General features: G+C 41.5%; 1 protein-coding gene and 1 long non-coding RNA gene across 2 annotated transcripts; one reads left to right on the top strand and one right to left on the bottom strand.

The window, feature by feature from the left end:
- Positions 1-1,763: 1,763 nt before the first annotated feature.
- On the bottom strand, positions 1,764-5,237 carry LOC125165976 (uncharacterized). The gene is made up of 3 exons (XR_007152275.1): positions 5,117-5,237; positions 4,624-4,736; positions 1,764-1,861 (listed from the first exon to the last, which is right to left on the bottom strand). It is a non-coding gene; the product is annotated as an uncharacterized LOC125165976 (long non-coding RNA).
- Positions 5,238-23,299: 18,062 nt separating this feature from the next.
- Positions 23,300-59,372, top strand: IL20RA (interleukin 20 receptor subunit alpha). Its single transcript, XM_047859678.1, has 7 exons — positions 23,300-23,496; positions 44,613-44,748; positions 50,705-50,883; positions 52,297-52,472; positions 53,031-53,175; positions 56,178-56,317; positions 58,496-59,372. The coding sequence occupies exons 1-7, from the start codon at positions 23,373-23,375 to the stop codon at positions 59,285-59,287; spliced, it is 1,692 nt and encodes a 563-aa protein (XP_047715634.1). The 5' UTR covers positions 23,300-23,372; the 3' UTR covers positions 59,288-59,372.
- The last annotated feature ends 12,717 nt before the right edge of the window (positions 59,373-72,089 follow it).

Raw genomic sequence — 72,089 nt, 5'->3', positions numbered from 1 at the left:
AAGAAAGGGAAGAAAGAAATCCTCCTTTTGAGCTGACTTTGAAATCCAAACTGACAATAAGGAATGTCCCATGATATGGGTCATATCCCAGGACTGATATGAGAACATCCTAGGACCGAGGTGAGTTTAAACTCCACTTCTCTCCCATCATTACTCAGTGTTAGACAATGTTTCATTATGTGCAAATGTATTATAACAATTTATTCATCTGGTACACTTTCTGAGCAGAGATTTTAGAGCATTTTAATTTTTAAAACAAGATTTCTGTTTGAACGCTATGGTGGAAATGAAAATTTTGATGTCTAAATCCATTCCTCAATTCTAGTACCTAAGAAACTCCTACCTTCACACTGGAATGTAAGCCGGGGTCCTCTTTTTAACTCCTAATAGGGATGGTTCCAATCAGCTGAAATATGTTTCTACTTTATCTGTTAAGTTTCTTACTACATGGCTAATGAGTTAAAGGATGATAAAGAAAGATTCAAGAATCTAGTTTCAGAAAATACGGCAAACATTTTTTTTCAGATGCCAGAGAGAAAAAAAGAAGTACAACTGTAGTTTTTGCCTCTATCAATAAATTAGGAAATGGAATTTGGAATTAGAATCCAAAAAGAGACACCGTAAAGTCTGACTGAACACAGGAGCTAGAGTAATTAGGAAGGCTGGGACTGAAATAAACAGAAAGAGATCTTCATAGACCAATTCAAACTGGTCGATATGTTTTTACAGAGTTATGAAATCATGCAGCATTCAGTTATGTTTGCCTTTTATTCATCTCCAGTGAAGCCATACCCTAACCAGGAAATTCATTTGCAGTAAAGAAGGATGGAAATACTTCAAACTAGGGCTACTTAAATCAAATGAGTGAATCTAGAATTTTTAAAAGTCAGCTGTGTTGGGTTGAAAGAAACAAAATAACAATGATTCTACTTTACATAATTGATCCTAAAATACCTAGGAACAAGTTGCAGTTGCCAAATTTCACAATGTATGTAAAAAATTACACTAGTGCCCACGTTCATCATTCCTTTGTGAAATTAAATCATAGTAACTCTTGATCCTCAGTGATTTTCTCCCTGTGAATGAGCCGTTTTGTAAATTATCTATAACAACACTTTAATCCAGACTTAATTTGTTTTCTACTATTCTATACGTTATGAAACATCTTCTTCGTCATCCACTGGTATCCTCAAAAGGATAAATTTACTCAGAAAGTAATCTAAGCCTGTTTCCCAAACTTCATTCCAGGCAGTATTAATTCCTATAAGATGTTCTATAAAAACAAGGTTAATCATCAAATAAATTTGAATAGATACTGTCTATGATTCCTCTCTTGATAATTCACAATGTGCCTTGGTGTTTAAAGTTTCTGAGAAGTCTGGCAGTAAAGAAACTTATTTGACCATGGACAGTTTTGTGGCTTTTTGTTGTTGTGGTTTTTTTCCCCCACATTAACACTTGTTAACATCCCATAGAATAAATATTCACAGGCACACACTGGGAAAACTTCTATAAATAAACCAAGAGGAGGATAAACCAATTGATAATGAATTCCATAGCTACACTTCAAAGCCAAACTTTAGAGTACCAGAATCACACACACACACACACACACACACACACACAACTCGGGCCCTTAGGGTTTGCGCCAATCCATTTCCCACTTTTACAAGCCCTGTCCCAACACCAAAACACCTCTCTCCTCCGGCGCCCCCTGCAGCCCACCCTAGTTACTTACCAGCATTGTTTTAAGGACAAAACTCTTTGAGCCTTGATAAAAATCAGACTTTTGTCTTCAGGTGGAAGTTAGCAATACTTGAAAAAATACACATACCCAAGCAGGACAATATTAGAGTCATGTCTAAGAAAAATAGAATGAAAACATAAAATATGGTTTTTAAATTGTCCTTTTCAAAGGTATGTAATGGTATTTGGGCTATGCAAAGGCATTAGAACTATGACCATTTTCTCATAAAATTGCATTAGCTCAAAACACCAATGGGCAGTTGTTGGGACTGGTTAAGAAGTAGAGAGAAGAATAGAAAAGAAGTGATAAGAAATGGCTTGTTGAATTCCAGAATGTTTCTTCTTGACAGCAAAATAGCAAAGAAATAATCTCATTTCAGAAAACACTGCGTGGTGATGGATGTTAACTATACCTATTTTGATGATCATTTTGAGATATATATATATGTATATAAAATCATTATGTTGTATACCTGAAACTAACATAATGTTATATGTCAATTATATTTCAATTTCGAAACAAGAAAAGGAAATGCTAATAAAAAGAAAAGAAAACAGGGTCACCCAGGTGGCTCAGTTGGTTAAGCACTTGGTTTCAGCTCAGCACATGGTCTCTAGGTTTGTGAGTTCCAGCCCTGCTTCAGGCTCTGCTGAGGGTGCGGGGCCTGTTTGGGATTCTCTCTTTCCGTCTCTCTCTGTCTCTCCCTTGTGCATGCATTCTCTCTCTCTCTTTGTCAAAAAAAAAAAAATAATAAAATAAATATTTTTTTCAAAAAGGAAAGAATACACTAATACATTTTACCCCCACAGCATCCAGGAATTTTTAGACATAGCACTTACTACAAATGTAACGTCATGGGTTCTGGAGACATGAATGAGCTGTTTAATGTCTATCTCACCCACTAGAGTGTAATCTCCCTTTTAAAAAAATTTTTTTTTAATTTAAATCCAAGTTAGTTAACATACAATATAATGATGGTTTCAGGAGTAGAACCCCGTGATTCATCACTTAACATACAACACCCAGCACTCACCACAAGTGCCCTCCTTAATGCCCATCATCCATTTAGCCCGTCCCCCCACCCAACACCCCTCCAGCAGCCCTCAGTTTGTTCTTTGAATTTAAGAGTCTCTTACGGTTTGTCTCCCTCTCTGTTTTTATCTTATTTTTACTTCCCTTCCCTTATATTCATCTGTTTTGTTTCTCAAATTCCACATATGAGTGAAATCATATGACAGATTGTGATATTCCTAAGGGAAAGTACTGTGCCTGCTTGTTCCTCTTTGCATCCTCAAGAGTGGTAAATTGCCAGTGCTTAGAGTATATCAATAAAATATTTGTGGAAGTTAGGAAAGGAGGAGGAAGTGAGGAGCGAAGAAGAGAAAACAGGGATCGTTCTGAGGTTTGATGATCCCAGAGTGATCACAGATTTACACTATTTCGTCTGGTTCTTCCAGTGGCCCCATAGGTTAAGTGTATAATCTCTGGCGATGGATAGGAGATAACTAACCCACATAGGCATTAAGTCATGACATCACTTTCACATGCACGTGTGTTCTGATCAGTCTTTGCCATAGTAGAAAAAAATGATAATAGAATAACGGGAAAAATGTAGTTCTCATACTAAATGGATTCCATCCGGATTTTGTACCCAGATAGTCATGTGATCATATGAGATCAAGTGAAGAAAGGAATGGATGAGGGGAGTTGAAATTTAGTATTTTTATCTTGTTTGCATGCAACTAAGAAATGAATATTTGATCATCATGATTTTCACAGAAATCTCATTATAGTCTTTTTTTTAAAACTTTTTTCAATGTTTATTCATTTTTGAGAGAGAGAGAGAGAGAGAGAACACAAGCCATGAGCAGAGGAAGGGCAGAAAGAGAGGGAGACACAGAATCCGAAGCAGGCTCCAGGCTCCAAGCTGTCAGCAGAGAGCCCAATGCGGGGCTCAAACCCACAAACCATGAGATCATGACCTGAGCTGAAGTCGGATGCTTCGCTGACTGAGCCACCCAGGCGCCCCTCATCAGCCGATTGAGCCACCCAGGCACCCCTCATTATAGTCTTAATAACCATGACATTCTTTAGGTCCTACCAACTCTTTGCTGGAGTATGCTGAGTTTTTCCTGTCAGTTACTTAGCTATCTAAGTAACTATCTGATAGTTATTTAGCTATCAAAGTGCATAAAACATTAATATTTCATTATCAGAGGTAAAGGAAATAAAGAGAATCTGTTCATTCCGCTTCACATTTTTCCTTTCTTCCACTAAAACCATGCCTAGGTGACCCAATAGAGCTGCTGTAAATTTTTTCCCTGTGATTTAGCTAAATCTGCAAACGGAAATTAGGTAGACACCTTTGTAGAATACAAGGCAACAAGCATTTAAATATCACTAATTTACAGGCATGCTGCATGAGATCGTTGATACATTCTCATAAAAAAAAAAAAACCAAGAGGAGGAGAGAGAACTTTACGGTCCTAGTCTAATCAATTTGAAGCAAGAAAAAATCCCAAGTTAACATACTTTTTATTATGCTGGGCAGGGTGTACAAAAATAGTGCTGTTTCGACAAAACAAAAAGACTCAGGTATTCTCATATTTCTTTTCTGAGCCTAGATTTGAGCGGGGCCATTCTATCTGATTGTAATTCCTGTAGGTAAGCAGATGGTCAGGCAGCATACCAAGAATTATAATAATCTATGTGGGATGTTCCTAAGACATGAGTTAATGCTTTCAAACCCATAAAGCTTGGGATTTTATGGAGATGAACCACATTATAGACCCACATGCAAGCATGTGCTCATCAGAATTACTTCAGCTGAATCAACAGCTCAGCTCATTTGCACCTCCTGACCTTCTGGAACTGACCTGTGAGATGCATCCTCAAACCAATTTCTTCCCTCCAAGGACTGAAATTAGATATAGAAAGATACACATGACTAGCAGTGGTAATATGCGTTCTCGAGTTCAGAGTTCTTGAGCTAAAACAAATATGAGAGACAAGGTAAACCGCAATGCCCAAAGCAAGAGATTTTACATCGTAACCCACTGCCTCCATGAGATTTCAAGGAGCACTACTGGAGATGACTAGGAAAGAGATGGGCGGGAGAAGGGATGGAAAAACTTATAGTAAACCGATCTGCACGGATTATACACAATTAATTGAAAACCAACTTCGGTGAAGCAAACGAAAGGCGGGGCTTGGAATCCTAAACTAAGCGTTAATCATGGCTCAGACACTTACTAGTCAGTGGCCTTAAGAGGTTATTTAAGCTCTTTCCGCCTCAGTGTTCTCATCCTTAAAATGGGGATGATAATACCTGCCCCTTAGCATAGTTGTGAAATAATCTGTATAAAGTACCTGGTACACAGCACACAGTCAATTGGTGTATTTTACATTTCTTTCTCCTTATATGTTTCTTTTTAGTAATAATGGTTTCATTTTAAAATCTCACTGTTTTCAAAGCTCTTCTACATAGGTTTTCTTAGCTGATCTCACAGCACTATCTGATATAAACATTAGCTCTTTTTCACATATGAGAACACAGAGGCTCATTCTAGAACCCACACTAGATTCTGGTCACCAGGGCTACCTCTCATCCTGTGCTAATCCCATTAGACTGACTATTGGAATAGCTGATTCATATGGAAACACAGCTAAAAATAGTGAACAGACTCTAAGATCACCATATAACGATCTAGGGGCACCCAGGTGGCTCAGTCGGTTGGGTGTCTGACTCTTGATTTTGGCTTAGGTCATGATCTCAGGATCGTGGGATCATGTCACGGGATCAAGCCCCGGGTAGGTCTCCGCACTGAGTCTGGAGCCTGTTTAGATTCTCTCTCTGTCCCTCTGCCCCTCCTTTCTGCTTGCATGTGCTTTCTCTTTCTAAAAATGAAAAAGAAAAAATACATATAATGATCCAAAGTTTTTAAAAATATTAGGTCAATAGACAAAAGAATATTATGGCAATCCAGGTGATATACATTTCAATTTTCACTACACAGTTGGGACTACAAGGGGCTAGAAATAAATGTCCCATTCAGAATTATAGAATGCACGGTATAGGATTTAGCATGCTTCTGGAGAGCTGTGGAATCATTCATTTAAAAACCCATTCCTGTTTGCAATTATCGTTTGCAGAAATCTGCAGATAATATACATACAAAAACGTATAAGGCAGATATTAAAAGTTCTTGCTATGGCAAAGTTCATGTTAAGTAGTAAGGATGCATCAGTTTTAGCAACTTAAAAAAATGATGAAGTAATTCATAATATATTAAATATAATGGTAAAATACCTTTTGCCATTTTTTGGCTAGTTTTCATCTTATTACTGCGTCTAGTATATACACTACCACTAGAAGTTTTCATTTCAAAGCGAAATTTTAGAACACCTTTACGAAAATCTCGGAAATAAAATGGGGAAACAAAGAGGTAGTTAAGGGTTCAACAGAGTTTGGGAGAAAACACTAATAAAGCTTAGTGTTTGAAAAGAAGACATACCTAAAGTACGCAGCACTGTGTCTGGTATATAGAAAGCTTTCCAGTCAAGTTTTCCTTTTCTACCAGGGAAACTTGTGCTCTAGGTTCAAAACAATAAAAGGCAGAGATAATATGTCAACGAAGATAGACTCTAAAAGCAAAGAGAGTAACAAAGTAGGATCAGCTCAGGGAAGCAGGTTTGTGTTTCACAGAAATGAAAGAGCCCATCAATGATTTCTTAAAGCCCCATGTGTGAAAAGCCTGGCTACGTTGCCAGAATGGACATCACACTGTACCAACCAGATCTACACTTCAGACGGAGATATTCCTTTTTCTGCTGCCAGAGGTGTTGGCTGTCATAGGTGTGTCCTTCCCAGGGAACTGTTCTTGGCTGAAAGAAGCTGCCTTACCCAAGTTTATGCTTCCCTCTGGAGCAGCTGCCCCCCCCCCCCCCCCCCCCCAGTGACTCACGGAGGTAGAGTTACAAAGCCCGGCAGCCCCTTGCTTCAATTGCGACAACTATAAAGGGCCCTCCCGGCTCCAGAGCCCCTGATGGAGCTGGCTGAAGCTTCTGTTACAACTACATCACACCTCAGCCCCACTTTACCCAGACTGCTTTCCTCAGTCCATCACCAGTGTTGATCCTTGGTGCATTCACCAATAAACAACCAACCATAAGTCTCCATTTCAGAGCTCTTTCCAGAGGACCCAACTAAAGACACTTGGTTACAGCAACGGTTTCGGGGAAGTAGACTCTGATATGGGATTTTGGAGATAGATTGCCCACTGGCCAGCTGGCAATGAGGACCCCACCGAGGGTGGTAAGTAGAAAACTGATACCCTGGTACATTGTATGGGTCAACCGTCAAAGGGTTCAGCGATGGTGAACTGGGATAGGATGACAGGAAAGGCAGTGCACAGGCTCAGGCATCTGACAGGTGCAGTGGGCATCCCTGTTATCAGGACTACAGAATAGGGGAAACCTGATTCATCGAGGGAGACAGACTTCACTGCAGAAGTGACTGGAGTTCAAGCCAACACTAAGGGGTATGTGTGTGAGGGGGAAGAATGGTTACAAAAGAGCCTTCCAGACAAAGGAAATAGCATCTACAGAACTTTTGGTACAGAAACGTGCCTGGCACTGAGGGGAACTGAGAGTGGCCAATAAATCTCTAGAGTGGAAATGAAACAGGGGAAGAAAGGAACCAGATGAGGCTGGAGGCAAAGGCAGGGGACAAGTCACAGCACAATAGAGACTGTTGTTATCTTAAGAGTGATGATAAACCACTGAAGGGTTTGAAGCAAGAAAGCTACAAGAATAGATTTGCCTTAAAAAAAGAAAAATCTCTTCTGCTATTTGTGAACCGATTGGAGAGAACGAAAATGTACAGGAGGAAAGGCTGTCTGCACTGCTCAAGAACCCAAAGTCAATTTTGTGCAGGAACAGTAAGTGATCCCACATTGTGAAGAGGCCTGTGCAGTGAGTCCGTGCACTCGTGAAGGTAGATGGAGTGGCCCATGCTGGGATGCGGTGATTCTCTCTAGAGCCTTCTTCACTCACCGAGCTGTCAAACCACCCTCTCGGGTGATGGGAAGGCCAACGCATCTCCACTTACTGGTTGACGTCAACAGAAACAACCTGGGCCATTTCCCTTTAGTTTAAGATTTTAATCTCCGTTTAGACACTAGAAGGTGGGCTCCACTGTTAACAGAGACTTAATGTCCTTTGTCACTGCTGTGTCCCCAGCTCTTAAAACAGTGCTCAGTCTTAGAAGGTGGTACTCAATAAATAGTTGTTGAAAGATTGAATAAGTGAGTTTTAAAGGAAATACTCCTAATGGGGGTGTAGCAAATGCCTATATTTATACCTTGATATGAAGGATAAATATGAGTATAAGCTTAAAGGGACAGGAGGGAAGCAGTGGGTCAGAAGGCTGTAGCAACTTGCCTACTTTATTGTTTCTATGTGTGGATAAGTATGGGAGGCAAACAGGTAATGTCTTCGGTCGAACAGCTTAATGGGACGGGCTGAAGATACACTTTTGAGTCAGGCTGTAACCTCGAGCTGTTAAGTTCTTTCAAAGTGAGAGCAACTGTCGTGTTCTGACATAACCTACTCATTAAGCCCGACTTGTCATTTCCTGTTTTGTTTTGTTTTAATGGAAGGATCTTAGAGTTATCTTCGAATGTAATCTAAACCAGTTGTGAAACCCAAATAACTCCTTGTCCTTGCTTCCAAGTCTGGGCCTGTAGAAGAGTCAGTCACTCTTGAATGAAAGATAAACGGCACTTCTGTTCCTCCTGGCAGCTGCGTTCCTGCTCCTGAGCCTGGCTGTAAGGCTGAGACCCGAGTGGAGAGCCGCCCTCGAGATCCCTCACGTCTTCTACACCTTTCTGTGCCGCTCAGAACCGAACATCAATTTTATGGAGGAACAGTAAGTGGTCCCATATTGAGGAAGCCTGCACAGGTGAGGCTGCGCCCTCTGTCACGGTTGTAAACTAACACATTACATATTCACGCACAGAGGGACTAGGGAGGACACCCCACTCCAGAGCATGAGCCAACAGTGACATCCAGTGGCAAGCGGGGTGCATTTCTGACGTGCGTGCGGTGCACACGAGGATGAGGCTCACTCTTCTCCCTAGATGCTCACTTCTGCTTTGTCCTTCCAACCTCGGAACCCTCTGAAACTCCAGGAAGATTCCCATTTCAGACCAACCGGGTTCTACCAATCATATTTATCTTTCCTCATTTCTGGGTTTTTCTTTCGGCCTAATCATTCATCTCTCCAGAGTTGCAATGTTTTAAATTGCATCAAAAATTTAAGAGATGTTAATGTTCAACAGATGAGAAAATGCAAAATTCCAAAATTATATTTGTTCTTGGTTTTGAGACCAAGCTTTGTCATTCCTTCAACAGATGGTCATCATGTACCTACTAGGTGCCAAGCAGTGAGCAACAGAAGAATTCTCACCCTCTTGGAGGTTACATTCTTACCGGAGAAGACAAGACAGTAATATACATACATATATAGACATTTCAAGTCATCTTAAGTGCTGAAAGAAAGAAAGAAAGAAAGAGAAGAAGAAGGAGGGAGGGAGGGAGGGGGGAAGGAAGGAAGGAAGGAGGGGGAAAAAGAAACAAGAGAAACAAGGTAAGAACATAGAATCTGACAAGGGGATTGGTGTTATTTGGCATGGTGATCATACAAGGTCTCTCTGAGCACATTTGAGCAGCACCCTGAAATTAAGGGTCAGATAATGTGTATGTCAGAGGAGGAACATTCCAAACATAGAAAAAAGCAAGTGATAAAAATAACTGTCATATGAAATCAAGATTCTAGAGAAAATTAAAAATGGGATCATCACAGGGAGCCTGCGTGGCTCAGTTGGCTAAGCATCCAACCTCAGCTCAGGTCATGATCTCCTGGATCATGAGTTCAAGCCCCTCATTGGGCTCTGTGCTGACAGTTCAGAGCCTGCTTGGGATTCTCTGTCTCCCTCTCTGCCCCTTCCCCACTCATGCTCTCTCTCTCTCAAGTATAAATAAATAAACATTAAAAAAAATTTTTTTAATGTTTATTTATTTTTGAGAGAGGGAGAGACAGAGTACAAGCTGGGGAGGGGCAGAGAGAGAAAGGGAGACACAGAATCCGAAGTAGGGTCCAGACTGCGAGCTGTCTGCACAGAGCCCGACGCGGGGCTTGAACTCACCAACCCTGAGATCATGACCTGAGACGAAGTCGGACGCTCAACCGACTGAGCCACGCAGGCGCCCCATAAATAAACTTTTTAAAGAAAATGAGATCATCAGTATAATAAAAATAATTATACAGGAAAGCAATTATACATGAACGCCTAAGCTATGAGCCTAAACTCAACTTGCACACTTTAGACAGAAGAGTGCAAAAGTTAATTACAGGCGATCTTCGAATCAGGAATTCAGACCTAAAACAAAATAGTGCCCTATAATAACAAAATGCCACTACTTACAAACAGTTTATGTCAATGAAAAGGCAAACAGTCGGGAATGTAGACAGATACATGCTTCCTTTAGGTCTCTTACCCAAGTGCACTCAACAGGAACAGGAACAATAGGCCACCCAGTGGTAGCTAAGGGCATTACCTCTGTCTGTCTGTCTCTCTCTGTATCTCTCTCTCTCTCACACGCACGCAACGCAGGAAGTTTCACAATTATCATGGTATATAATAAGGACACAATTTTGAGAAAGATAATTTATTCCTTTTCCCTCTTTTTGAGGCGTGATTTATACATATCTTTAAGGGTTCAACTGGCTTAATTTTTACATATGTTACATACGCATAAATTTAACTACCATCCAGGTTAACATAGAAAACATTCCCAGCTCCTCAGAAGTCTCTCTTTTTCCCTCCCTCTCACAACCCCCAAAAGGTAATCATTATTCTGCCCGTCATTACGCATGTATTTAGTTTAGTCTGTTTTTTGAACTCATAAATGAAATCACAGAGTATATACTCTTTTTATGTCTGACTTCTTTTGTTCAACATCACATCTGTCAGATTCACTCATATTGCTGTTTGTTGCAATAATCTGTTTTCATTGCTAGTATTATTGCCAGTATTGTTAGCATGCTAGTATTCTAGTATAGATATATACATATACGGTTGATATGTTCTACTGTTGGTAAACTTTTGGGTTATTTTTCAGTTGGGGTTATTATGAATAAATCTGTTACTAACATTTTCATACGTGTCTTTTGGCAAAAGTAAGCATTCATTTTTGTTGAGTACGTCTCCAGGATTAAAATTACTGATTCATAAACTGGGCCAGCTACATAATCTGCAGGGCTCAGTGCAAAATGAAAATGCAAGGCTTCTTGCTTAAAAGGTAAGGGGAAAGTGCCATCCGAGGTACTAAAACATAAAACTCTTTCCTCTTTTCCACGATCTCTCTCAACTTGTTGTGTTCTTTTCTTTGCCGTTTAATGTCACTTTAAGTAAAGAAAAATTAAAACGTTCAGATATTAGCATGGATTTCACCATTCCCCGTTATACTGTTCATTGGCAGTTTTAAATGCAAATGTAAAAGCATTTCATCTGTATGAGAATCACTGCAATTACACAGTTTGTATTTCGTAGTTGTAGGTGCATACGGATTCCATTCTTAACAGAACACTGGAAATGCTACATTGAACTAAATCAGATATATATGTTTTTAAATTTACATCCAAGTTAGTTAACATATAGTGCAATAATGATTTCAGGAGTAGATTCCAGTGATTCATCCCCTACATATAACACCCAGTGCTCATCCCAACAAGTGCCTTCCTTAATGCCCCTTGCCCATTTAGCCCATCCCCCTACCCACGAACCCTCCAGAAACTCTCAGTTTGTGATCTATATTTAAGAGTCTCTTATGTTTTGTCCCTGTTTTTATATTATTTTTGTTTTCCTTCCCTTATGTTCTTCCATTTTGTAAATCAGATTTTTTTTAATGTTTATTTATTTTCAAGCTAGAGAGAACGAGACAGACAGAGCGTGAGCAGGGAGGGGCAGAGAGAGGGGGAGACACAGAATGCAAAGCAGGCTCCAGGTTCTGAGCAGTCAGCACAGAACCTGATGCTGGGGCTCGAACCCACGAACCATGACCTGAGCCGAAGTCAGAAGCTTAACCGACTGAGCCACCCAGGCACCCCCTAAATCTGATATTTTTATTTTGTTTCTTGGTATGTGCACATTATACCAACACTTCCTACCCTCCGCCTACTGGTGAGAAAGAAGGACTAAAAGGATAAAGAACTGTAGGTTGCCCTATCTTTTCCTTTCCTCCCATGTTCTTATTTCTAGCATATGTGTTTGGCTAATGCAGGGAAGTGACATCAGTAAGAAAGGATATGACAGGATTCTTTGGTTTTTCATGTTTCTGAAAACAGCACTGCCTTCTTTCTACATTCAGGGCAAGTTCTGGTTCTGGTGGAAACGAGGCTCCTTGGGGATGTCAGCAGCACCCATGCACCCTGTACTCCTTTGAGTGACCGCTCAGGCGTGGGCTGCACAGAATTTGGTGCTCGCGGGCATGGTGTTATGCTGTAGGTGACTGAGGCAGCAAAGAACAATGGCAGACCCACAGGCTATAGCTACCTCCCTGCTCAGGTGCATGGTCCCTACTCGCGACAAGACTTCACTTACCAAAAACAAAACAAAACAAAACAAAACAAAACACAAACAGACAAAAACACGTTTAAAGAGAAAATCATTCAGAATTTCAAGATGTGGCCAGCAGGGCATTAAACCATGCAATAGAGCTCTGCTGAGCTTCAGGCCCCGTGCGACTACACAGATCATCTATCCCTGAACCCGGTCCTTTTTAGAAGCAGTTTTGCTAAACAGTTTTCCAAGGTAGCTGTACCAATTTAACACTTGCACCGACAATATATGAGAGTCCTGGTTGCTCTAACTTTTCACCAACGCTGGGTATCATTTAACCATCATATTGGGAAGGTATTAGTATCCCGTTGCACTTTTAGTTTGTGTTGCCCTGATGACTGATGAGGCTGATGTTCAAAGGCCTGTTGTCATTTTAATCGCTTTTTTTTTTGTTAAAGTACCTGTTAAAACTTTTGCCCCTTTTTATGTTGGGTGGTCTACCCTTTTCTCATCGGTCTGTAGGGGTTATTCACATTTTCTGCATTCTTTCCACATGCATATACGTTGCAAATATCTTCTGCTTGTGCTCTTTCACTCTCTAACAGTATTTTCGATGAACAGCAGTTGTTAATTTTAATGAATTCTAAGTTACTAATTTAGAGCTTTGCAGTAAGCTTTGATATCTTGGTGTAACTTGTCCAGTTTCATTCTTCTTCAGTATTATCTTGGTCTCTCCTTTTGAAATAAAAACTCTGCAATGAGCTATGTGACAACCTAAAAAAGTCTTCAGATCTGAATTCCCTAAATTACCCAGCAGAGGGAACTATGCTACTACCAAGTAAAGCCAGACTACCTCTGGATTTGGACTAAAGCAAATTATTAGTGTTGTGCTTTGTCTTTCCATACCAGAAAAGAGGAGTCTTTGGTTTCTTTTAACATACTCTAGCTAATTAGCATTCCCAGCAGGTGCAACCACCGGCTGGACTTATTATACCAACAGTTGTTGCATTGAGAACTTTCTGGTGATCATAAATGCCAAGGTCATTCAATATTTTCAAGAATTTTCATCTTCTTTATTGCCACCATTCGGTATGGTACTGATGAACATAACTTCTGTGGGTGTTTATAAACCCTACCGGAAGCCATTGTTTCTTCTAGGACTAGTGTTCCATTTTCCACAGTAATTCTGAACCTCAGAATAGAAAAGAGATGACCAAAACAACATCACAAATCTCTTAGTGAAGAGTGTTCTTTGAAATTAAATGAAAATTGTTTAGTATCCAGAAATATATACACATATATTCTGTATACATACATGTATATTATATATAATATGTATATGTATTATATATGTATACAGAATATATGTATATATAATATATATTCTATATAATATATATGATACATTATGCTACATATGGTGCATATATAGTCTTACAATTTGTAGCTTGTCTCTTAACTCTCTTTCATTGCCTTTTGATGAGCAGAAATTCTTAATTTTAATGTAGTCAAACATCAATTTTTTTGTTTATAGTTAATGCTTTCTATGCTTAAGAAATGCTTTCCTCCTCTAAGTTGATATAGATACTCTACTATACTGTCTTCTAAAATCTTTTTTGGCTTTGCCTTCACAGCTCTTGGATTGGTTTGTTAGTGCTGCCGTCACAAAGGTGGGTTAAATGACATCAACTTATTATCTCTTGGTTCCAGAAGCTAGAAGTCTAAAATCAAGGTATCAGCAGGTTTGTTTCTTCTGAGAGGGGGAATGAGGGGGAATCTCTTCCAGGCATCTCCCCTAAACTTCTGGTGGTTTACTGGTAACCTCTGGCGTTCTATGGCTTGTAGATGCGTGACCCCAATCTGTGCCTTTATGTTCATATGGCCTTCTCCCTGTGTGCATGTTTGCATCCAAATTTCTCCTTTTTATAAGGACGTCGGTTATATTGGATTAAAGACACATCCTCCTCCCGTATGACCTCATCTGAACTTAACTAATTCACATCTGCAACAACCTTATTTCCAAATTAGTTCATTTTCTGACAACTGGGGAGGGGACATCATTTAACCTATAACAGCTCTTTCTTTAATCCACCTCAAATTATTTTTGTAGGTGATGTGGCACAAGGTTAACAGATTGGGGTCATGTATCTACAAGCCATGGAACACCAAAGATTGCCAGCAAACCACCAGAAGCTTAGGGGAGATGCCTGGAACAGATTCCCCCTTACTCCCCCTCTCAGAAGAAACAAACCTGCTGATACCAATTTTCCCAGAACCATCCGCTGAAAATCCCATTCTTTCCCCACTCATCTAAAATATTCTCTTTTATCAAATGTGTGTAAGTGCTGGACTCCATAGACTGTTTCATTGATCCTTTATTCTACCACATGATCTCACTGTACCTTTATAATAACTCTTCACACGTGAAAGGGCAAGTCCTCCCATCTGAACTTTTGGAAAGATGTCTTTACTAATTCTGGACCTTTGAGATTTGACATGAATTTTATAATCACCTTGTCAAGACTTTTATAATCACCTTTCACAAAAATCTGTTAAAATTTTCGTTGGTATTGCATTGTATCTATGACCTAATTTTAACAGATATTGATTTCTCAACCCATAACCACAATCTACATTTCTCTGTCTAGAAAAATATTCTTCGATGTCACTCATTAGAATTTTATACATTCTACTAGTTGGTGTGTAGACATGCAATTGTTTTTTGGAAATTGAATTCATGTCTAGAAACCCTGCTAAACTCTCACATTAATATTTACCCATAGATATTTTTTCACTCTACAGGATACGTGGCGAGTACTCCTTAAGACCGCCATGGTCATGCAAAACACAGAAAAATTGAGAAAGTATCACAGACCAGAGGAGACTGAGGAAACATGTCAACATGGTACCCTACATTGGGTCCTGGAACAGCAATGGAAAAAAAATCAGAGAAATCCAAATACAGTCTGAAGTTTACTGAACAGTAATATGCCAGTGTGACTTGCTTAGTTTAGAAAATCTACTGTGGTAATGTAACTGGGTGAGAAGTATGCAAATTCCTTGTACTGCCTTTGCAAACTTTCTGTACAAAAGTCCATAAATAAAAACAAAAAAGTTTATTTTTTTTAATGTGGTATTCATCTCAAAATAAACAAATAGACCAATGAGAAGAATAGAGATCCAGAAATAGACCCATACACATATGGTCAACAGATTTCCAAAAAAAAGTGACCAAAGCAATTTCACGTGGACTGAAAATCTTTTCAACAAATAGAACAGAAATAAAGGACAGCTGCCTGAGATAAAGAATTAATCTCTACTTTTTCCTGATAGCATCCATAAAAACTAACTTACAGTGTATTGTGGATTTAATTGTAAAAGGTAAAACTACAAAATTTCTAGAAAACATTTTCAACTTTGGAATACACAAAGATTTCTGAAGATGAGACACCAAAACACAACCATAAAGGAAAAGATTGAAAAAATAGACTTTCTCAAAATTACAAATTTTGCTCTTGCAGACATGATTGTAAAAACTAAAAGGCAAGCCATGAACTGGGAGAAAATATTTGCAACATACATATCTGATATCCACAATACATAAAGGACTCTTACAACCCAATAACAAGCAATAACCCAAAGGCCCATCAACAGAAGAATGGACAAATCAAATGTGGTAAATTCATATAACGAAATGTCAGGGAAACAGTGATCCATGAATATTTTCAACTTCTGGACAGTCTGTCTTCTTAAGCAAAGGAAAAAGGCACACCATAGAATGTCTCCTCTTCCTTGACTCATCTGCTCCTTACAATTGCAAGGGGGTTAGACCTGGAGCCATATGTTCTCATTCAGAAGATGATAAAACTTACCTCCTCCAGAGCCAAATGTTTGCGGTCCAAGGTAGGGACTTTCCCCTTTGCCTTCCTGAAAGAATTCATTTACTCTCCAAAGTATTTGTTAACCTTAGAGACAAAGAGTTTCTCTCCCTCTCTCAGAAAGACAGGACAGCAGCTAAGCAGTGTGTCGTCAATCTAAGCTTCCAGATTATAATAATATTGGGTTTCCTCTCCTGTAGTGCATGCACAGAACCCACCTAGCTCTCACCACGTCTCCCCAGAAGAGAGAGAGAGGAATGGAGCGAGGGAACAGACGCAGTTATTGCTGTAGGTAATACTAATAACTCTGATCTCTGCCCTGGAAACCTGGTATTTGCTTTTGGCATAAAAATGAACAGACATTAACAACTTATCATGGAACACTCCTAGCAATCAAAAACAAAACAAAACAAAACAAAACTACTCATACATGGGAAAACATGAAAGAATCTCAAAGACATTATGTTGAACAAAAAAAAGCCAGACACAGAAGAATACATACTGTATGGTTCTCCTAATAACAAGGTCAAGAACAGTCAAAACTAATCAGATGGTAATGAGAGTCAAAACAGTGAGTTCCTGTTGGGAGGTATATGAGAAGCAGCAGGAGGGAATCTTCTGGAGTGCTGAAAATACTCTAGATTTTGATCTCAGGTTAGTAACATGGTTGTGCATGTATGAAAAGTTAAGATTAGTGTGCTTTAAGCACCTTCTTTTATGTGTGTTATGATTTTAATTTAAAAAAAAAAACTTTAAAAATTCCAGTTGTGGGAATTAACAAGTGATTCTAAAATTTCCGTGGAAATACAAAGGGCAAAAAATAGGCAAGGTACTCAAATAAGAACAAAGTAGAGGGACTGAAAGGGAAAAAAATAAAATAATTAAAGTAGTGTAGGATTTGGCAAAATAATAGACAGAGACCAATTGAACAGAGTCTATAAACAGATGCGTTAATGAACGACATTTAGTTTATGAAGAAGATGATGCTTTAGGGAAAGGATGATTTTTCAGTAAATGGTGCCAGGACAGTCAGACTCATATAGAAAATAAAATTTGAACCCCTAGTTTAAATCATATATAAAAATCAATTCGAGGCAGATCATAATTTTACATGTGAAAAATAAAGCAATAAAGCTTTCAGAAAAGAACTTAGAAGAAAATCTTCATGATCTTAGGGCGGAATAACATTTTTTAAACAGGACACAAAAAACAATGACCATAAGAGAAATCATTGGTAAATTATACTATATTACATTTAAGGACTTTTATTACTCTATTGAGAGAGTAAAAAAGCAAACCACAATAAGGGGAGAAATATTTATATAACTGCCAAAGGCTTAATATTCAGAATATGTAACAAATTTCTCCAAACAAAAATAACATAAAAGAGATGATATAAAAAAATAGGTAAGAAACAGGAGCAGATCCTTGACACAGAGTACATCCAAAATGGCTAATAAACTTATGAAAAAGTTCTCAATGTCATTTGCTGCTGATGGCAGTGTAAATTGTTATAACCACTTTGGAAAACAGGCTTAGCATTATTTACTTAAGCAGAAATTATGTCTGTCTTATGATTTGGTAATTACACTTCTGGGTATGTACCTGCCAGAAATATGTACACCTAGGCAAGAGACACAAATAAGAATGTTCCAGAAAAAAAAAATATGTTCCAAGAAGCACTATTGCCAATAGCTGCAAACTGGAAACAATCTAAATGTCATCAAAATAAAATGCATAAATAAATTATAGTATAGTTACATAATGGATAACTTTATAGTGTTGCACTAAAGCTACAGGCAGTAACAGATAATTCTCAGCATAATGTTGAGTAAGAGAAGCCAGATACAATGGAATGCACACTGAATTATTTTGGGGAGAAGAGAAGGGTTAAGAGGACAGCCCATGTAGAGTTACCATTGTTCTATTTTTGACTTGGGTGATGCTTACCAACGTATTCCCTTAGTGATAACTCATTGAACTGTAACATCTGTCTTGGTGCATTTTTCTGTATGTGTATTATACTTAACAACTACAAAAAAAATTTAAAAAAATTTTTTTTTCAACGTTTATTTATTTTTGGGACAGAGAGAGACAGAGCATGAACGGGGGAGGGGCAGAGAGAGAGGGAGACACAGAATCTGAAACAGGCTCCAGGCTCTGAGCCATCAGCCCAGAGCCTGATGCGGGGCTCGAACTCACAGACCGCGAGATCGTGACCTGGCTGAAGTCGGACGCTTAACCAACTGCGCCACCCAGGCGCCCCCAACTACAAAAAATTTTAATGTGTGTGGACCACTTCTAAAAAATTTTTTTGAAAGAACTGGAGGAAGATCTGATGAGATAGGATTTTTTAAGATTTTAACTATTTGATATTATTTAGATTTGAGCAGACAGCATAATGTAAACATTGTCAGGGGTCCCAAATATCCACAGAGAACAGCAGAGTAGACTAAAAGGATTTCAGAAATCTCCTTAGTCCTGGATGCTTACTATCTCCCCCGGACTCTCTCCTTTCCTCCTTTCCCCCCAAAATGGCCTGCCCTCTAACCTTCAGGTTTACTTTTGGATTCTTAGTACGTTCTGGACCTGCCCCTGGCCATACTTGAGTGTTCAAAAAACGGGCATCTGTTTCCATTCACAATGTAGTTTACAATATGGAAATCACACCAATGCTGCATTTTCCATAAATTAGTAAGTATACATCTTCGTATGTGTGTTATTTTGCAGTTCACCTGGTAAATGTATTTGCCTTATTTTCTTAAGTGCAGAGGCATATAAGGAAGTCATTACAAACACAGACTTTGAAATTAGATCAACCGGGCTTCAGATCCCAGTTCTGTCGTTTATTAAGTGAACAACCTGTCCAAGCATGTTTCCTCATTTTGTAATTCAGGGTAATGTGACTAACTCCTAGCATTGTTGTAAGGTGGTAAGTGTAAAATTCTTAGCATACTGCCTAGCTCAAGGTAAGAATTCAATAACTTCACCTAATGGTGCTGATAGTGCTGATGATGTATCATCCCTGGAAACTATTTAGGAGTTCAACTGGAATAGAAAAAGTTTGTATTTTTGTTTGTGGTATTAGTACTAGGGTTGAGGGTGCAGGGTATTGATTTATAGCCGTGCTGATCAGAAAGCCTAAAAGTCCCATACATCAGACTCCACAAAATTAAGATCTCGGTAGGTGGTAAATCATGGCAAGAAGGATTGTCATCTAGATATTTCTCCAGAGAAGACACACAGGGGGCCAACAGACACCTGAAGAGATGCTCAACATCATGCAACAGCAGAGAAATGCAAAGCAAAACTACAGTGAGCTATCACCTCACACTGCCAGAGAGGCTAAAATCAAAAACACAAGAAGCAACAAGTGTTGGCGAGGACGTGGAGTAAAAGGAACCTTGTGCACTGTTGGTGGGAATGCAAACTGGTGCAGCCACCGTGGAAGACAGTATGGAGCTTCCTCAAAAAAGTTAAAAATAGAACTACCCTACGATCCAGTAATCACACTACTGGGTATTTGTCCCCAAAATACAAAAACACTAATTCAAAGGGATACAAGCAGGGGTACCTGGGTGAGTCAGTCAATTAAGCGTCCGACTTCGGCTCAGGTCATGATCTCATGGTTCATGAGTTCAAGCCCCACATCGGGCTCTGTTCTGACAGCGCAGAGCCTGGAGCCTGCTTCTGATTCTGTGTGTCCCTCTCTCTCTGCCCCTCCCCTGTTTACGCTCTGTCTCTGTTTCTCTCGTGTGCTCTCTCTCTCAAAAATAAACATTTAAAAAATTGAATTAGGGGCGCCTGGGTGGCGCAGTCGGTTAAGCATCTGACTTCAGCCAGGTCACGATCTCGCGGTCCATGGGTTCGAGCCCCGCGTCGGGCTCTGGGCTGATGGCTCAGAGCCTGGAACCTGTTTCCGATTCTGTGTCTCCTTCTCTCTCTGCCCCTCCCCCGTTCATGCTCTGTCTCTCTCTGTCCAAAAAATAAATTAAAAAACATTGAAAAAAATTTAAAAAAAATTGAATTAAAAAAAGTATACATGGGCCTCTATGTTTATTAGCATTATTTACAATAGCCAAATTATGGAAGCAGTCCAAGTGCCCATTGATAGATTAATGGATGAAAAAAATGTGGCATACACACACACACACACACACACACACACACACACACACACACACACACTGGAATATTATTCAGCCATAAAAAAAAGAATGAAATCTTGCCATTTGCAACAACATGAATGGATCTAGAGGGTATAATGCTAAGCAAAATAAGTCAGTCAAAGACAAATGACATATGATTTCACCCATATGTGTAATTTAAGAAGCAAGACAAATGAGTAAAGGAGAAAAGAAAGAGACAAACCAAGAAACAGACTCTTAACTATAGAGAACAAACTGATGGTTACCAAAGGGGAGGTGGGGGAGGTGGGGGTGGGTGGGGGGTGGGGATTAAAAGCACACCTACCATGATGAGCACTGAGTAATGCAATGAATTGTTGAATTACTATATTGTACACCTGAAACTAATATAACACTGTGTATTAACTATACTGGGATTAAAATAAAAAACTTAATAAAAGAAATAAAGCACCAAAGGGGAAAAAAAACCAGAAAGGTTGTAATCTTCATGAGTAGAAGAAAATACCAGTTTGGATGTGTTGAGTCATTTCAAAAATCATCTGAAGGATATACTAGGATTTATTTTGACTGGGAAGATTTCGACTGGGAGGGTACTGGACGGTCTCTTCCTGATTTTCACAGGGTGGGTAAGAGGGTAAGAATTTGAAGGTACAAAGGAAACTCCCTAAGTTGAGTTCCAGGTCATGGGTAAAAACAAAAGGAGTCATGACTACACTCTTTAATTTAATGCATGGGAGACATCAACTGAACACTCAGCAATTTTTTAGGTCACATTCATCATACAAAAACCACAGGCATCAACTGAGTGGTGAATTTGATAACAGGTAGGAAACCAGTGAGATTCCGACATGCCGCTAAGTGCAAAGGGGAACCTGAGAAGGGCCAGAGGGAAGGCGGATGTACAGAAGGCTGTTGGTTCACAAACAAAGGGTAGCCCGCTTATGAGGGGGAAGGACCCCTACTCACTTCCACTTCCTCGTGGAGAAACAACGAAGTGTTACTGCTCAAGTTAAGAAGGGAAGGGCTAGTACCTTTCTGCATTAGCCCCTTTAGGGCCACAAACGATTCATATTTGAACAGAAATGCATACAAGTCCTAAACCGTAGATACCAAAAATCATTTGGCCCAAAATACTTTTGTGGCAAATACATGTCACATTAACTCACAAGACTTAAAATAAGGATGAAGCTATACTAATATAATTTGTGGATGATAAGAACAACAGCAACTCACAACAATGCTGATGATGTCCTGCTCGCATGGAGTCCTTCCTAAAGTGTTCGGTCCTTCCTAAATCTTACTGAATCAGTAAGACCCAAGCCAGGAGATTAGAAACCATACCAGTTATTTTAACAGAAAAAAAAAAAAAAATGTGCTCTGTAGAATTGATGAAACAGATATTGGAGAACTAAAAATGTAAAAGGGGGGATTCTCAGCGAAAGTAACTACAAAAGCAACTTCAGCACCCAGGGCAGAAAGAACAAAGGGAAGATGTGGGGGTTACATCCTGGAAAAGGAACTCCGGAAACTGGAGCTCTGGCTTCTGAGAATGGGCACCATCAGCCCGTTGCTGGAATCTCTGTGGGGGCAGAACGAGGCTGATTCTGGGAGTGTGGAACCAGAAGCTCCTGCGGGGTGAAGGGACACGGTGGGCAGTGTGGACAAGAACAGCCAATAGGAAGCCCGGCCCCTTGGCTCCTCCCCTGGCTGCCAGCATGCCTCCAGCGCCCCCTATTGGTGGAGCCTAAAGGACCTGGCTGACAAACGTTTAGGTGGAGTCCCAGCTTCTGCATCACATGGCCGAAGTCCCAGCCAAAGGGATGATCTGACCTGGATTTTGTTAGCCTCTGTTTCCAAGTCTTTCGGGGAGAAGGAAGTAACATATTTAGAGAACTCTGAAAATCCTGGCCGACCTCTCACTTCCTCCCAGCAGAAAGACTTCTTTCTTTTCAATTACTTTAGATTCTTTTTTCTAGGATGGAGGTAGTTGATCTAAATTTAGGGATCTAATTTGGTACATCTGGGTACATCTCCCAGCGTTTACAAGTTCCTCTTAAGGACCAGAGCTGAGACTGGCTCTCAGGTTTTCTTTATACTACTTCAACTATTTTAACACATTCTTTTTTTTTTTTTAATGTTTTATTTATTTATTTTCCGAGAGCGAGAGCAGGGGAAGGGTGGGGGTCCGGGTGCGGGTGCAGAGAGAGAATCCCAAGCAGGCCCCGCACTGTCAGCAGAGTCCGCAGGGTGTTCCATGTCACCAACCCTGAGCTCAGGACCTGAGTGAAAATCCAGATTGTGAGGCTTAACGGACTGGGCCATCCCCGGCGCCCCTGCACACATTTCTTAATTTCAACCCCCCACCATCCCGTTATGAAGAGCCTGGAACCTAGAACCCGGCCTGTGTGGGCATCTGCAGGCCACTGCTGACAAGCCTGGAGACTTCATTCAAGCAGATACGTCGTCCTTCCCTTTCCTCTTCTGTACAATGGGACAGTACCTAGTTGCGGGTGGTGGGGACTGCGTGAAATCAAATACAATGCATGGCAGAGTGCCTGGCGGTATGTTGAGAGATGAACGTCCATCTCATTCTTCTGGTACTGAACTCCCACAGTTCACATTCAGAGGAATGTCACAGTCAGGCCCGAACACCAGGACCCCTCTTCCCTGCGCCGCCCTCACTCTCCTCCCCGGAGTGAGGTCCTCCCTGCACCAGTGCCCTCGCTGGTTGGGACCCTGGATGCTCGGTCAGGCTCTCGGCGCTGCGTGCCTGGGGACTGGAGATCGCGCTGGCGGCTGGGCTGGGGCGGGACGCGGGTGGGGCGCGGCCGCGGCACCGCCTCCCTGGGCGCCGGGCCACCGTGAGCGCCGCGCGCAGCCCGAGCGGTGGGTGCCGGGCTCCGACGGAGGCCGCGGCTCGAGGGGGCCGCGGGAGGCTGCGGGACGCCCGCGGGGATGTGACCCAGCCCCGCCGCCCATGTGGGCCCGCCGACCCCCGGCGAGGGCGGCGGCCAGAGGGGTCCAGGCGCCCGGGCGCGCGGCCCTGCGGCTGCTGCTGCCGCCGCTGCTGCTGTTTGCGGCCGCGCCGTCGGGATGCGCAGGTAGGTCCGTGGCGGCGGGGCCAGCCCCTTGCGGGACGCGGATGTTCCCGGGCCGGTTCCGCAGACGGCGCAGCGCCGACCGGCTCGTCCGCCGGCCGGGTGTCGCGCTGGCTCGGCCTGGGGGTCTGCGCGGCGAGCCCCCGGAGAAACTCGCCGCAGCCCGCCGCGCGCCTGCTTCTGAGTCAAGTTTGCAGGACCGAGCGTTTCACACTTTCCATTGCGCGGGTGGCAGGGAGGCGGAGGAAGTGTGACAGTGGTGGCTCTGAGTGGAACCCACAGCTCGGAGTCTGCATTGGGCGCCGGTGACCCCGCGCAGCGCCCTCGCCCGCACCGACCTGCCGCCCTTTAACAGGGGCCAACCCCGGGGCCGGCGGTGACCACGGCGCTTTATACCGGACTCCCCGGAAGGGTCTGCTCGGAAAGAACAGGGTCTAGAAAGCGGCAGTGTTTCTAAAGTAAGATCACTTCTCCTGAGCACGTCATTTTTTTCCCCCTTTGTGGTTAGGACCGTGTACAGGTAAGTGCTCTTTGATGTTTCGGAAATCACAAAACTTCTATGGTTGACATAAGGTAAGCGAAATGTGTTTTGCTGTGTTTTTAAGTTTAAATTCTACCAAGTGGGATCCAGTAAGCCAGGATGATTCATTAACCTGATTTCTTTCTTTCTTCTGCTTTTCTGATATATAAGAAAAAGACTTTTTTTAAAGCAAGATATCTGGGATTTTTTTTTTTTTTAATTAAAACCAGCAAAGCTTCCCAGGATACTGTACTTTGTAGAGACGTGGTTCAGGCTTTTAACTTTTACTGTTAACCCAGAGCTGAACAACGGTGAATGCAGAAAGTTGTCCGTGAAAGTGCAGTGTTCTTAATAGTCAAAGAAAAAGTTATGTGCAATACAGTTATTACGGAAGCAACCCAAGTGTCCATGGTAGGTGAATGGATAAAGGTGTGATGCACACATACATACACCACACATGGGAATATTACTCAGACATTAAAAAGAATAGGATCTAGGGACTCCTGGGTGGCTCAGCAGGTTAAGCGTTGGACTTCAGCTCAGGTCATAATCTTGTGGGTCACGAGTTCAAGTCCCTCATTGGGCTCTGTGCTGACAGCTCAGAGCCTGGAGCCTGCTTCAGATTCTGTGTCTCCCTCTCTCTCTCTGCCCCTCACCCACTTGTGCTCTCTCTCTCTCTCTCTCTCTCTCTCTCTCTCTCCCACACATACACATACACACACACACACACACACACACACACACACACTCAAAAAAAAGAATTTTATTTATTTATTTTATTTATCAAAAATAAATAAAAACAGAAAATTTTTAAAAATAGGAGCTTGCCCTTTGCAACAACATGAGTGGACCTAGAGAGTATTACACTAAGTGAAACAAGTCAGGTAGAGAAAGACAAATACCATAGGATTTAACTTGTGTGTGGAATCTGAAAAAAATAAAACAAATGAGGAAACAAACGAAAAGCAGAAACAGACTCATAAATTGTGAGACCAAACTGATGGTTGCCAGAGGGAGGGGGGCTGGGAAATGGGCAAAATGGGTGAAGGGTAGGGGGAGATACAGTCTTCCAGTTATGGAATGAATACATCACAGGGATAGAAGGTACCACACAGGGAATAGAGTCAGTGGTATTATAATAACACTGTACAGTGACAGCAGCTATACATGTGAGCATAGCATAACTATAGACTTGTGGGATCACTGTGTCTACACCTGCAACTAATGTAACATTGTGTGTCAACTGCGCTTCAGTAAACATGCAAGAAATTCAATACAATTCCAAAACGTAATATTTTTCAACAATAGATTTTATACCCCTAAGCGTTTCTCGTCTAAATCCTAAATTTATCAAAAATTATGGTTATTTTTTAAAATTATGGTTATTTTATTTTGTGTTTATAAACTTATTTATAATATATTATCGTATGATTTTGTATTGTATTATTTTCTAGTTATTTCCTACATAGGCTCAACGGGATGAGACTGCTCCTGACTTATGCCAATATTGAGGCTTAAACTAACAGATAGGAATTTGTTTGTTTCTGTAATCAAAGACGGACATAAAGTGTGCTCCATAATTGGGTTGGGGACTTAACAACAGCAGGCAGTAATATTCTCGGCTTGACAAAGCCCAGATGAAACTCTTCTCTGATCCACGAGACCCAGGTGCTATTTTCTTCTGGGTCCTCAGGTACCTGAAGGACCGCTGGAAAAAGCAGGTTAGAAGCTACTTAGATACCATACCTACCTCTTAATAGCGAGTGACCTCTATCCTGACGGATCAACCACAATATGCACCAAACAATGTGAGCTTTCTAAGGGTTGGATGACATTGCCACTCTTGGGCAGGTGAATACTTTAAGTTTTTGAACTTTTTGGCACAAAAATTCATTCACCCAACTCAGGCTTTGGGTCAGACTGTATAATACCAAACACTCAGAGTGAGAGAAAAAGACATCAACACTCTGGGAAAATAGTTATATTTCATTTCAGGTAAGCTTTTAATGGAATTCAGAACATCTGTGATGCAAGCGTGACACACGCTCCGTTTCACTCTCTAAACTCTCCAGGGACAGAAGTTTCACCAGGAAGTTTATTCCTGTACGTTTCAAACTCTGCCCTGGCAGCCCATTCCCATACTTATTCTTCAGTGAACATAAAGAACTGTAGTCAGCATTATATAAAAAGCATTCAAAGCCAGTAAGAGAGAGCAGGAGAAAATAACTTTCCAAGGTCCCGTATCCCCTCTCCTCAAGCCCTTCGGGGGCATCCATTGCTGTAGAATGATTTGGGGGTTTTTTGTTTGTTTGTTTTTTTTAATTGTTTAATGTTTATTTATTTTTGAGATAGTGGGTGAGCAGGGGAGAGGCCAAGAGAGAGAGAGACACAGAATCCAAAGCAAGCTCCAGGCTCCAAGCTGTCAACACAGAGCCTGACGCGGGGCTCAAACCCATGAACCCAGAGATCATGACCTGAGCCACAGTTGGACGCTTAACCAACTGAGCCACCTAGGTGCGATTGCTGTAGAATAATTCTGACCTCCCCCACAATGTTTTTTGTGGACCACTTCTCCCAGATTCTCAGCCTTACCTCACACCGCTTACTTCCTGCTCTGCTGGCCTTTTTCCAGTTTCTAGAACAAAGCCAAACCACTTTTCATCTCAGAGAAATGAGATACTTGTAGTTCCCTCTGCTAGAGTGCTCCTACCCACTCTAGCCCCAGCTAACTGGTTGCTCACACTTGGCATCTCACCTTCAATATGCCTTCATCAAGGAGATCTCCCCTAAATCCTCGAAGAAAGAAAAAAATATGGAGTTTATTATGCCTGTGAACAAATGAGCCTAACTTTAGTTTTGGAGCTTTTGGATTACAGTCTAAATATTACTACTACACCTATCTATGCTTATTAGACTAATATACTATAATTAGCACGGTGAAGGTATTTGTTGAAGTGTCTCTTCTCTGATATCAACACAGCTGCATTTGGGTATTCTGTTTCACTGAGAAGTTATTTGTACACACACAAACGATTCCGGTGAACTAACAAAATTCCCTTCATTATTTTTTTTTTAGCTTTTCCTTTTGAAATAATTTGAGGCTTACAAAAAAAGTTCCAGAAACAGAAGAGTTTCCATAAATCCCTTACCCAGTTTCTCCCGAGTTTAGCATCTTACATAACCATTGTACAATGTTTGGAACCCGGACATTAACTTTGGTATAATACATTCACTGAACCGTAGACCATGCTCACATTTCAACAATGTTTCCATTGAGGCTCTTTTTCTGTTCCAGAATCCTGCTTTACATTTAGCTGTCATTGTCCCCTTTGTGTCCTCCAATCTATAACAGTTCCTCATGCCCGTGACACTTTGGAGTGCCATCTTTTCCTTAACATGTCCCTCCATTTGGGTTCATCTGATGTCTCTTCATGTTGAGAGTGAGGTTATTCCTCTTGAGCAAATTGTGTTGTCTTTCTCAGTGCGTCATAGCCAAGGATTTATGATATCAATGTCTTCTTGGTGGTGGTGTTGACCTTGATCACTTGGTTAAGATGGTGTCTGCAGGGATTCTCACTGCAGTTACTGTTACGTTGGAGCAGACATGAGGCAATTTCTTGTATCTTTGCATGGCTTCCACATTTATCAGCTGAGGCTCATCCCCAGCCTGTCTGGAGAATATCATGTGCCTCAGATCCAAGAATGTAGCTGTAGACATCATCAGCCTCAGTCTTCAAAATGTGTGCCCCCACTGCCTATAACTATGTATTGATCTTCCTGTAGAATAAATTCAAGAAAGGCAGTATTCACACTCCAGAGAATAAGTAAAGAGATTTGTTACCTCTGGCAGGTGGTGTGGTATAGGAACAAGGGGGTAGGGATGAGGGGGGCGTGACAGTTCTGAGTGTAACTTTTCCTATAGCTCTGGCTGTCAGAGCCATGGGTAGGACATACATTTTCCATTGAAACATAAACTCTGGACAAAGGAATAGGTAGATGGAATTATTAGTATTATAAAGTAAATACGTTAGCATAAGCATTTCAACATAAAACATTATGCTATTTTTATAACATTTTATTTTATTTTTAATTTTTTAAGGTGTCTTTATTTTGAGAGAGAGCACGCACAAGCAGATGAGGGGCAGAGAGAAGGAGAGACAGAATCCCAAGCAGGCTCCACACCATCAGCACAGAGCCCAGTGTGGGGTTCAAACTCACAAACTATGAGATTGTGACCTGAGCTGAGATCAAGAGTCTGATGCTTAGCCAACTACGCCACCCAGGTGCCCCTATTTTAATATTTTAAATAAATAAAACTGCCTATCTGTGTGTTGCCTTTGCTAGTGCTCGGCATAGTACTTTTCACAAAATACTACTCAGTAAATTTGCATTTTTTGCTTAAAAGCACCTTTCGTTACATACATGTTATTTTTAATTTTTTTTTCAACGTTTATTGATTTTTGGGAGAGAGAGACAGAACATGAACGGGGGAGGGGCAGAGAGAGAGGGAGACACAGAATCGGAAACAGGCTCCAGGCTCTGAGCCATCAGCCCAGAGCCTGACCTGGGGCTCGAACTCACGGACTGCGAGATCGTGACCTGGCTGAAGTCGGACACTTAACCGACTGCGCCACCCAGGCGCCCCACATGTTATTTTTAAAATGATTTTCTATTTGCATCTTTTTCTTCTTTGCACAGCCTTACCAGGTATTACTGACATATTCGCTTCCATGATTATTTAAAAAAAAAGAAAAAGACATCTTAGAATCTGAATAATCAGATTTTAACGAGTGAAATCATTTTATCCATCTTATTAACATTACACTCATGCTATGATTGTGATATTCTGACAGCATTCTTAATTGTTCTCGGTCCACATTTATGATTATCTGACACAAATGCTGATACCAGAAAAATGAATTAAATCACTATAACCAATTCCAGGATGTGTCAATTACTTATAAAATTGGAGGACAAGAAAACTTTAGGAAAAAATTGCTGGCTGGAGACATTAAAATTAAATCCTTCCTCTGCTTTAGCTTCAGAATTCCTTTGGGTGTAGAAACCTGGGGGTGACAGGACGTTCAAGTCCCATCCAGCTGCTTCTCCAGTGAATCTCCTTGGTGGCTTTACTTCCGGGTCATTGCCTGTCTGCTATTTGAGTACCTGTCATTACGGGCAACTCACTGCATGGCACCCAAGGCGGGATGTGCTGTCATCGCAGACTTCCTACCGTGAAAATGTTCTTCCATATAATGAGCTAAGTTCTTAATCTCTTTGACCTTCACCCATTCCTGGTGCTCGCTGTATGCTGCGAAGGCCATGCGGGACGAGCTGTGCAGGTAACTGAATGTAGCCATCTGGGTCTTCTTTCCTCTCCGCTAACCACCTTCCCTGTTATGTCATGCCGGCCTCTCTCTCCTGGTCTTTCTAGTATGTGTGTGTTCCAGTTTGTCTGCAAGCTCCCAGGCTGCCTCCGCGTAGATCGTGATGACATGGCTGGTCTACTACATCCGAAGCCCTACACCTGGCGTGTTTGTTCTTAAATAACTCAGCTTCAGGTTCTTGGTGAACACAAGGTTCCTGATGCCTATAAGGTGCCCTCGTTTTCTCTGTTCTCCTCTCCTAGGAGACACAGACTCTGACCCCTCATGTAAACTCAGACTTTCATATTAAGACAATCTCGCTTTGCGAAAGTGGTTTCCTTTCTGTTGGCTTCTCAGAGTATAGAGGATGGAAATATGGCGTAATGTTTCATCTAGAGCTTGTGAGGTCTGTGATGGGGGTCTTTGAATACCTTTTCCTGGAAAGAAAATTTTTGCTGATTATCTATTCGACTCTGGTTCTGTTTTTTGCCTGTGATGGTCACCGCGTTACACATTGAGCCACAAAACGGCTTCCGCACAGACACACGCTCCTTTCCCAAATGCCAGCTTTACGTCCAGTCACAGAGAAATAGCATAATTTTTCGTGTACAGATTTGTCAGTAAGTTGTCCTTATACTTCCAGATTGTCAACATGTATACTATGCATTCAGCCTCCTCAGAGTTCCAGCCCATACAGTTACATTTGTATTTTGGTGATAAGAGGGTTTTTTTGGTGACTGCGTCGTCCTAGCTAAAACATTTGTTTCCATCATTCCCCCATTTAAATGATCTCCTACGTCAGTCCCCTCATCTTTACTTTCTAGAGGTTCGTCAGCCCTTAAGGAATTTATCATTCTCCTCAATAAGCATCGTGTTCATTTTTGAGGAATGATAGAAGCGAGCAAATGACCCCTCCTGGATTAGTTTTCTAAGGCCGCCATAACAAAATACTACCAATTGGTGGCCTAAAATAATGTAAATTTATTATCTCATGTTTCTGGAAGTTAGAAGTCTGAAATCAAGATATGGGCAGCTCTCCTTCTGAGAGCCATGAGGGAACATCTGTTCCAGACCCCTCTCCTAGCCTCTGGTGGTTGCTGGCCATCTTTGGCCTTCCTTGGCTTGTTGAACATCCTTCCAATTCTCTGCCTTCACATGGCGCTCTGTCTCTTCACATAATCTTCTCTCTTTGTGTCCAAACTTCCCCTTTTTATAAGGATGCCAGCAATATTGGATTAGGGCCCACCCTAATGACCTCTTTCTAACTGATCATCTCTACAAGGACCCTATACCTAATTACGGTTACTTTATGAGGTACTGGGGGTTAGGATTTCAACATACTTTTTTTGGGAGGCACAGTTGAATTCATACCCTCACAGGCTCACAGGGCAGTGAGCACAGGCTCATAGGGCAGGATCCGTGGGCTTGGCTTCTAGAGTGGAGAAAAGCGACCTTTTCATCCCCATGCAGTGGCTCTCCTCTTCAACATGGCCACTGCCGAAGGACAACTTTCCTGGGAGCGTCATGCCTGGAAGCCTCCCCTGAGAATGTTGAAGGCAGAGACGAGGTCTTCTCTTGTATGTTCCATAACATGAACATAAGAGAGAGCCACTATCTTGTAATATACACAAATGTTGAATTTTTATTTTGTAAACCTAAAACGAAGATAATGTTATAGGTCAATTATACCTCAATAAAAATAAAAAGGGAAAGCCATCAATAGGTATGTAATAAAGACAGTGAAGTTTAAATTTCTTCAGCAGAGGGACTCACTCTCCTGAGATCTCTACCTCCAGCTTCTCTGAGGGGCACTTCAACTACAAAATCCTCACCCTTGATCCAACAAGGACCATTTTCATATTTCAGGTTAACTATCCATCTAATTCCAAGCCAGCCCTCCTCCTCCAATCTTGATTAAAATATATGTGTTTCAAAAGGCCCACTAAATTATCTACTAAATACTCTACTTTGTTATTAAAAATTAGCTCCTAATTTCTAAGTGCAAAATAGAATATTGCATTCAGCTCAGGAGCAAATAACTTAGGGGGATAAGGTGGTTGAGGTGATCAGATTTAATGAAGAAGAATTACCTTAACAGCCCATGCATCCATTTGGAGTTTCCAGGAATTAGTATATAACTTGACACACTGTGATTTTTAAATAATTTTCTTTTGAACACTTGTTATTCATGCAATGTCATTCATTCATATATATCAGGAAGAAGTCTAGGCACTGAGGTGAACAAGAAAACAAGGTCTCTTTCTTCACAGAGCTTTTGGTCTCAGACAGGTAATTACATTAAGGTATAAATGCCAGGGGCATCTGGGTGGCTCAGTCTGTTAAGCATCCAACTCTCGGTTTTGGCACAGGTCACGGTCTTGAGGTTTGTGAGTTTGAGCCCTGCATCAGGCTCTGTGCTGACAGTGCAGAGCCTGCTGGGGATTCTCTCTCTCCCTCTCTCTCTGCCCCTCCTGTTCCCTCTCTCTCTCAAATAAAACCAAGCTCTTTACAAGCACAGGGGTGCCTGGGTGGCTCAATGGGTTAAGCGTCTGACTCTTGATTTCGGCCTAGGCAGTGATCTCACGGTTTGTGAGTTCAAGACCCTCTTCAGGCTCTGTGCTAACAGCATGGAGCCTGATTGGGATTCATTCTCTCTCTCTCTCTCTCTCTCTCTCTCTCTCTCCCTCTCTCGCTCTCTCGCTCTCTGTCTCTCTCTCTCTCAAAAAAAAAAAAAACACAAAACTTTAAAAAACACAGAACAAGGTAACCAATTGAGTCTAGAAGTCAGGCAGGGCTTCCTATAAAAAGGGTCCTTTAAACTGAGACTTACAAGAGTTGCTGGTTATATATATATATATATATATATATATATATATATATATATATAATTTTATATATATATCAATTCACATTTGCCCTACTTGAGAAAAGATACATTAGAAAAGCAATGAGATTTCAAAGTAAATGTCTTACTATGAACAAATACTTCAAACACTTTTAGGGGCCCCTGGGTGGCTGTGAGTTGGGCATCTGACTTTGGCTCAGGTCATGATCTCACAGTTCATGAGTTCAAGCCCCACATCAGACTCTGTGCTGATGGCTCAGAGCCTGGAGACTGCTTCAAATTCGGTATCTCCCGCTCTCTCTGCCTCCCCCACTCATGCTGTGTCTCTGTCTCTCTCAAAAATAAATAAACATTTTTTAAAAAATTTTTTAATGCTTTTAGGAAAAACAAAATTCAATAAATAGTTCTAGGTAGGCTGGCATCCATATTATATAAAATAATATCATTCAATATAAATTAAGGTCTGTTTCATTTAAGATTTTAGCAGGAAAATACAGGCATATCTAATTTTATTGCACTTTGTAGATAGTCCAGCTTTTACAAATTGAAGATTTCTGTCAACCCTGTGTCGAGCAGGTAAGTCTATCAGTGCATTTTCCCAGCCACATTTGTTCATTTTGTGTCTCTGTATCACATTTTGATAATTCTTGCAATATTTCAAGCTTTTTAGTTATTGTTATATTTCTTATAGTTCTCAGTGATCTGTGATCAGTGGTTGTGACTTGCTGAAAGCTTAGAGGATGGTTAGCATATTTTAGCAATAAAATATTTTTAATTAAGTTGTGTACATTTCTATTTCTATTGAACACTTAATAGACAACAGTATAGTGTTAACATAACTTTTATATTCACTCGGAAACCCAAAAAGCTAAATCCTGCTCTAAGCATAGTCAGTCTATAAATTACCAGATAGTTAATATTCTTTTTTCCACACCTACAGTTCTTTCTTATATACTTTTCAGTTCTTTTTTTTTTTTTTTAATAAAACTACACATCAACAAACAAAAAGTGGGCAGGAGTAGGAAGCTTCATAGCTGTAGGACGGCCTGACTTCAAGGTCATTGGCAGCCTCAAGTCACTGTGGTCTGTGGGGCTCTTTGCAATACTGAATCAAACCACAAACAATTATCAAAAGGCACAATTGTTACAGCTGTGGTTTTGCAAGCTGGGGCTTCTGTCCTCGGTGCTATTTCCCACTTCCTTAATCAACACAGTCCTTTGAAGGCCCTGTTAGCTTTAGTGAGCAAAGGCAGTGTCTTCATTGATCCACTCAGTTGTTCATGGACAAGTTCCAAGGCTGTGAGTGCCAACAGTGCCTTTGGTTCTTCCTTGTGCGCGGCCTCTTCATGGTTGCTCTGCTTTTCTCATCACCAGTGTTCTTTTTTTTTTTTTTTTTTACATCTTGTGGGCAGTTAAGGACCTAAAAGAGCTGATCTTCAGTGTGGCCTAAGCAGCACGTGCAACGTCTGTTCATTTTATTGCATATAGTTACACAACTTCAAGGCGTAATTCAACCCTACTCTAGTCATTCTCGAAAATATCAAAGCATCTACCTGTCACTAGAGAGGAGAGCTAGCCTAGTGAAAAAAATTTACCTGACTGTTTTTGATGGCTACTGTCTGCTTCTATCCTTGTCTTGTTCAGCAGGAAAATCTGAGATCAGAATGGGGACCACACTCATCAGCCTCATTTCCCTCAAAATTCCAGTCTACAGTGAACAGAAGCAAATACTAATAACTACTTCCAAATTTCCACTAATTATTTTTGAAACTCTCTTACTTTTTCCATGTTTCTCCCCCCATTTTTAGCTTGGTGATTTTCCCTCTGAAAATTTCAAGTGATGAAGGTATTGACGAAAGAATGGCTTCCGTGAGAATATAAAGAAATACTAGTTGTGAAAATGATTTGAACAATAAAGTCGATGATAGTTAATGAATACCTGCTGATTCAACTTGGAATTCCCAGTAGCTATTCTTTCTAATACCTTAGTGGTCCCAAATGGTTTGCCTTTGACTCTTTTCTTTCATTTCCTTTCTGAGGCAAGTTATCAGTAGTATAGACTCCAACCCACATTTGAATCTACCTTACTTTTCCAGATACTATGATGTTCATTATTACAAATCCAGCTACTTTAGAGAGATCACAAAATGTGGAGAAAATCAAGTTCCTGTCCTTAAAAGGCTAATTTCTAAAAACGAAAGGAAGACCTTTATATGAGAGGTGATATAATTTAGTGCAACTGGTTTTCTAACAGCAGGGCTGACATATTCAAGTTAATGGTGTCTTCAAAATAGGCATTTTAGAAGGCAATGTACAAAATATCTCACAACAATGTATTTCTTAAGCTCCTCTTTTCAGAGTTCCGGGGAGAGCCTGCATGCATTGGTCAGAATAACCCATTAAGTGGCAAACCTTCATCTTGGAGATGGGATTTAATTTTCAAACGCGTTCCAAGCCATTTCCAACAAACTTGGGTAATCAAGATGAGAAGTCAGGTTATGGTTTTGCAAAAACAAGGTGTGATTATAAAAAAAAAGAGATGGAAATATTCGTATGTTTGTAAGTTATCTTTGAAAACAATTATAGCTGAAAGGAAGTGTGCCCTAAATGCCACGAGCTGAGCAGTACCCTGGCAATAATTGTAAACCCTCCCACAGGAACTACATGGAAGATGCACACTGTCTTTGATGGGTCAACTCCAGTCTCCTTATTTTAAGAAGTCATCTCGACCTTAAAGGCCTCCTTGTTATCAAGAACCGACAGCAATAGTCAAAAACATGTTTAAGCACATAAATTTATTTATTGAGGTGTGGCCATAAAGAAATGACACCGCTTTTTCTGTATGACTTATGCATCACTCATCCACATAAATGTTCACATACCTGGCAGGGAAAGCATATATTGATGGATCATGTCCCAGATTCAGATCCTATCTGCTCTTTGAGAGCAGGGCCTTCTGTGTGTTTCTCTCCTCTACTGCCCTAGCACCTGTCAGCACTCTTTCTAGCACACGGTAGATACCTAGTAAACATGTTGAATGAATGATATGACTATGTACAGTTTCACCAGGAAAAGCTTCAATGAAGAAGAAATACTTGGGTTTTCCTCATTGAATTTCTTATATCTCTCCTTAGAAGCAATCATCTACGACGTGCAAAATCTATAATGATCATACAATCCCCTTCTTCCTGCCAACTGTGTTCTCAGGATCATTTCTGAAAGGCAGTAGGCAAGTGGCCTACTATAGGAGCCCAGTCATGGTCAGAACACTTGAACTCAACCAAGGATCCCTGCAAATGGCTGAATAACCATGGCCAAATCATTCAGCCTCTCTGGGGCTCTGTCTATTCAGCTGTAAAGTGAGAATAGTAACTATCGAGGACAACACTGAGCTAATAATGATTGAGCTCTTTCTTTGTGCCGGGCACTGTTCCAAGAGGTCTATGGAAAGAATCTTATTTTTTTTTTTTTTTAGCGTTTATTTATTTTTGAGAAAGAGAGACAGAATGTGAGCAGGGAGGGGAAGAGAGAGAGGGAGACACAGAATCTGAAGCAGGCTCCAGGCTCTGAGCTGTCAGCACAGAGCCCGACCTGGGGTTTGAACTTATGAACCGTGAGATCATGCCCTGAGCTGAAGTCGGACACTTAACTGACTGAGCCAACCAGGCGCCCTGGAAAGAATCTTATTTAATCATCCCATCAAGCCTATGAAGCAGATAGTATTATTTTGTTTTAGAAAGAGGAAATTGAGGTGCAGACATAAATAACGAACTTGGGGATGCACGACTGGTAAGTGGTAGAGAAGGGAGTGGACCCCAGTGTAGCTCTAGAACTCTTGCCCTTAGAACTTCTCTCTGACCAACTCACATAATCAATTACTAGAAGCCAGAGAGAGAGGGCCAGCGACCACCCTATATAATGTACACTATTATTAGAGAGAAAAGTGAGGGAGCACACACATGTGGCAGAGAGTGGGCAAAGATACAGTAGAGAAATAACAGTGGAGATGGCGGTTAAGGGAAAATCATCAAGTTTACAGGAACTAATGTTAACACCGAACCATGCTCTCGCCTTTATAGACAGCTGCATATCTTTTCTTAGGTACGTAGTTCCTGACTCGCATTTTAAGGGCTGTTGTTAGATGACTGATTTTTAAGAACACTTGATATATAATTAAGGAGGGGAAGAGAGAGAAGTTAATAATTTTCAGGAGAGATGATTTACAACTTGAGACAAAAGAAAATCTGCTTGTCCTTTCGGCATGGTGACGTTAGAACAATATCTAAGGGATTGCACCAGTGCATAAAAGCAGCAATGCTGTTTGGCTCTCACTTGGTGTGTTCAGGATGAGTTATTTATAGCTTTTGCTTCCCGAAATTAGTTAATCGCCCTCTGGTGCTTTTTCTTACCTTTTTCACCCTCACTCCCCACAGAAAGGATTGGTACAAACATATTAAGGTATTTTCCTATTTCAAAAGATACAATAGGTAGCAGCCACTTGTCATGCATGAGCGACTGTTCCTTCATTCAAAAGGATCTGTTGAAGGGCTCCTGAGTGGCTCGGTCAGTTAAACATCCGACTTGGGCTCAGCATGATCTCACGGTCCGTGAGTTCGAGCCCCGCGTCGGGCTCTGTGCTGACAGCTCAGAGCCTGGAGCCTGCTTCGGATTCTGTGTCTCCCCCTCTCTCTGCCCCTCCCCTGCTCTCTCGCTCTTGCTCTCTCTCCCTCAAAAATAAAGCTAAACATTAAGAAAAATCATCTGTGGAGTGTCTGCTGCTGGTGATGATTCCCTGGGTACAATGTAGGTTTACCAAGGCGGTTTCAAGGTACCACCACCAAGATTTGGCAGTTCAGGGTGTTCCATCCCCATTCAGTGCACATGTGCTTCTGGGTCCTGCCCCGTCTCCAGGATTTATGTGAGTCCCATCAGCCCCTGCTTAGTTCAGTTCAAAAGCATTCATTCACCAGGCACTGGGTCTACAAAGACTGTAAGTCATGGAGTCCAGTGTCCAACAGCTCAGAGCGTGGTGATTCCTTCGCTGTGCTCCAGCTTCAGAAGGAGAGAGGGGACTGGGAACTGGAGACTGTCTCTGGGCAAGGCTGGGCCGGGTGTCCTCTGTGCTGAGGTCCCCTGGTTAGTCATAGGCTTGAGAAACTTGAATGGCCCCAAAGGGGAATTCACCAGAGGTGGATGCCTTTGACTGTTGAGCCTCTTACAGCCTGGTTGTTTTGCTCACTGCTGAATGAACATACAGTCTATGATAGGAAAGTCATAACGCCTCAGCCCCCAAAGACAGAGGTTTGGGTAACCCTGAGCCTGATTACCCTGACCCTTCGTGAGTTCACTCTGAAAACCTCACCACTTTTGGTGGGTGTTCATCAGGCACTAATTTATGCATAGGCTTTTCCCACAGTGCAGCAAGATGGAAATATCTTTTACTGTCAGGCATATAGTTAAAACTGCAACACTCTTGCAGGGACGTAGGATTAGCTTTGAGGCCACTAGAAAATGTTACATACCACTGCACTACACCTGAGACCTGTATCTATACAAGGTATTGGAAAACTCCGTGTGCCAGTCCAACAGCTTTATGATTTAGGATGTGAAATGGATGGAATGTCAGGGAATCAGACCTGTACTTACAGGCCATAAATCTATGTGGAAAAAAAATGCTTTTGTTACCCATAAGCTGGCACATGACTCCTGATATTAGTGTGGGTGTGACGTATTTTCACTTCAGTGTTGAATAAATTATCTTATCAGTACTGGCAGAGTAGAAAAATGACTTATGGCAATTTAAATGTTTACTCAGGGGTGTCTTCTTTACGTTTTCCAAACTTGAAACAAACATAGTACCTAAAACCTTCACAAAGATTTAAAAACCCCAAGAAAACACTAGTTATCAATCATTTTCGTTAAAGTGTGCCATTTCTTCTTTAAAAAATGCTGATTCTAGGGGCTCCTGGGTGGCTCTGTCGGTTAAGCGTCTGACTTCGGCTCAGGTCATGATCTCACGGTTCGTGGGTTTGAGCCCCGTGTCGGGCTCTGGGCTGATAGCTCACAGCCTGGAGCCTGCTTTGGATTCTGTGTCTCCCTCTCTGTCTGCCCCTCCCCCGCTCATGCTCTGTCTCTCTCTCTCAATAATAAATAAATGTTAAAAAAAAATTAAATGCTACTTCTATTCTATTCTGTTCTGTTCTATTCTATACTTTGCATCATCAAAACAGATAAAAGGCAAGTATTCCTTGATAAATCCTCATTTGTTAACTTAGCTTTCATAACATAGTAATGCTGTTGCTGATGAGACTCTTGTAGCTTCGCTTCATCAGGAGGTCCTGTTGTTTCTACTTTGAAAACAGGGCTGCGAGCTGCCCCCCCCCCCATCTCCATATCTACAGCCAGCATCTGGGGGCAAGCCCATCCTTCCTCACTAAGACTGCTGTAATGATGGTCTTGCTGGTCCCTCCGGTTCTGTTCTTGCCCCCATCGGATCTTTTCTCCCCCCAGTAATGAAGTAATCTATTTGAAAGGTAAATAGGCTCAGAGCATCCCCTAGTGAAAAGGCTTTAATTCTTTCCCACTGAATTTCAAATGTAATCCAGATTCCTTCCCAGGGCTCGCAGAGATGGGGACTCTAGCGCCTTTGTACTAAAGCTTCTTCTTGGCCATACTCTCCTCTTCCTCACTTTTTTCCCCAAACACACCGGTCTTTTTCTTTTTAATGTTTATTTATTTATTTATGGGAGACTATGAGCAGGGGGAGAGGCAAAAAGAAAGAGACACGGAAGATCCCAAGCAGGGTCGCGCTGTCAGTGCAGAGCCCCACGCGGGGCTCAAACTCACGAACCACGAGATGGCGACTGGAGCGGAAACCAAGAGTCAGTAGCTTAACTGACTGAGCTACTCAGGCACCCCTCAAACACACTGGTCTTTTGATCATTCCAAGGAGCTGTCTTTTGGGATGACATTTTTCCTATCTCAGGGGCCTTTGCCTGCCCTCCCAGCCCAAGCTGGCTCCTAAGACCCTATCTGAGTAGGTTCTGTGACCTACTGCTCCAACCTTGTTCCCTTTCATAGCCTGATCACCAAATTTACGAGTACATGTTTGTTCATTCGGCGACGAGTACATTGTTAACATTGTCCCTCTTCTTTCTAGTCTGGGAACTCTAGTCAGGAGCACATCTGTATTCACCACGAGGTATCTACATAGTAACCCCTGTATTCATTTCCTGGGGCTTCCTTAACAGAGTACCGCAGCATGGGTGGCTTAAAACACCGTTTATTCTTACGGTTCTGGAGGTAGAATTACAAAACCAAGGTGTTGGCAGGGTTGTGCTCCCTCGGAAGCCTCTAGAGGACATTGCTTCTTTGCTTCTTTCAACTCCTGGTAGTCCCAGGCATTGCTTGGCTGGTAGAGCATCACTCCAGTCCTCCATTTGCAAAGAGTGTTCTCCCTGTGTCGCTGTGTCTTCATATGCTCTTGTAAGGACACCAGTCATGTTGGATTAGGAGTCCTCTCTACTCCAGTATGATCTCGCCTTAACTACTTAACTGCTTAAGCTAACTACTTAACTACTAAGGACTTCAGTATATCTTTTTTGGGGAGAACACAATTCAACTTGTAATAGCACCTAACAAATATTAGTTGAATGAATAAATAAAATGACGACTGAACCGAAATTTCTCATCAATATAAGGGGGATTGACTACAGTGTATTCTGTATAGGAGACAAAGAGCTAAAGCCCAAGGCCAAAGGAAGATACACATATTTCTACATCTTTAAGTGTTACTGTGGTTTCAAATTGATAGACGGGATGTACTCAATAACTAAAAAGACACAAGAATAAACTCAAACACAGCCTTCTAAAAATCTGTTTTTCTGGTCACCATACGTTGTCCGGGGATTGTGTCAAAGCAGAAATAGAGTTCCTGGGGCGCCTGGGTGGCTCAGTCGGTTAAGCATCCGACTTTGGCTCAGGTCATGATATTCCTGTTCATGAGTTAAGCCCCGTGTTGGGCTCTGTGCTGACAGCTCAGAGCCTGGAGCCGGCTTTGGATTTGGATTCTGTGTCTCCCTCTCTCTCTGCCCCTACCCCGCTTGCACGCTGTCTCTCTCTGTCTCTCTCTCTCTCTGTCTCTCTCTCTCTCGCAAAAATAAATAAACATTAAAAAAAATAGAATTCCTATTTGCATTCTGCAGGATCAGATATGGACAGAAATAAAAGAAAATACTCTGAAAGGAAAAGGAAAAGGGTTTCCTACTACAAGGTGTGGTGGGATCTAAAGAAATTTACTGACTACGTAAATATCAAATATTTATTAAAACTTAAATTATTTTATATATGAACATAAGATAATATGTGTTTTCTCATCAGTCTTCTCTTTGTTTAAATTCAGATAAGGATTACTTTGCAAAGAGGTAGCAGGTGAGTGAGGGGGTTAAGAGTATGGGTTCTAAACCCAACTCTTCCACTTACTAGCTCGGTGAACTTGTGCAACTTAATTTCTCTGTGCCTCAGTTTCCTCATCTGTATTATGGAGATGATAATAAGGGTACCTTCCATAGAGCTGCTATGAGAATTGTATGATTTTGTTGTATAAAGCGCATAGAATTGTGTCGGCTACATGGTAAGGATTCAATAAATGTTAGCTACTATTTTCATTATATGCTAGCTATTTGCTCACTTCAACTAAATGCTATGACATATAAAGGCTTTCATATTTATTATATTTTTTAAAGTCTTATGCAGGGCCACCTGGGTCACTCAGTCGGTTGAGTGCCTGACTTCGGCTCAGGTCATGATCTCACGGTTCATGGGTCCAAGCCCCGTGTCAGGCTCTATGCTGACAGCTCAGAGCCTGGAGCCTACTTCAGATTCTGTGGCTTCCTCTCTCTGTTCCTCCCCTGCTCACACTCTGTCTCTCTCTCTCTCAAAAATAAACATTAAGGGGCGCCTGTGTGGCACAGTTGGTTAAGCGTCCGACTTCAACCAGGTCACGATCTCGCGGTCCGTGAGTTCGAGCCCCGCATCAGGCTCTGGGCTGATGGCTCGGAGCCTGGAGCCTGTTTCCGATTCTGTGTCTCCCTCTCTCTCTGCCCCTCCCCCGTTCATGCTCTGTCTCTCTCTGTCCCAAAAATAAAAAAAAATAATAAATAAATAAATAAATAAATAAATAAATAAAAATAAACATTAAAAAATTTTTAAAGTCTTATGCAAATTGAGTTTTATTCACATACTATATCTACTATTAAAATAAAATCTATTAGCCTGTCATGAATGGATCTCACTATCAACATAATTGTTAATCATGCCTAAAGACCTCTCATGTCCTACTGCAACCAGAACTAATCCAAGGGAGCAAGCTGTCCTTATAACTCTTCTTTGCGGAAAGGTCAAACCTCACCATAGCAAGAAATATCTATTTCCATTGACCAAAGATAAATCATTAAAATTCCACAATTAACAAATATTATAAATGATACAGGTAAATAAATCACTATCAACCCTCCCCCCAAAACTGATAAATATCCATTTCTGGAAATAAAGGCAGACAGTCAAGATGTTAAGAAAGATGATTACATGGCTTAATTTACTCTGATAAAAAATGGTTCAGAAACTTGCAGACCATGTCATAACAAGGAATATTTTGTGTCCCGGTATGACAGAGATGGGGGGATACCAGAACGTGACCTCCTTTTTCATGCTTTGATTCCCCCGTGACAGTGACCGAGAAAATTAAGTTACGTTAATTGGAATGAACAATCCATTTTTTTTATTCCAGGTTATTTCTTAAAAATTTTTAAAGTAGGTCTTAGAAATCTTGAGAATTCTGTCAATTGTTTATTTTCACTTAAGGATGAACACCTGAACATGTCTCAGTCGGTTGTGTCCAACTTCAGTTCAGGGCATGATCTCACGGTTCATGAGTTTGAGCCCCACGTCAGGCTCTGTGCTGAGCCTGCTTCGCATTCTGTGTCTCCCTCTCTCTCTGCCCCTCCCCTGTTTGCACCCTGTGTGTGTGTCTCTCCCTCTAAAATAAATAAGCATTAAAAAAAACTTAAAAATAAATTTAAAAATAAAGATGAACAGAAATCAGTGTTGTTGAAGATAAAGATTTGTATAGATTAAACACAGAGACATGTGCCTAGACTATAATATCTAGTATAACTTGTGTTTTATATCTCCAAACTCAGGTTGCCACAAACCAAATACTGTAGTTTCTTATCAGTTAGTTCCGTGAAGTCACGATTTGGTAATATTTTCCATCTGTGATATTATAACACACGGTCTATTTTAATTTTAGTTCTTACAAGATGCTAACCACTCTTCACATGTATGTGTCATATAAACATATAGAACTGTAGGTTTTAGATCTGAAAAGACCCTTTGAAACTTTTTATGTTAAAAGTGTTCCTCACTTCCGAAAGGTTGAAAAGTACTATATTTCCTGGTACTGCCTCTCCATGTTCTCTGTTTCATCCTCCAAAATCTGATTAAAAATCAGAACCTATTGATAGCACAGAGCAGTACGAAATCACTGATAATTATTCACGGCCTATAATCTCCAGGGAAAAAAAGCCAATACCAGTTGAAACACAGTGGTTCCAAAGAGTTAAAAGGTTAGAAATCAAAGACGACATTGAGTAGGCTGTGTTTTTTGAGATCCTCTCTACTCCTACCAGACTCAAACCCACACAGTAATCAGCTGATAGGGCTTCTCTTTGAGTATTTAACTTTCTTCTTAAAAATAAAACAGATATTTTAAAAAATGATCAGGGTTAAAAGTAGGAGCCATTGTGCATATATGTGTATATAGCATATGCACATACACCCAAACACATACTCAACCACCTATATTTTGGTTACTCTGCTGCACGGTTAAAGAGCTTATTTTGGCTTAGAAACTGGGTTCTATGACAAAATTTGACTCTGAAGAATTTTTTTTTCTTTTCATTTGGTTTGTGGAGTTATAATATGTTGCATAGTCCTAATCTTAACCAATGATTACCCTCAGGATAAAGCTAATTTCCTTCTCCAAATTAGTCCCAGCAAATTTACACAAGAATTATGAGACTTTAGCTAAGAATTGACCAGTCTTTGGTGAGTAGGCTAAATTTCATTTCCTAAGGTTGGATTGAAGGGTCAAAATTTGTTACTCTCCAAGTTCCATGACTAAAATGTGTATTTCTAATAAGATATGTTGTTTATAAAATCTGATTGTTTATTACCCAGGACTTTGTGATCTCTTCAATATCTTATTTTATTGAATTTTTAAAATTTGTTTATTTATTTTGAGAGAGCGAGAGAGTGCGTACAAACAGGGTCAGTGCAGAGCCCAGCGCGAAGCTCAATCTCACGAAATGTGAGGTCACAACCTGAGTCGAAATCAAGAGTCAGACGCTTAACTTACTGAGCCACCCAGGAGCCTCTCCAATATTTTAAATTAATATTTCGATTCTTACCTGTTACCAGTGATCTTTTAAATTTATTTTAATTCCAGGATCATCCTCTTTTTATTTGTCCTATGGAAGACTATCCTTTTATAAGAAACTACCCTCCACTTGCCTTTCGTCCTTTTCGAACTTGTTGGGAGTGATTCAATTCTTTTTAATTTCTCTACAAAGAACTTCTACAAGGGAATCCTCTAGCATAGTTTTCTTAGAGCACAGTTATGTGAAAATTTCAGCATTTAATTAAATGCATTGTCTTCTTTCACTGCTTTATTTTCTAATTATGGCTTTATTCCATACTTTAGCAAAGCTGCCCCTAACGCCAACCTCCAAAACTCGAACCTGTCAGGGCCATCCATCCTAAGTTTTCTTTCTGTATCTAACAAATGAATTGTTTCAGTTATCTGCTGGTACACAACAAATCACCCCAAAATTCAGTAGTTTAAAACAATCAGTTTATTATTTCTCACAAATCTGAAGGTTAACTGGTTCTTCTGCTGGTCTTATTTGGAGTCTCTCATGCAGCTTCAGTCTACGGCAGATGGGGCTAGAACGTCCGTGGTGGCTTCCTTCTGGCCCCCTGGTTGGAAAGGTGGGCCCAGCTGGGACCACTGAATGCTTCCCTCTTTGTGTGGCCTCGTCACGTGATTTCTCCAACAGAGTAGCCCAGCTTTTTACATGGCAGCTCAGGACGTTCCAAAGGGCAAAGGTAGAAGCTGCCAGACCTTCTTAAGCCTCAGTCCTGGACTTATTTCCGTCACGTTCTGTTGGTTGAAGTGAGCCATGGGGTCATCTCAGGTTTGGGAGGAAATACACAGGACACGAGCCCCAGAAGGTGTGGCTTGTGGGGGCCATGTCTGAAGACCATCTACTACAGGGACTTTGTTTTCTTTTTTCTCCATTAAGACCTCAGCTCTTCTCTCCTCTTGCAGTTCCCTGCGTCTCTGGTGGTTTACCTAAGCCTACGAATATCACCTTCTTTTCCATAAACATGAGGAATATCCTACAGTGGAGTCCGCCAGAGGGTCTACAAGAAGCTGAACTTACTTACACTGTGCAGTATTTCATGTAAGTTAGTTCTTTTCCTTTTTGATAGTTTATACACATAAGACTCAGACACCTATTAATTGTGCAAAGATAAACCGTCTGTTGTATTAAGTAAGCATTTGGAAAAAAGAAAAGTTTTAGATATTTCATACTAAATTCTCTTGGGACGTTCTGCTAGATTAAATTAGGTAAACACTTCTTTGGGGCGCCTGGGTGGCTCAGTCGGTTGAGCGTCTGACTTCGGCTCAGGTCATGATCTCGCGGTCCGTGAGTTCGAGCCCCGCGTCGGGCTCTGTGCTGACAGCTCAGAGCCTGGAGCCCGCTTCGGATTCTGCATTTCCCTCTCTCGCTGCCCCTCCCCCGCTCATGCTCTGTCTCTCTATCTGTGAAAAATTAATAAACATTAAAAAAAATTTTTTTAATAAAGAAAAACACTTCTTTGTGGAGACAGAAGCATTGGGTGCTCAGGTGAGGGAAAATTACTTAAATGGAGGAAAGAAGTTGGTCAAAATGTTATTCTGCAGCTGAGCAAACAAGGAAACCCATCGTCTCTGAAATGTCTAAACTTACGGTTACTAACAGACAATTTTAAGTGAAACTGAGTACAGAATTCTGTGCCACTAGCTCTTCCTATTAAAAATAGTAGTGCAACGGACATTTTCACATCGTATCCCTCCCTCAAAAGTCATTGAAAGCGAGAAAGAATGCAAAACAGATAGACTATGCCCATCTTCAAAGAAACAGAGGAAATGGCCAACCCAAGCCATAAACTATGAAGGATATAAGCCAAATACTGAAGGAATAAGTGAAATCTGAAGGAAAACAACCACAGACACTGACAGTGTCTAATCTTCTTGAACTTCAACAGTAGAAAATAATTTTATACAAGAATCAATGTCATAGTACTAAGAGGCTTACGTAACAGTCTTAGGATGTGGAATCTAAGGATTTCCACCACCAGAAATTGAGGAAGTGTCCCCATGAGCCCCAGTTAGTGCCACAGAATGTCAGAGACAGAGGAGCTGAAAGGGATTCAAATGACATATCCACTGTGTAGGCCCAGTCACCCTAGTGAGGTGGGTGCAGGAGGGAGGGGAGGTGACGATGGCTGGGAGGCAGCATAGGGGGACCGTGACTTACTGATGTGCCATGGGGCACATCAGCCTCCTGTAATTCCAAAACTTGAGGGTGAGCAGGCTCTCCAGCAAAGGGAATGATCTGATTTAGAGAACAGGTGTCTGACTTCCCACACTCCTATACCCATTCACTTAATATTCAGTCAATAGCTGGCCCTGTTCAAAGAGTAATAGTCCCACAGAACCTGGCACAGCATTTCTCCATAATTATTGGCAAAGGAGAAAGACAAAAAGAAGGAAGAGGAGGAAGAGGAAGAGGAGAGGGAGACAGAGAGGGAGAGGGGGAGGGAGATGACAACAGTGAAAAGATCCTGAAAAGCTTTCTTATGGAAAAAGGAGAAAAATTCAGACAAATAAGTGTTCATAGTTTGAATCATACATAACATGATCTCTAATGGTAAGTCAGAAAGGAAGGAAGGAAGGAAGATAGAGAAAGGGAAGGAGGGAGGGAAGAAGGAAGGAAGGAAGAGAGGGAGGGAGGAAGGAAGGAGGATAGAGAAAGGGAGGGAGGGAGGAAAAAGGAAGGAAGGGGAGGGAAGGGAAAGGAAGGGAAGGGAAGGGAAGGGAAGGGAGAAGGGAAAGGAGGAAGGAAAAAGCAAACAAAGAAGAGATTCTAAAACAAAAGGAAGATTTTTTTTAAGGCAAGTGGGCAGAACTTAGGGAAAAGATGGAGAATAAAAATGTTACAGAGATGAAAAACCTATAGCTGATAGTAATAATTGAAAAGTGATAATTACTGTCTGGAATTACACATCATAAATGCATGCTCTGTCTAGGAAAAGGTAATAAAAGCATTGGAAGACATATCCTGGTGAGGTTATTGAACTTTAAGAAAATGAAGTACTTTATGATGATCATAGCAAGGGCAGGACACAAGTGGGACGGAACAGGGGGAGTGGGGTGATTTCTGTCTGGCAAAACTCAACAGAAGACAGCGATACATCTTCTAAGGGAGAAATAGATGTGATCTGGGATTCTTGTCAAGTTCACCAGATGTATTTTCAAGCAAGTGAGAGTGTACTCCCTTGAGACCTTCTTGAGGGGGAGGAAACCACTCACTAAAGATGATATCTGTCCGACAGAGATAAAGATGAACCTGGATGAAGAATTTAGTACTGACAACATTATTTGTCACTGTGAAAAGAGTGGTAAACACACCAAAACCATCTGAGTGAAGAGCTAAGAGTAAACAGTGATGGGAAATGTGCTTATGGAACTTTAGGAGGTAGGGGAAAACTTTAAATGTACAGACTTTCATAGCAGGAAGCCATTAAATGTGATCTAAACTGAAAATATTTCATCATCTTAATAACTAAACTCCCAACATTTTTCATAAACTATTTTCTTATTTTAAAATATCTTTTAGGAACTAGTGTCTCTTGTGATGATGAAACACATGAACCACAGCAATTCCTTTACCTTCGCTTCAATTTTTTTCTATTCAAGTTCAAATCAAGTTAAATTTACAGCTTTGATTAAAATGATATGTGTGGTATAATCTAGTTATTGCCTCTAGTTATGTGCAGTCATATAATCATTCCCGTGTGTATAGAGAAGCGTGAGACGTCCAGAATCAGGTATGCCAACTGCTTTTGGCCTGATAGGTTTTAGGGTGATTTCTTTCTCTCTCTTGATTATATTTTTCTGATTGAGTTAAAAAATACCACATTTGAAAAGAAAGAAATCCATTTTTGTCTTTGAAAAAAAAAATTCTGGCCACTAAAGGCGGTGAAATATTTCAGCTGCTATTCACAACGACCTCGTTTATCCAGAATCTCACTTTCATGTTCAAGGAGTTTCTCTGGAAGCTGGTGTTTTAGCAAAGAAGACATCATCCTGCAAAGAGAAATGGCTCTTGACTATGCCCTGGCCTCCTTTTCTATTAGGTGGAGCAAAGATCTTGCTCTGTCCTTTACATGTTCCTTTGATTCAGAAAAGGATAACGAGAAAAGAGGCAGAGTCATCACTGCTCTGGGAGAGCAAATAGTTTAGATGGTACAACTTCCAGAAGTGAGTATTTTAAAAGAAACTTGCCATGTTAGAGGCCTTACATGCCTGTGCACGTGTGAGATGACAGGAATACAGAGTAGCATATGTCACCGACAAGGCTCCCAAGCGCAGCAGCACGGTCAACAGTCCGTGGTTTGTAGCTAGCCTATGAACCTACCCAGGTATCCTTGGGCAAGTTACATATTATGCTTTTTACCCTTTGGAGTGAAGCTTGTTTCCAAGTAAAAGATGAAATTTTAACAAAAGTTTAAATTATATCTGCCAAAAGAATTTAATGCCGAAAAAATATCGTGTAGTTCTAAAAGCACGAGCTTTGGCATTAGGGAAGAGTGGTTCAAATCCCAGATACGCCTGTTATTAGTCATATGAATTTGTCTCCATGGGCCTCAGTTTCCTCATCTGTACAAGAGGGTGAAAATAATGGCACCTACCTGCTAGGGTCATTAGGATAATTAAATGAGATAAAGCATGCAAATCCTAAGCATGGGTCCCAGCACTTAATAAGCACTTACTGCCATTACTAGAAACCAGTCAGAGACCACTGAGGGCTCCAGAGGACTTTCTGCCCTGCATAAACATCATTACTGGAGTACTCATTGAATAGTTGAGGTCTATCAGTTTGTAAGACTTACAAAGCATACTGTCCAGAATCTGGGAAAGAATATTTTCTCCTCCACCCACCTCTGTCATGGGAAGTTGCCCTGCCCTTGGCAGAATAAGGAAGTTTGAGGAGATAGCATCAAATCAGTGATGGCAGTATTTTTCAAACCACACATAAGTCAAGACTTGTTGATGGACCATGAAATCAATTTTGAGGGATATAACTAGCATTTTTTTTAATAGAAGGGACTGGAATGGCGTGAACAGGATTGGAGTGGAAAATAACGGAATTCATGGCATGTAGTCAAGTTTAAATATTATCTTATAAAACCTTTGTTTTTAGTATGTTAAATATATGTGTGTTTATGGGAGCCGTGTCCCAGTGTAAAAATTTTTTTTAATATTTCTTTATTTATTTTCAGAAAGCGAGAGAGAAAGAGTGTGCACCTGCAGGGGAGGGGCAGAGAGAGAGGGAGAGAGAGAATCCCAAGCAGGCTCCGCACTGTCAGCACAGGGCCGGACGCAGGACACAATCCCATGAACTGTCAGATCATGACCTGAGCTGAAATCAAGAGTCAGATGTTTAAGTGACTGAGCCATCCAGGTGCCCCATAAAACAGATTTCTTTTTGTGGCTCACAGCCACAAAAAGTTTTGAAACCCCTTAGGCAATGGTAACCACTTGATGGAGAAGTTGGTCAACAGGATCTTACCTGTATTTCTAGTGCCTTCTGGAATGTATGGTACTTTATGAAACAGGAGACATTTGCTTTCACGAATCTGTTGCCATATTCTGAAAAGAGAGGATACCCTTAAACTTTGTCAACACTTAATAAAGTTGATATTTCCTTGTTCTCAAGACATACTCTTGTCTTGACTTCTGTGATCTCTCTTTCTCCTTCTGCCTCTTTAGCTGCTATTTCCAACGGTACTTTGTATCCAACCTTTAAACCTTGATGAGCCTGGAATTTTATCCTAGGCTTTGCTTTGTCTCCATGAAAATTTCATTCGCGCCTGTGCCTTCAATGAGCAGTTTTGTGCCATTGGTTTCAAAATCACTGCCTCCCACTCCCACCCCTTTGCTGAGCCCCAGGGCCTACTGGGCATCTGCATCTGGATGGCTTTCACATACCTGAAGTTCAACATGGCAGAAACACAACTTGTTACCTTTCCTTCCTCCCATCCGTCCTCCACATTTCCCAAACCCATTCTTTGGCATTGCTTATCTTGGCAAACATGACCACTGTCCCAGACAGAAAAGAAACATCATCCTGAACATCGTTATCTCCCTCATCTCTCACCTGCTCACCTCAATTACCAAGTCTTGGCTCCCAACATTTCTTCCTTTTCTCCTGTCATTTCTTCTGCCACCACTCTCCTTGTCCAAGCCACCTACATCTTCCACCTGGACCACTGCAGTATCCTCTCAGCTGCTCCCCAGGCTGCCACTCCTAACCCACTGCATTCTCCATGCTACACCAGTTAGCTTTCTAGAACCCCAACACACCTGCATTAATCCCTTCATTGCCTCCCATGCAACCCGGTCTCTCACACTGGCTCATCCGGTGTCACTTAATCTCTCTATCCCTCAGTCTCCCCCACCTGAAAAGTTCTAAAAGTATTTCCCCCTCCCTCCTTGCTATGGGTTTTGTGTTTTCAACAAAGGAAAGGAGAAATAATATAAACAGCCTAGTCACTGTCGTCATCATCACTGTAATTACTGTGGCATACACTTCTACCTAGTGAATTTTCCCTAGAACCCTTGATAGCAAGTAGATTTTTAAGTTTTATGAGAATGTCAAGGTAATTTTTCTTCCAAGAAAAAAAATGACTAATTTTTCTTAAAACAACCCATCAAATTGACCTTTGTAGGCATGGCGGACTAAAAACTTACGTGGATAATTACTAGAAGAATTGATCACACAATACGTAGAATTTTTACTGTAGCCCAAGAATAATAATAAAATACATGCTTTCAAAATGTACGATCCACATTATAATTCACAGAAAAGAAAGGTGTTTGCAGAAACTCTGACTCATGTTCCTGACAGCTCATGAAAAAAATTGCCAGCAGCAAATGTGGATTCCTTTTTATCTCAATGACAGGCACATTTGTTGTTCTGCAGAGAAGGCCTTAACTTCCATTCAGTTTTGCATAAGGACTGTTTTTTTTTTCCTCTATTGTAAAGCACAGAGGGCACTTCGTTATTAATTCAGTTTCTTTCTCAGCAGATATGGGCAAAAAAAATGGCTGAATAAATCCGAATGTAGAAATATCAATAGGACCTGCTGTGATCTCTCTGTGGAAACTTCCGATTATGAACATCAATATTATGCCAAAGTTAAGGCCATTTGGGAAACGAATTGTTCCAAATGGGCAGAAACCGGACGATTCTATCCATTCTTAGAGAGTAAGTAACACAATTGTCTATAAACACGTATAATATCAAGTTCATCTGACCGTCGAGTATACAGTCTTAGACTCATGGACAGCCGCGCCTGAGACCAGTGCTCTGCATGGCTCTGTTCTCATTCTGTCCCTCAGCTCCAAGAATGACCAGCCCAAGGGGCTTCATCTCACTGGATCGCAGTTTCATCTATAGAATGAGAAGCTTGGTTGAGTCATCACTAGGATCTCTCCCAGGTCCAAAATTAACACTAGATGCCAATATTATCCAAGTTCAATTTTGTTTGGTTATTTAGTGGGGACTATGAAATTTGAGGAACTGACAGATTTTTTTTTAATTGCTGTGGGTTTATAAACCATGGCATTAAGTCCACAAGATTGATTCAAGGTGCTCTGATTACCAAACTAAGTCTCTTTTTGTTAGACACTTGGTAGTGTGATGATGTAATTTGTAGGTGTAACTCAGAATTAAGGCAGCAGCATCCTGATATTTGCTTTTTAAATTTTCCCATCTCCTATCCTGTGGCTGACTCGGGTGTAGAGGACCCACTCAGAGCTGACATCATGAAATTTATAAGTGTCCCTCGAGTCCTGGGGCGAGAGCCCGTCCTCTGATCAGAAGTCAGCAAACTATGAGGGCAAATGAAGCACTACCACCTCTCCAGTTTTCTACAGACCAAGAGCTTAGAATGATTTTTACATTTATATAAGTAATAATTGCAACAAAGGTCACATGGCTTGTAAAGCCTAAAACATTTCCTGTATGGACCTTTGTGGTAAAAGTTTGGGAATCTTTGTTATAGGTCATTCCAATCACATCTTCAAAGGTCTTTTTTTAAGTTTATTTATTTATTTTGAGAGAGAGGAGAGAGAATGGGTGGGGGAGGGGCAGAGGGAGAGGGAGAGAGAGAATCCCAAGCAGGCTCCCCGCTGTCAGTGCTGAGCCTAATACAGGGCTCTGTCTCACAAATTATGAGATCGTGACCTGAGCCAAAATCAAGACATCAACTGACTGAGCCCCCCAGGTGCTTCTTCAGAGGTCTTTTAATAGTGGTTCATTCCTCCATGTCTGATTTTCACCACTTACAGTTCGTATTAATGCAATTTATCACCAACTTTTCATTTGATGTCATAGGAGTGCCGTAAACACTTTTAATTCTATTTTCCATCTGTTTACCCATGTGACTAGGAACTAAGTAAATACAACACTTGAATGTTCTGTTTTAATATTGTGTCAGGGTGTGTGAAAGGATCGTTTCAAGATGTAGCGTAACTTGGGCCCATCTTAGAGCATTCTGAGGCATCTCAACTAAGAGGTGGGCTGTAGGGCTTTCATCCCCGTAGGATTATATTGTAGTTTTATCCATGGTGATTTCTACCTTTGAACATGATCATTCCCTCTCCCCTCCCCTTTAAGCACAAATTGGCCCGCCAGAAGTTGCTTTATCTACAGATGAGAAATCCATTTCTATTGTTCTGACGGCTCCAGAGAAGTGGAAGAGAAATCCAGAAGAAAGTTCTATTTCCATGCAACAAATTTACTCTAACCTGAAGTACAACGTGTCCGTATATAATGCTAAGTCTAATAGAACGGTAAGCCTGGAATGGGGACATATCATCGGCATTACTTTTTGCAGCTAGTGCTGGAACAGGCAGCCTGACGCATGTGAACCTGAGAAGATACGATATTCAAAAGAGATGCCATACAAGAAGCAGTTGAAGCCAATACGTAGAAAACTCGAGAACTCCCTTCAGGTTTCCCTTACAGAGTCCCTGTTAATGGGATCTGATGTTGCTATTAGATGGAGAACCACTGTCCACGTCACTTTGATGGAGAGCTTTTACTTGCATAACATGTCGGTCACATTCCACGCAGGAAAAAAGATGTCAGCGAGAACATGGGACAAGGCAGATTAAGAAATCCATCCATGTGTTATTATTTAGAATTGTTCCCAGAATGGGTCCATTTCCTGATCATGCTCTGCCGGGCTCAACGAAAGGGATGTTTTAAAACTGTTGCGGAAGAAAAGCTTGTAGTGATTACAAAGGATTTAGGGGTATCTTAGCGTTTTATTTCCTTCTAGAGCTATCTGCCTGGGATGGTGCTGGGATTCTGTGGCACTAACTGCTGTTTGCAATCCTCTGCCCTAGTGGTCCCAGTGTGTGACCAACCGCACGCTGGTGCTCAGCTGGCTGGAGCCAGACACCCTGTACTGCGTGCGTGTGGAGACCTTTGTCCCAGGGCCCCCTCGCCTTGCTCAGCCTTCTGAGAAGCAGTGTGTCCGTACTCAGAAAGGTAAGCTTAAAAAAATCTCAGCTGGTCTGCGAAGGAGATCTGATCAAAGTAGAAGAAGGATGGCAGTTCTAAACAAGATTTTGACAAACCCATGTCTACCAGAAACAAGTTGAGGCAGAGGCAGAAACAACCATCACCAGAAATGCGTGGAGCAGCCTGGAATTGAAACTTGGCCATTGAACTCGGCCAACGTGAAGGGTGTGTTTGCTCCCCCTGGGGAACTGTCAGCACCCGTCCCTTGGTGTCCAATGCCAACAAACCTCTTCCGTGGGAAAATAACAATTGAGAATTTTTACGCACGTCTATTCTTTTTTAATTGTAATCACTTTTGTCAATAGAAGTTCTGTGGTCTTCAACCTCAAATTGCACTGCTAGAAACAAAACGTCATCCTAGAAATACTTGAAGACAGCAGTTGTTGCTCTCCCTCGGGAATGCAGATGACAGGCTCTGCAAGTTGTATTCAGATGTCACTCACTGGCTGCAGGAGGGTCTGGGGGTCAGCAGATCAGCAGTTACTCCCCCGCCATCGCCTCTCTCTTCTTCCTCTTGTCTTCTCCTCCTGTTTTCTGAACTTGCCTGAAGATTCTCATTCCCGTTAGGAGACACAGCGTTCAGAGCATGGTGTTTGTCTACCTGTTCCTCCCCACAGTTGTGAGGAGCTTGAACTCAAAGCCTGAACGTTGAAAATAAACCCTCAAGTTTACCCTCATCGAATGGCTCTTCACCCATTATTCTTCCATTTCCTCCTTCCAAACATGCTGGCCTACGACAAGTGCCACACCTCTTCCCCCAACCCGGTCCCATCGCCAGCTCTGGGATCACAATGGTGACAGGAGCCCCGTTTCCATCCTCCCTCCCACTGCCCGCATTGCAAGATGAAACTGTCCCAAGGAATAAAAAGGGGATTTTGTGAGTACGTATCAAAAGTGAAAGGCTTTATTTTTGAATCTCTATCCTTACCATACCTTCCCCTTTAAAATGAAGGGGGCTCTGCCGTGTGGCCAATAAAACGGAAATGCTAAGCAAGCAAAAGGCAAAACAAAGCAGATTGAAGAGATCATCTTTGTATTTGGAAAAAGCGCTCCGTTTACGAAGAGCTTGATCAGTGGCCAGGAGGTAGGGATGCATTTCCAGTGGAGATCGTTTGAGCACTTGGCAGATTGAGAGCAGCTCCAAGTACAGGTTCAATTAAATCCTTCCCGGGAACAGGTGGAACCACCTGTCTCACTAGTCTGAGAAAGGTCACAAAATAAGGAGGCATCATTTCAGGTTCCGACCTTTCCATGGTATCCCAGCCATACTACCTCTTTGGGGACTGTTCTTTGAAAAATATTTCTGCTCTCCACAGTCCCCCAATCCCTAAAATATAGACACATTTTATTAGTTTTTTTGTGGCAAACATGTGCTGTTACATACTAAGTGCCATCCGTCAATGTCGTCATGGCATTTTTCAATTAGGGCAAGTTCAGTCCCGAGACCAGAGGTGGTATTAAGAGGGCTAGACTGAATTGTAGTCTGATGTAGGGGCAGGTAACGCTTGGCTACCTGAACATCTGCGCTGTGCTGTTGGCACCTTTCTGTGTGGAACCTGAGGACAGATGTGCTCGTCAGGAATTGTTTGGGGTGGAAGAGCCTGCATTTGGACACCTGGTCCTGGACTTTTCCCACTGGCTATTGTCAACCACCCTCATTGTCCATGACACTTCTATTTCCAATCTTTAACTAGGTATTTAACTGGATTGTGACTTTGCTACTTTGTCTCAGGCCTAGGCATCAAGAGTATCCAAACATCTGTATAGATTAGAGAGCTCCTATGACACTCTGATTTTATTAATCAGAACCCATCTCTCTTTCTCTCTCTCATATATATATATATATATATATATGGAGACATTTACTTTAGGGAGTTGGCTCACATGATTGTAGAGGCAGATAAGCTCAAAATATGTTGGGCAATCCAGCAGGCTGGATAGCCAAGAAAGAGTTGATGTTATACTTCTTGTCTGAAGGTAATCTGCTGAAAGAATTCTCTCTTTCTTGAGGTGGTCACTACTTTTTCTATTAAAGCCTTCAACTGATTGGATAAGGCCCACCCACATGATAAAGATTTCATCTTTACATTAATCTGCTTTACTCAAGTCTATTAATTTAAATGCTAATATCACCTAAAAATGCCTTCACAGAAACATCTAGAATATCTCACCAAAGAGCTGGGTACCATGGATTAGCCAACTGGGGACAGAAAAATATCCATCACAACTTCTAGTATTCTACAGGAGTGCAACAAATATAAGTGAGTCACAATAAGCCCTATTCACAACTGTATAGTCTGATTGATGGTGGGCCAGGACTGCTTTCTCAAAAGCTATTCACCAGGTCTTTCCAGTCCCCTATGGACTTTCATCCATCATGAACCGACAGTGCAACAGGACCTGGAAAGGAGTAACTGCCCATCCTCACACACAGCAGCTCAGCCACCTCCCTACACACATCCCAAGCTCCCTACCCAGAAAGTCTAGCCAACCCACTCGAGGATGGTTCTATTAATAACACACAAGGCGATGCCATACATTCCTGTCTTCTGCTGAGTCTATGGAAAAGATTGAGTCCAATGAGTACATGGAAAAGTGGGGCAGCTTAATGGGATCCTATCAAGAGGGTTTTGTGGGTTGGCTTAAAGTGTATGAGTTGTCTGAATGTTAGACACACTTAGCTTCAGATATATAAGACCCAGCATCGATCTCATAGCCAGACATAAAATGTTGGAATGTCGGCTGATGGGGTTGTTAAGGCATCCGTAAGTCCAGATGATTCCCTAAGACCAGCTATTGTCAAAGAGTAAGAATTCTGAAACCCCTTATCACGTTTAGTTCAAGCTTCTCAATTAATAAATAAGACTGAATTCCTAAGTGTAAGTAACCGGCCCAAAGCCTCATGACATTGCCAATGTTTTCCCCCCATACCGCATCACAACTATCTATCCCTCTTCTTTTTTTTACAGATCAAACATCAGCATTGAAGGTTAAAATCATCTTCTGGTATGTTTTGCCCATATCTGTTGCCGTGTTTATTTTTTCTGTGATGGGCTACTCCATGTACAGATATATCCATGTTGGCAAAGAGAAACACCCAGCAAATTTGGTGAGTGCTCAGTGTGACAGGAGTCATTATAACCACTCACTTTCAGCAGAGTAGAAAATGAGGCTCTAGAACAGACACATTCCTTTGATAAGCAGGGTGAGTTTAAAGAGTTAATTAAAAAAGAAACACTTTGGCACTAGGTTAACTCACTAACATAACGAAAGAGAAAGATTCCTCAGCTTTGACAAAGATTTTAGGTTTAATGAGCAGATTAGACCGGGTCTTGAGGTACACAAATAAATTAAGTCACGATCTATGCCCTTCCAGACGCTCAAGTTCAGTTGAGGACTCAAATTTCAAAATGATATGTGAAGGTTAAGATGAAAGCAGGCACTGAGGACTCTGGGGACACAGGCAGGGCACTGAACCCCACATTGGGTCCAGGAGAAGCTTTATGCCCTGCCTTGGTTATGAAAAGGGAGTAAGAGGGCACCTACTGCTGGCAGAGAAACCAGCAGGGACCAAGGTGAGCAGATGTTTGGAAAACCACATGGTCTTGCTGAACCGTACGGTTGCTGATGAGGAGCTACAGAAGCGAAAGTGGAGAGGGGGTGTTAGGGCCAGGGGGCAGGAGAATCGGGATGTTATTCTAAGGGGCTTCAATTTTACATTCTGCTGGCAAGGAGAAATCTCTGTGGGGTTTTGAGTAGGAAGCTTCATGGTCAATATCGGGTTCTAGACCCAACTGGATGGTGGGTCTCAGACAGCTTTGGAGGGAGTAAGACTAGAAACAAGAAGAGCAGCTAGGAGACTGTAGCAGTTGTCCAGGGGAGCCAAGGGGAGAGTCTAAAAGAGGAGGGTGGGATGTAGGGCCAGAGACAGGCATGGAGTGGAAAACATAGGAGGAAAATGGCCAGGACAATCATTCACAGCAAGGAGAGCAAGAAAATAGAAGAAGAAGGAGTAAACCTTATGCTTCTGGACTACGCACTGAAGGGTTCTGAAGGGCTGGGCATATTTCAATGATAAAATGGGTTCTTTGCCTGTTATTAAAATATATGTTCACATATGCACAATGCATCCATGTACGCAATGCAAGCTGTTAGTTTGGCATTTAAACGTTTCTATTATTCTGCCTGCTTTTAGGCTTTAGAGCTAGCTTCCTAATGGCACAGGGAGACCTTTCCTGGGAGGAAAATTCATAAGAGAATTGATCACAAGTGGCTTTCTGGAACCAAAATTTTGTAAAGGAATGAGGCTGAATGTCGTATTTTGTCTTTTTTTTTAAGAGAGAGAGAGTGCGCGCGCTTGCATTCAAGGGAGTCGGGGAAGGGCAGAGGGAGAGAGGTGGGGGGACCTTAAGCAGGCTCCAAGCTCAGTGCAGAGCCCAACATGGGGCTCAATCCCACAACCCTGGGATCATGACCTGAGCCAAAATCAAGAGTTGGATGCTCAACCCACTGAGCCACCCAGGCGCCCCTGAATGTCATATTTTGTAGTGTTGAATGGAATCACTTCATGGGGTGGACAATGAGGATTGTCACATAATTCGTGACTTGCCATCTAAACAGTCACCTTCCACATAGCCCCAGCACAATTTTAATCTCAAACCAGTTTCCCTGACACGATTTAGAGCTTCTCTATCTGCCATAAACAGGCAGATGAATTTCCCTTTTTGGCTTCATTATACTGTGATTAGAGTGGTATCCGGGGAATGAGTAAAACCATCCCTACTCATGTGCGTATTTCTTTTTTTACATGCAGTTTTCATGCCCGCCCACATCTCATGTCCGGAGTATATCCAACACAGGGCTGGTAACCTGGGGAACCATAGCTAACTAAGAAATACGTCATCACCCATAATTAACAAAGCAGTTTCAAAACTAGCTCACTCGGTCCTCACCACTTCTCACGTGGCAGAAATCCAGATTTTACAGAATTAACAGCTGAGACTCAAGAAATTAAATAATTCCCCTGAACTCCCTCACCCTGATCCTTGGGTCGGATAAACACTCACCCAGGGAACCACTTTCCACTTCCAATGCCTTTTTCGTGTCTTGGGTCTCTTGCCTCCATGAATGAGGCTTTCTGTTTATTCCAAGAATAACTTTCACTTCCATGAGTGGGTAAGAATAGGTCTTTAAAACTATCTGATGACAGTATAAGTTCTACTTAACAGCTGTTTTTCATGTCTTTCTCAAGTGAAAAGGTGAAAACCATTCTCTTCTCTCTTTATAGATTTTGATTTATGGAAATGAATTTGACAAAAGATTCTTTGTACCTGCTGAAAAAATTGTGATTAATTTTATCACCCTCAATATTTTGGAGGATTCTAAAATTTCTCATAAGGATATGAGACACGTAGTGGAAAAAAGCGACGACGGGTCGGACGGGGATGAGCCCAGCGGGGACCAGCGGCCGCGTCAGGCGGAAATGGAGGTGAAACACTTAGGGTATGCTTCACATCTGGTGGACATTTCCTGTGACTCTGGGGAAAGCACCCAGGGCACTTCCCTAACCCAGCAAGGGTCACCAGGCAGAGCAATACCCACCGAGAAGGCAGTTGAATACGAATATGATGTCAGAGCTGCAGACGTTTGTGTGGGGCCTGGCGGCCCTGAGCTCAATTTGCAGGAGAAGGTGTCCCTACAAGGAACGTTCTTTGAGCAACAGGCTGCTTTGGCAGACGTGAGCCCCCAGGCACCACTGTATTCGTATGCCCCTCAGCTCCGACACCTGGATCAGTTGCTGCAGGAGCACGTGGGCACAGAAGAGGAGCGAGAGGAAGAGCCGTCGACCACACTGGTGGATTGGGACCCTCGGACCGGCAGGCTGTGCATACCGTCCTTCCCTGGCTTTGAACATGGCTCAGAGGGAGGCAAGCAGCCTGAGTCCAAGGAGCTCGTGGAGGAGGGCCTTTTGTCTAGACTGTATGAGGAGCAGGCTCCAGACAAGCCGTCGGAAGACAACGAAACCGACCTCCTGAAATTTATGGAGGAATGGGGACTCTATGTGCAGATGGAAGACTGACACCCAAACTTCCCTTTGCCACACCCCTACTGTTACAAGGCACATGGGTGCAAACGTATAAGGGACTGAAAAATAAAGTATGCGGGCTAAAAGAAATGTGACTCAGATTTGTCAGTGAGAAGTACTTATTTCTTCTCTGCTCTCACAGGACTGGTTTCATCCTGCCTCATAAGGGAGTTGGGTCATGCATGGGGGTCTCTTATAGTGATGGGGGGGCCGGTATCTGGAATGCAGTGGCCGGCTCATTTTTTGTGTGCATTCAAAAATGTTTGCCAAATCGGATAAAGAATTCCTGCAGGTGAGTGTGCTATGTATGGCCTCTCTGTTTATTATTGTGTAACAAGCCTACTTCGGCAATTATTTTTCCGGGCACTTGACAAGCATATAGCACTGTAGAAAAATATCTCATGAAGACCATTCATTTTATAAATATGACTCTTCTTTTAGAATTTGGATTATTGTCAGAGCGAGGAAGTACTGAAAACATACAAATACCACTAAGTTGGTGGTCAGTTGGTCACATTTAAGGACACCAACCCCCTATTCAGTCGTAATAATCTGAGTTCAGAGTGAGCAAATCAGGCACAGACCTTGAAATTACACGCTTTTGGCTACTTTAAGTGGCCATATTCATATTTTGTGAGAACTCCTGGAGAGTAAGGATAAATTGTTATGATTTTGTAGTCAGAAAATGTCCTCTCAGTAACTTAATAGGCACTTTTTAGTAGGGGACTAACCTGAAAGAAAATGCCACCTTTTGTGATAGAATTTCTAGAAATGTGCCTTTTCTCTTTTTCTTTTTTATTCTTTTTCTTTCTTTTTTTTTTTTAATCAGGTTTCACATCTAGTGCAGAGCCCAGCGCAGGGCTTGAACTCATGACCCTGAGATTACGACCTGAGTTGAGGTCAAGAGTTGAGCACTTAACCAATTAAGTCACCCAGGTGCCCTTGGAAATGTGCCCTTAAAAAGATATTTACGTAGTCTATAAATTGAAACATGTTTAGCAGCTGAAACACTACGTTACTATTATAATATGAAATATTCTATTTGAATGAGCAATGCCTCAAAGGTTCCTTGGAATATGTATGAATGACTATCCCCTATCTACATAATTTTAAAATCAATAAACAAACAAGGATATACAAAAGAAAGAAGTTAAATAAATATGTAAAGGAGAACGTATTAAAATTTGACACAATTTACTGTAAGAAAAATAAAATATACTATAAAACACTACCAACCTAGTTAATTTCCAGTAACCAGTTTCCTCTCCTTTACCATTCACCTAGAAAATTAAACTCTGCAGCCAATGCATTAAAATATGACAGAATCTATGAAGTTGAACCATATAAAATTATAGACATTTGACAGTTTTTGACCTGAGGAACAGCAATATCATATTATTTTACCTTAATAAATATTTGTTTTAATCATGAACTCCTAATCCACTGATGCTCTCACAGGAAAACAGGTATCATCCATATTTGCCTATTTATATTTTTGGCACAGGCAGACAACCCTGGGAGGAGAGGTGAGTTCTGGAGTCGTGGTCTTTTGAGATTGCCCACAAATCCAAACAGTTTCTGAGCTCATGATTTAATTTAGACCATAATCCTATTAACTAGAGTGTCCTGTTCCTCTCAACCCCTGTAGACATGATTCTGCTGGTTTTGAAGACCAAATTTCTAACACTAACTGTAAAAGAGTTTCAGGAGTAGGAAAGAATGAGTCGTTATTAAAAGCAGAAAAAGAACAAAGTGATTGATGATGGCTTGGCTTATTGGTTTTATTCACAGAAGATTTATTTGAGTACCTGCTGTGTCCTACAGTGTCCTCGTCTATGAAATCAGGATAACAACTCCCTTAGGGCTGTTTTGAGATGAAAAGAGGGGACCATAGAAGCACCTAGAACAGTGTCTGGTGTGTAGGGAGCACTGTGTACTTACTGTTAACTGCCAGAGCGTGTGCTCGGCTCCAGAAAGGCCATTTAGACATGACTATTTCAACTCCAAGGCAAAGTTTGCCTCACCCTGTTTTTCTTACCTAAAAGCACAATCATTAACTTGCTCCCTCTTTTATGCCTTCAGAGTGAAATCGTCAGTGGTTTTATAAAAGGGAATCTAATTCTGAGTAGCGTTTACATCATCTCTTGCCATCCTAAGCGTGTCAGAAGTAGTGAGCATTTTAAAAATTGTGTTGCTTCTACCTCTTCCACATTGGGTAAGTTTTCCTCGTGAAAACAACTAGAGGCTCTATTTCCGCACGCCATAAATTCTAAATTGGGTGAATGAAAATACACCTGCTACAAAGTGAGTGAAATCTAGAGCCACATCATGTGTATGGGAAGGAAGGACGTGAAGAGGGACACTTACCCCTCAGCTGACAACATGGGAAAGATCTGGTGCTCCCGGGCTGAGCTCAACTCAAGGAAATTAATGCAGAGAAAAACGAGTTGTACGGCCCAGAGCGCAAGTCTGTCCAGCATGGTAAATCTAATGAGAACATTGAAGAAAGAGCTCCATCAGCGTGAATCAGTACACCCAGATCACAAATCAAATTCTTTCTGGCCCACACATTACCACCCTCCTGTCTGGAGATGAATTTTTGCAGAAGAATTCTTGGAAGAACTGTTTTTCTCTATTTTCTTTGTGGTTCCCTTCATGAAATCTTCCATAAATCTTCTAGCTTTATGTCTTTTTTTTTTCTTTTTTTCCAAAGACCTTGCTCCAAAGCATGTGCCCGTAATTTTTTTACCAAAGAGTGCCATGGTGAAAGGTATTTTAATGGTAGTTCTTATTTTTCACTATAGAAGATAAATACACATATTCAGTGTGCAGTCACTAGAAATAAAGGGGAGAAGGATAAAAGTTACCTATGATCTACCATCCCGGGTCTAACTGCTGTAAACACATTAAGGTAGAGAAATGACGCTCACCTGGGAATGATTTCACCCCCCAGGGGACATTTGGCAATGGCTGGAGACATTTTTGATCCTCAGGACTCAGGGGGAAGGTGCTGTTAATGTCAGGGGCAGGGGAGAAGCCGGGAATACTGCTAACTTTCCTCCCATGCACAGGGGAGTCCCCTGGAGCAGAGAGTTCTCTTGTACAGAATGTCAATAGTGCCTAGGTTGATGAATCTTGGTGTAGAATTTTCCAGATACTCTCCATGTTTATAGGTATATGCTTTTCCCAAAAAGAGGGATCATATTGAACTCTTTTATAACTTGCTCTTTTCACTCAAAAAATATAACAATCTTATTTTAACTATGCTTGGATTACCTTTATGAAGCATCAGTCTTAATCAAACTAGAAACTGTTGAAATGGCAGATTGTGAACTCTTTTTTCTAAATTTAACGCTTTAAAATTGTTTTACTCAAACAGCAACCAAAAATTGGAGTTGTTAAGAGCAAAGTGCCGTGAGTCCTTTAGAGATAACTGAACCTTTCCAAAATGTCATTTCCTGAAAATCACTACCTCTGCAGAGCGGCTGGTTGATTATTAGGTGGTCATTTATCTGCCCTTTGAGGTATTGGCCTCCTCTGCGCTTGGCTCCTACCACTCTCCTCCTGAAGTCTTCAGGACCTTCGGTGAAAGTGGTTGAAGACAACCTTGCTTGCACTATTAAGCCTGGATAAACACGCATGTTTCTCACTGATATTTCTCCAGTCTCCTTTACCTGTAGAAGCTGCGAGATTTCTTTCTTGCTTTGCTAGTTTTAGCCTGCAACAGATTTTCCAGTTGATTTTCCTTTCTGAATGCCAGTAAAGATGCCAGGTTAAGGTTCATATTGCTACATCCGAGGCTTCAGAAAGAGGTGAGGGCTGTTGTGTTATGTTGTCTTTGTGCAGGTAGAGGGAGGCTCCTTCTGTCCTCAGGAATGACTGTCCGTGTTTCTATCTAAGACCTGTCTCTGACTCTTTGCTAAATTTGGAAGCAAATGAGGTATTTTCTCCCTTACTTCCTCAGCAGATTTCTTTTGAATTCTCAAGCTGTTATTCTCTGGATTAGGTGGTACTTGGAGGATTCCCACCAACTCAGAAGACGTACATATGGCTCATGTTTATGTTTTCATACGCAGGCCATTGAGATAATGAACATTGATGGGAATAAATACCATCCACCATTTGCCTGCCACTGAAACTGATATCTGTGGGACATATAAATTAGCCACTGGTCTTCAAAGCCTCATACAGTGAAGATAGTTTACATAGTAATCTTTCTTTTCGTGAAGTACATTCTTCCCCATTCTGAAATTGATTCAAAATGCAGATACTTCAGAATATTAGATGTTGTGGCGGTGGGGGGGGGGGGGGGGTGGGGGAGCAGGGGGAGAGAAACAATGGGAATTTTAATCCCAACCCCCAAAAGGGAGGCATGGGGTCTTTATTAAATTCGTTGACTTTGTGCTTCTAAAAGAATTTACTAACAAAATTGACTAACAATTGACTCATCTTACTAACAATTTGACTAACAAAGATACACGTGAACAAATGAAAACAAAAACAAAACAAAACCCTAGAATTTTTCAAATTACCTGAGTGATTGATTAGCACAAGGATCAGGATGTTGTACTGACTAGGATAGACTCTGTAGCTAAGAAGCTCGGTCCAAAGTCCAGCCCTGTCTCTTCTCAGGCTTCTCAGGCAGGTTACTTAACCTCTTTGGACCAAATTCCCTCATCTGTGAAATGGGGATAATAATTATACCTACCACATAGGGTTGTGGAAGGTTTAAATAAATCAATACATTGAAAGTGCTTGGAACAGTGCCTGACGCAAAAATAAGTGCTTGATAAATGTCAGCAATGGACAGAGCGCCAGAAGACGTATGCAAAAATTTGCATAGAAGTATTATTCATTGAAGAAAAAAAAAAGAAACCTTGAAGAAACACTAATATTTATCATCAGGAGAAAGCAATGAAAATGAATCAAGTATACCTATGCATGAAACATGAATGATTCTCACAAACGTGTTGAACAAAAACAGTGATTCCTAGGGGCGCCTGGGTGGCTCAGTTGGTTAAGCGTCTGACTTCGGCTCAGGTCATGATCTCGCGGTCGGTGGGTTCGAGCCCCGCGTCGGGCTCTGTGCTGACAGTTCAGAGCCTGGAGCCTGTTTCAGATTCTGTGTCTCCCTCTCTCTCTGACCCTCCCCTGTTCATGCTCTCTCTCTGTCTCAAAAATAAATAAATGTTAAAAAAAAAATTAAAAAAAAAAACAGTGATTCCTAGAAGACTATACAGAGGATAAATCCATCTACATAAAGTCCCAAAACTTACAAAATTAAACACTATTCATATATATGTGGTAAAAAGTATATAAAGAAAGGCAAAGACGGGGTGAGCCTGGCTGGCTCAGCAGGGAAAGCCTGCGACTCTTGATCTCAGGGAGGGGAGTTCAAACCCCAGGTTGGGGTAGGGCTTAAAAAAAAGAAAGGAAGGAAGGAAGGGAGGATGGAAGGAAGAAAGGAAAGAAAAGAAAAGAAAAGAAAAGCAAGGCAAGGAAATGATTAACGTGGAAGTGCAGGACCACAGTTCCCCCGCAGACTGGGGGTGCACATGGGGCTCACAGAGCTTTGGTGGAATTGGTTCAATGTTCTCTTTTTTTTTTTTTAATTTTTTTTTTTAACGTTTATTTATTTTTGAGACAGAGAGAGACAGAGCATGAACAGGGGAGGGGCAGAGAGAGAGGGAGGCACAGAATCAGAAGCAGGCTCCAGGCTCTGAGCCATCAGCCCAGAGCCCGACGCGGGGCTCGAACTCACGGACCGTGAGATCGTGACCTGAGCCGAAGTCGGACGCTTAACCGACTGAGCCACCCAGGTGCCCCAATGTTCTCTTTAAACATGGGAAGAAACTGGGTATTTCTTTGGTTATTCTCCTTTAAACTGAGTATATATGTTCCACAAACACTAATGTATGAATATTTTGTTTAAAAAAAAAAAACAATAACAGAGCCCCAGCGTTCCTGAATTTTGTGCATTCTCATGGGTTCCATAATCAGTGTCAGCTTTGTGCCATTGGTCCAGGCATTTGGAAGCTGAGAGCTGTTAGACGTCCTCCCTTGGAAGTCAGAAACAAGTACACGTACGGTCATATTCTGTTTACCAAGCTTCTCAGTATCCAACGTTTTGATTATGTCCAAAATCTGAAACCAGAAATTAACCGTTCGTTAATTGGGTGTGCACAGTGAAGGGCATGCGTGGAAAACCTTGGCTTTGCTGAGAACTGCCATTATTCAAAGAGCGAATACCAGAGCCCTGGCAGAAAAATGAGGACACCAGCCTCACACAAACCTTAGAAATCCAAGCGCCTTCTCCTACTCACTGGGAATCATGAGTTAATAAGTAATAAAATCTCGGACAGGCAGGCAGTCAAGCAGTCACTCTGACAAAAATCACATAGTGTAAACAATTCCCTTCCTTCTGTAGCAGCTAATAGTTGATCTCTGTTAACTGATTTTAGCATGCAAGAAAGAAGGTTAGGATTTTTAAATGCTCTGCCCTTACACTTGAGCTAACTCCTCCTTTCTGTAATAAGCTTACCTTGGTTACAAATGTTTAGTGATCATTAGCAAATAGAGTGTGTTTGCTTTTCCTAAGTCCCATATTTCCTGCCAGCTTGTTGCCACCAGCTTCCAAAGTGATAGATTTGTGAAGTTACAGACTGTTTGTTGTTGTTTTCCCGTAATCTTCAAACCCAGTGCAGGGCTTGAACTCTCCACCCTGAGGTCATGAGTCAGAGGCTCAACAACACCTATAAGTGGAACACCTTTAATTCAGGCATAATGATAAACTTTAAACATTTAACTTTACTCCCCCCCAAAATTTAACAGAAGTACAATAAAGACATTTGTTGATCTTTCTTCTTAGAAACCTCCATCGTTTAAACCCTCAAAATTCTGGAACATATGTTCATTCTGAGCATCGTGTTTTAACAAAGTCTTTAACCAACAGAAAACATCTCAAAGAGGGTCTAGTAGGCAGGACATAAGGGGAAGGGTGGGGGGAATCCAGAATTTAGTGAAGCCTAGATTGCTGCCATATGCAAAGGACCTCCTATGAATGAGGACATTAGACATGCATTTGTGGCTTCAGAGAATGGAATTAAAACACCTGTCTGGGAGTTGCTACAAGTTAGAACTCAGTTCACTGCTTTCCATAATTAATGGGCAGCTCTTAATTCTTGACCAGATGAAGCACTAAGTTCCCTGTTACAGGAAACGTTCCAACACAGGCTCGTTGCTGCTAAGACTTCTGCAGAGGGAATTCCTCCGTGGAACTAAGGGTTTGGAAGAGATGGTCTCTAAGGTCTCTTCCACCTTCCAAATATCTACTATGAAAAAACAATATTTAGAATCATCTTTATTTGCTCCATTTCTTTTCTCCTTTTTCTTCCAAGTAGTTCACTAGCTAGTAACTCATTCTTTTCCAAAAATCGCCATACACGTGCCTTTTTTGTGTAGCTAAGGGGAACCAAGCTTTCCTTCAATGTGATACATAGGAGCTTAGAAATTCTCAGCCAGACAGACGGTTCTGAGCCTTCACTTTTCCCCCAAATTAGGTTGAGCCTAGAAATGTCATCTTTTTTTTAATTTTCCCTTTTCACTGCTCTCCTGCTTAGCAAGCCTCTTTCATTATTTTTTTTTTCTTAGGTTTTTGGGTTGTCAGAAGATTATTGTACACAAACAAGGCTTAGAAGGCAACTTGTTTCTGTAAATCTCTTTCTGACTTCTGGACGAGGACTAGATATTACTAGGACAAATATATATCCGTGAAGTACAAATAAGTGATCAAGAAAGAGCAATTCACATTTTGAAGACATTGTCTATATGACCCTTCAATCTGAATAAATAGTATCTGTTCTCATCCCAGTTATCCAGAAAACCCCAAGGCCATTAACATTGGAATGGAGTTTCTGTGCTGGAAATATCACAGTGAGCCGTGAAGTATAATTCAGCCTGTATTTCATGTCTTACTGCACTCGACATCTCAGATATGCCTAAATCTAAAAATTGTATTACATTTGACCCTTGAACAACACAGGTCTGAACTGTATGAGTCCACTTAGATTCGTATTTTTTTCAGTAAATAGAGTACAGTAGTGTAAATGTATTTTCCTTGTGATATTAATAACATTTTCTTTCCTCTAGCTTACTTTGTTGTAAGAATACAGTATACAACGCATAGAACATTCAAAATACGTGTTCATCAACTGCTTATGTTATTGGTAAGGCTTCTAATCAATGGTAGGCTATTAGCAGTTACATTTTGGGAGGATCAAAAGTTGTACTTGGATTTTCGACTGTGCAGGGAGCTGGTGCCCCTAACACTTGGGTTGTTCAAGGGTTAACTGCATTGTGCTTTTCCAACAGATAGAAGAAATGAACACGGAATGAGAGGCGGGAGGGAAGGGCACATCTGCAAATACCCAGCACCTTGCACAGGGAGCAGCACTTAGCTCAAATTTGTGATGAACAAATGCTTTGAGAAACATAAACGGAGATACAGGCATTTAAGTGCGTGCTGTACTTACTTGGGAAAGAAATGTGAATAACTAAAACTATTCTCGGGGGCCCCTCGGGGGCTCAGTCAGTTGAGTGTCCGACTCTTGATTTCAGCTCAGGTCATGATCTCATGGGTTTGTGGACTGAGCCCTCAGTGGACTCCATGCTGATGGTGTGGAGACTGCTTGGGATTCTCTCTCCTGCTCTCTCTCTCTCTGCCCTTTCCCACAGGCACATGCTCTCTCTCTTTCTCTTTCTTGCTCTGTCACTCTCTCTCGAAATAAACAAACTTAAAAATAAATAATGAAATAAAAAACTTAAAAAATTAAATAAATAAAATAAAAATATTCTCATATGTTATATATTACTTGACTTCTAGAATACAAACTCCATGAAGGCAGGGATTTTTTTAATGCTAGGATATTTATTTATTTATTTATTTAATTTTTACTGATATGTTTCCAGCACCTACAACAGTGTATATCATATAATAGTTGCTCAATAAATATTTCCTGATGGGACATATGAATCTTAAGAATTATATGAATTAGTGGGGCGCCTGGGTGGCTCAGCCGGTTAAGCGTCCGACTTCGGCTCAGGTCATGATCTCCCAGTTCATGAGTTCGAGCCCCGTGTCGGGCTCTGTGCTGACAGCTCTGAGCCTGGAGCCTGCTTCAGATTCTGTGTCTCCCTCTCTCTCTGCCCCTCCCCTGCTCATGCTCTGTCTCTCTCTGTCGCAAAAATAAATAAACATTAAAAAAAATTTTTTTAAAGAATTATATGAATTAGTGCCCAAAAAAGACCCACTCAAATATATCAACGGATCTTTGATCAAGACATAAAAGTGATCAATGGAGAAAGGATAATATATTCAACAAATGGCATTGAAACAATTAGATATTTGTATGCAAAAAAAAAAAAGATTCTAGACAGAGATCTTCACAAAAATTAAAATGGATCATGGACCTAACTTTAAAAATGCAAAACTATAAAACCTCCGGAAGAAAACAGAATAGGTGATCTTGGGTTTAACAATAAGCTTTTAGTTATAACACGAATGGCACAATACAGAAAGGAGTTCTTGGCTGAGGGGAGGGCAAGTGCTAAGTCTCTGAGATGTACAAACACTTGCACTTGGAAGGGAAGGTCAAAAAGAAGGCAGCCAGGGTGTAGTGAACCTGGAGGGGCCTGGAAGGACATGAGGGTGGGGGCAGGTAAAGACCAGGAGCCTTGTGGTGGCCGTAAGGAGTTTGGGGAACATTTTAATGACAGTGGGAAGCTGCTAGAGAGTTTTATGCAGGAGAGTGACATGATTTGATGCAACCAATAAATGCCAATTGACTGAATCTGGATGACTGCGTGATGGTGAATAAGGGGCACCTTTACTTTAAAAGAGAGAACATGGAAGGAGAAAGTGAGTTGTTTGGGTTTTAGAGGGGAGGGGCTGCTTTTATTTTTTATTTTGTATTTGTTTTTGTTTTGCTAGGATTTTGGAGTAAAGCATGAGTTTAGTCTGGGGAATACTAACTTTAAGATACCTGTACATATGGAGATGCCAAGGTGGTGGTTGGGAGTATATGTTGAAGAATTGGGGGAAAGGCTAGAACTCAAGAATTAACCCTTCTCACAAATTAGAATGAGGGGAAGAATTGGCTGAGGAGGTGTGTGGGCTGCAAAGGGAAACCAAGGATAGAATCTCAGGAAATGCGGGCACTTAGAGAGAGCAGAGGGGGTCACCTGGGTGGCAAGAGTCAGTTAAGCATCTGACTCTTGGTTTCAGCTCAGGTTATGATCTCACGGTCCGTGGGTTCGAGCCACACACAGGGCTCCACACTGGCAGCACGGGGCCTGCTTGGGATTCTCTCTCTCCCTCTCTCTCTCTGCCCTTCCCTCGTTCATACTCTTTCTCTCTCTCCCTCTTTTCGAAAATAAGTAAACTTAAAAGAAATAGAGAGCAGAGGAACAATGTTGAGAGACAGGAGGCAACAGAGAAATTTTAACTGTAACTTTGACCAAGCTCCATATAATCTCTAGCAAAGAAATAAAAAACCCAAAATGAGACATTTCTGGAGATAAAGCAACTAAAATGAAGAATCAAGGTCAAGGAACTAATATGAAGAATCCAGTAGAGGCAGTACCATCTTCTGTGTTGGCACAATCAGGTCCCATTGAAAGGGGACAAGTTAAGGCCATGAGGGGAGTACGATCAAAAAGAAAATTAGGGTCCATTTATCCTCCAAAAATACTCGAGCAAATGCACAAGAATGTAGCAACACGATGTTCATTACCATAGCAAATTTTTTTTTAATTTTTTTTTAACGTTTATTTATTTTTGAGACAGAGAGAGACAGAGCATGAACGGGGGAGGGGCAGAGAGAGAGGGAGACACAGAATCGGAAACAGGCTCCAGGCTCTGAGCCATCAGCCCAGAGCCCGACGCGGGGCTCGGACTCACGGACCGCGAGATCGAGACCTGAGCCGAAGTCGGACGCTTAACCGACTGAGCCACCCAGGCGCCCCTGCCATAGCAAATTTTTTTAAATAATTTGAATCTCCAACAATAAGAGATTAATTAAATTAGTTGTATTACATCCATACAAGACAAAATTGGGCAGCCGTTAGAATAGACACGTGTTCATGTTAAACAGGAAAATATTAAAAAGTGATGAAAAGCATCACATTTTTACAAATATACATGGACATCCTTAAAAATTTATATTTATAAATACATATAAGTGCACAGTTTTTCTTTCTGCTTACATGCTTCTTCATTTTCATCATGGACATGTATTACTTGTGACACTTTAAAAAGAAAAGTGTGGAAATTTTATTATGAGCACATTTACTTTCTCTGTTATCAGCACCACCCTCAGGAACAGAGAGGCCTGTAGGCTATTGAATTTTAAAGACCAAAGCCTCATGGAAAAAGTAATTAGGATGGAATGATGAAAATTAAATTGATGGTATCTTTCCACTCATGTTATGAGTACAGGCACAGTATATAAGATCAGACAGGAACAGTCAAAAACGTATTTGTATTTGAAATAAGGGAATAAAACCAGACGAATACTGCTGAAGGTGAGTAGTCCCCTGAGCTGTGGACTAGCCTAAAATTAGGCAATAGTAGAGTCTATGACCATAGAATTATGATAGCTCTTCAACTCAGTCACAAAAAAGAAACATTTACAACCTTGTGAACACTTATGCTTTAAATTATTTAAAACAACAACAACAAAGTAAGGGTGCCTGGGTGGCTCAGTCTGTTAAGCATGGGACTCTTGATCTCAGGGCCATGAGTTCAAGCCCCGTAATTGGGCTCCATGCTGGGCATAAAGCCTTAAAAAAAAAAAAAACCCACAAGGATCAAAGTAAACTCTAGTTGTCAGTGGGATGAATTTTCTGAGTATTTTAATGCTCAGTATTTTAATAGAACGATGCTCACTTACAAAAGCCACGTTCGGTTTGTACAGAATCTGAAATTATTAAGAATATACAACTGCATAAGCCAGTGTCCTGCCCTTCAAGAAGTCTGCCTGTTAAATACCAGTTGAGGCCAGGTGGTAGATATGCTAGAAACGAATTATTAAAGTTACAAAGTTTATGAGGATTTAGTAAAGACCCCACATATCTGATGGGGGTAGTTGGTAAACATAAATCTCTCTGCGTTGAGTCTGTATTTCCAAAGGAGGTATAGAAGGCAGCACCCAAGAATTAAACTTGGAGACGCCTTCTCTTCCCCTGGCCACATTTCAGAGAAGCCCAGAATTTCCCTCAGAATGCATAAACTCAGCACGTGGTTGACAGAGAAGGCTCTGGGGTTTGGTTCACACACTGCCCTCACTTCCAGAACTGCCCGCGCGGCCTTCACATCCATGGGAGACAGTCTCCCCTCTGCCCACTAGAGTCCCGCTCAGCTCTGGGGTCTGAATTCTGGAAACGTCAGAGCCTCCCGCTGAGGGAGTGGGAAAGAACCAGAAGGAGCAGCCTCTACCGCCTGCCCTTCCCTCTGCTCCCTGGAGTCTGTGATCAGCTTCAGGGGAGGTGGGTGGCTGAGTGCAGGAAGAGGGGTGGAGGGAGGCAGCTCACAGCAATTATGTCTTCCGTGAACTGCCGCAGGCAAAGCCACTGACATTTGTATCCAAAAATGGCTCGTTCTGATCCCACGGGCTTCCCAGAGGAAAGCCTGTCATGTCTTCATCACCCTCCGCTGAGGGCAAGGATGGTTCCTAACAGGAGAGTGCGTGAGCAGTGACCGTGGCCTCGCATTCAGAAATGGAATGGGGTTAGTCACTAG

This window comes from Prionailurus viverrinus, chromosome B2, assembly GCF_022837055.1.
Source record: "Prionailurus viverrinus isolate Anna chromosome B2, UM_Priviv_1.0, whole genome shotgun sequence".
Taxonomy (NCBI): domain Eukaryota; kingdom Metazoa; phylum Chordata; class Mammalia; order Carnivora; family Felidae; genus Prionailurus; species Prionailurus viverrinus.
The sequence above is the reverse complement of the archived record's forward strand: the minus strand, read 5'-3'. Positions and strand labels throughout refer to the sequence as shown.

What these genes read in the sequence shown, in the direction of transcription:
- IL20RA (XM_047859678.1), top strand. Translation starts at nt 23,373, where the DNA reads ATGTGGGCCCGCCGACCCCCGGCGAGGGCGGCGGCCAGAGGGGTCCAG. An exon ending in CGCGCCGTCGGGATGCGCAG is followed by an intron (nt 23,497 to 44,612) that starts GTAGGTCCGTGG and finishes CTCCTCTTGCAG; the next exon opens with TTCCCTGCGTCTCTGGTGGT. An exon ending in ATGCTAAGTCTAATAGAACG is followed by an intron (nt 52,473 to 53,030) that starts GTAAGCCTGGAA and finishes CCTCTGCCCTAG; the next exon opens with TGGTCCCAGTGTGTGACCAA.